Source organism: Bufo gargarizans, chromosome 2, assembly GCF_014858855.1.
Source record: "Bufo gargarizans isolate SCDJY-AF-19 chromosome 2, ASM1485885v1, whole genome shotgun sequence".
Classification (NCBI taxonomy): domain Eukaryota; kingdom Metazoa; phylum Chordata; class Amphibia; order Anura; family Bufonidae; genus Bufo; species Bufo gargarizans.
In genome coordinates, this window is record NC_058081.1 from 553,617,275 (window position 1) to 553,689,363 (window position 72,089).

At 43.4% G+C, this 72,089-nt stretch overlaps 1 protein-coding gene across 1 annotated transcript; it reads right to left on the minus strand.

Annotated features, from left to right (window-relative positions):
- Positions 1-9,286: 9,286 nt before the first annotated feature.
- On the minus strand, positions 9,287-34,607 carry IRF3 (interferon regulatory factor 3). Its single transcript, XM_044278127.1, has 10 exons — positions 34,527-34,607; positions 31,808-31,979; positions 30,998-31,181; positions 28,940-29,025; positions 27,661-27,715; positions 26,673-26,831; positions 22,759-22,842; positions 13,176-13,541; positions 11,481-11,599; positions 9,287-10,111 (listed from the first exon to the last, which is right to left on the minus strand). Exons 2-10 carry the CDS (start codon positions 31,970-31,972, stop codon positions 9,941-9,943), a joined length of 1,389 nt encoding a protein of 462 aa, XP_044134062.1. The 5' UTR covers positions 31,973-31,979; positions 34,527-34,607; the 3' UTR covers positions 9,287-9,940.
- Positions 34,608-72,089: the final 37,482 nt, after the last annotated feature.

Consider the following 72,089-nt stretch of genomic DNA (forward strand, 5'->3'; position numbering starts at 1 on the left):
TTAAGATGGAAGAAATAGTGCTTCACTATCAACGCGACCACTTGATATCCTGCAGGTTTCTGTGTTTTCCATGTCCGGACAGACTGAGGAGAGCCTTGGGTGGAGGAAAGGATTCCAAGAAAACTTGCAGCGCGGTCCTATATATATAAACGCATTGAACTATAGTATAAATTTACCCATGTCACTTCTGGAACCTGCAGCGCCAAAAGTCCAGGCAACGTATCAGAGACTGTTTTTACATTTGGTTACAGTGACCATCAATCTGCTTCCGAGCCCCATACGCAGTAGGTTTTAGGCACACATTTGGTAGCCCTCTGGCAAATTTTGGTGGTGAGATGTTCCACTGTAGAGTATCGGTTTGCCCTCACGCGCCTTCGTAGCTGATGTTTACCTCTCACATCAGCGACACATGGTGCTCCGCTGCCACTTGTCCACTCACGATACACTGTCACCACTGTAGCACACGAACAGTTCACAGACTGCAGTTTCAGAAATACTGCCACCCTTGCCCCGAAAGCCAATAATCATCCCTTTTTGAAAAATTGCCCCTTTTACCCATGACAGCAACGAGGGATGTGTAGGCAGACAGCTTGTCACACACTTTATATACCCACCCACCCATACATGAAGGCATATACATGCATCACATGCACACATATACACACACACATTTCTTTCCTTCTCCTGTGGTCACCTGTCTTTTGTCGGGTTACGTCCTGAGGCTTTCCTTCCAGTTCTATCCCTTTTATCAGGAAGCAGATGGAGGCTCCCTGCCTATGTCGAGCACGGTGCACAGTGACAGAAAACATTTACCGTAGCTGTTTCCTGTGACATGAATGTCAGCAGTAGCGGAGTTGCCAGGTATCAGGTGACAAGTGCAAGGATCCCCTCTGCACCAGCCATCCTCAGCTCCTGCTGTGAGAGGATCTGCTGGGGGTGGGGGTGTGCACATGTACTGACATGTACCCTCTTTGCAGCAGAATAGGGTAAGGAGACAGCAGGAGGAATGGGGGGGGGGGGGTAAGATGACAGCAGACACAAAGGAGCAGACAGCAGCGCACAGGACAGTAGACTTCATTTGTCAGCATTTGTGCCCCCTTATAGTGAAAAGTGTGGTGCGCCCTGTGCAGTCTCACATTTAAATTTTCATACATTCGGAAAGTCTTCAGACTCTTTCACTTTTTTCACATTTATATGTTATTTTGTTATGTTGCAGTCTTGTGCTAAAATACAAAATATTCAAACCACCCCCCATTCTGCACTCAATACCCCATAATGAGAAAGTGAAATAGAATGTTAGAAAGCCCTGCTTGCATTGACATAAGTATTCAAACTTTTTAGCCAGGACGTAGTTGAAGGACCTTTGGAGGTGATTACAGCCTCCAGTCTTCTTGGGTATGATGCATACCTGAACTTCAGCATTTTCTGCCATTCTTCTCTGCAAATCCTCTCAAACTCTGTCAGGTCGGATGAGGACCATCGGTGGACCGTCATTTTCAGGTCTCTCCAGAAATATTCATTCGGGTTCGAGTCAGGGCTATGGCCGCTCTAATTTGCACTATCTTTCCAAATCATGTCCAATCAACTGAATTTACCAGAGGAGGACTCCAATCAAAGTGTAGAAACATCTCAAAGATGATCAAGAGAAATGGGAGGCCCCAGAGCTAAATTTCATAGCAAAGGGTTTGTATACTTCTGTCTATGCAAAATTTTAGCTTTTCCTTTTTAATACATTTGCAAAAATTTCAAATATTCAGTTTTGACTTTGTCATTATGGGGTATTAACTGTAGATTGATGGAGGAAAACTTGATTTTTCTTTTATTTAAGCGCAAGGCCTCAACATAACAAAATGTGAATAAAGTGAAAGGGTCTGACGACTTTCCGAATGCAGTCATAAAGCAACACTTACACCAGCCAGGCTGACAAAAGGCAATGTCCGGTGCAAGGGTCGAGCCCCAGCAGTGTAGGAAATCCAGAAGATGTTATCCTGCACTTAGAAATAAAACCACAATCTCTTTATACAATATGGGTTAAAATTAACAACTAATTTACTAATTGCTAACTTGTTGTGTAAATTACGCCCATTTAGGGGCTGGGTGTGATGTGATTAAAATGGTTGCAACCCTACGGGGGACATTAATTAAGCTCTTTACGCCACTAATGTGGTGTAAAAAAGTTGAAAATTATGAAGTACGCTATATTTGCGCAATAATTAGTGATTTTTTTTTTAGCTTCTCGCCACTTTGGAAATAAAAAAGCAAGGCTAAGCTTGGAGGGGCCGGGCTTTGCACTCCATACCGGATTTGCTATAACTAAAAACAGAAACTAGTGTAGTATATAGCTCAAATCTGTGCCAGCCCCTAGCTAGTGTACACTTGACTTTCTGGTGCATGGACTGCCAGAGGGGCAACTAGTTTATTAAGAGGCATCTGCCTATTAATACATCAGGTGCCTCTTACTCCAGAGCAGGGGTATCAAGACTGGGAATGCCAGTCTTGATAAATCTACTCCTATGTTTTTATGTCATGAATAAGATCTGTTGGTTGAAACGTGTTGACGTCCTGTAATATGCCACTGGAGTGATTTTAACTCGTATGGAATAAAGAGATTGTGATTATACAGGTGAGACTCGAAAAATTTGAATATCGTGAAAAAGTCCATTTATTTCAGTAATGCAAATTAAAAGGAATTGTGTTAATGCAGCTTAAAATTTGAATTTTATGAAAAGGTTCAATATTCTAGGCTCAAAGTGTCACACTCTAGTCAGCTAATTAATCCATATTCCCTGAGCAAAGGGTACCTGAGATTGTGACTTTGGAGTTTCATAAACTGTAAGCCATAATCATCCAAATTATACCAAATAAAAGCTTGAAATATCTCACTTTGCATGTAATAATATCTCATATGTTAGTTTCACCTTTTAAGTTGCATTACTGAAATAAATGAACTTTGCACAATATTCAAATTTTTCGAGTTTCACCTGTATTTCTGCAGGATAACTTCTTCTGGATTGTATACAGTTACCACTGAACTCCAACGCAGCTGGGGCACCGCCAGCACCTCAAAAGGCAGGGTTAGCATGGCCGAAATGTGGAAAAGCTCTGTCAGCACACCACAACAACCAGCACCACCAGCTGATATGGAACGTCTTAGCAGGAGGTAGCATTTCACCAACATGGTGAAGCAGTATGTGTGCACACGCCTACACATACTGAATGACGGGTCTGCCCCCTTCAACTTGGGTCTCCAAATTGGGCACATGGCCTGAGCTTGCCTTTTTCGCCTTGGAGGTGCTGGCCTGCCCTGCAGCCAGTGTATTATCTGAATGTGTGTTTAACACGGCAGGGGGGCGTCATCACAGACAAGCGCAGCCGCCTGTCCACAGCCAATGTGGACAAGCTCACATTCATTAAAATGAACCAGGCATGGATCCCACAGGACTTGTCTGTACCTTGTGCAGAATAGACATGTATGTATTAACCAGCCATTGTTATACTACAGCGCAATTGCTCATTCTTGTATTTTGGATATTTCACACTCTTTTGGAGTCTAATAAAAAATAAAAAATAAAATTAAAACCAGTATTGGCTACCTCGTCCTCCTCCACTGCTGCTTCCACCTACACCCCTACGTCCACCGCCTCCTCAATCTCCTACTCCATATGGACCTCCACCTCATAAATCAAGTATTTTATTTTAAATTTGTACGTATTTTATTTTATGTCATTTCACTAATTTGTCTGTTACATTTTCGGGTGAAATTCGCCAATTTTTGGGTGTGATATACCACTGCTATACCTAGTAGACAGGTAAAAAAAATTCACTAATTTGTCTGTTACATTTTAGGGTGAAATTCAGCAATTTTTGGGTGTGATATACAACTGATATACCTAGTAGACAGGTTAAAAAGTTCACTAATTTGTCTGTTACATTTTCGGGTGAAATTAACCAATTTTTGGCTGTGATATACAGAGGTATATCACAGCCAAAAATTGGTTAATTTCACCCGAAAATGTAACAGACAAATTAGTGAACTTTTTAACCTGTCTACTAGGTATATCAGTTGTATATCACACCCAAAAATTGACAGCTTAATAAATTTCACAAATTTTTATTTTACATTTTCGGGTTACATTAAACAATTTTTGGCTGTGATAGACCCCTGCTCTACCTAGTAGACAGGTTAATAAATTTCGCACATTTTTCTGTTACATTCTTGGGTTGACACTTTAAAATTTTTGACGTGAATAAACCCCTGCTCTGCATAGGTGACAGGGATTGAAATTTTTAGAAATAATCTGTTCCATTGGTGGGTGACATTAACCCATTTCTGGCGATGAAAAACCCCTACTCTGCATAGGTGACAGGCCCTTTCCACCGATCCTTCTGCTTTAATAACTTTTCCCATATTTCCGCTCGATCAAAATTAAATTTAATCCATTTATCTCCCTTGGATGAGGTCTCTCTTTCTCACGCTCCTTCTCCGGCATGGAACCCTGATTCACCGATAACCGTGATCAACATGGTAGGCTCAGAAAAGAACATAGAAAGTTGATAGAGAAGATATCCAAATGGAAGGTGGACGTCACGGGGGCACCTCTGCATAGGTGACAGGAACATAAATTAAAAAAAATCGAATTTAACATTGTCAGGTGACATTTTACCAATTTTGCCGGATAGAAACCCCTGCTCTGCATAGGTGACATGGACTTAAATTTCTCAAATTCGTCTTTAATTGGCCCTTTCCTTCGAGCCTTCTGCTTTAATAATTTGTCCCACATTTCCGCTTCATCTTATTGCAGCCATTGACCTCCCTTGGATGAGGTCTCCCTTTCTCACACTCCCTCTCTGGCGTGGAACCCTGATTCGCCGATAACCGTGATCAACATGGTAGGCTCAGAAAAGAACATCGAAAGTTGATAGAGAAGATATCCAAATGGATGGTGGACGTCGCGGGGGCACCTCTGCATAGGTGACAGAAATATACATTTTAAAAAATCGTCTCTTACATTGTCAGGTGACATTTTACTAATTCTGCTGGATAGAAACCCCTGCTCTGCATAGGTGACAGGGAATTCAATTTCAGAAATTCTTCTTTAATTGATGCGTGCCACCTCCTTTCATTCAATGCTTAAACTTTAACAAGTTGTCCCACATTTGCGCTTCAATAGTTTGTCCCACATTTCCGCTCTATCATATTTAATTTGAAACAATTAACCTCCCTTGGATGTGGTCTCTCTTTCTCATGCTCCCTCTCCGGCATGGAACCCTGATTCGCCGTTAACAGTGATCAACATGGTAGGCTCAGAAAAGAACATCGAAAGTTGATAGGGAAGATATCCAAATGGATGGTGGACATCACAGGGACGTGCGATCAGGCAGAAGTTAGCTAGAGTCAACAAAGCGGCAGCAGGGCCTCTCCTGTCTAACGTTTCCTAATACAAAATACCGCAGTGACATTCCCTGTAATTTTTAATTAGTCATTCAAATAACAGGGCATCTTAAGAGTCCTGTATTGTTATTTATCGTCACTACCTCCCCGAGTCGGGAGTGGCTAATTGCCGCGCGCCCCCTCCTTTCCTTCAATTCTTCAGTTTTAATAGCTTTTCCCACATTTCCGCTCGATCACAATTAAATTTCATCCATTGATCTCCCTTGGATGTGGTCTCTCTTTCTCACACTCCCTCTCTGGCGTGGAACCCTGATTCATCGATAACCGTGATCAACATGGTAGGCTCAGAAAGGAACATAGAAAGTTGATAGAGAAGATATCCAAATGAAAGGTGGATGTCACGGGGGCACCTCTGCATAGGTGACAGGAACATACATTTAAAAAAATTGTCTCTTACATTTTTAGGTGACATTTTACTAATTTTGCCGGATAGAAACCCCTGCTCTGCATAGGTGACAGGGAATTAAATTTCAGAAATTCTTCTTTAATTGATGCGCGCCACCTCCTTTCATTCAATGCTTAAACTTTAACAAGTTGTCCCACATTTGCACTTCAATAGTTTGTCCCACATTTCCGCTCTATCATATTTAATTTGAACCAATTAACCTCCCTTGAATGTGGTCTCTCTTTCTCATGCTCCCTCTCTGGTGTGGAACCCTGATTCGCCGTTAACCGTGATCAACATGGTAGGCTCAGAAAAGAACATCGAAAGTTGATAGAGAGCAGATATCCAATTGGATTGTGAACATCACAGGGACGTGCAACATGGTGGGGCAGTATGTTTGCACATGCATACAAGAACTGACTGATGGTTCTGCCCCCTGCAACTTCTGGGTCTCCAAATTGGGCTCATGGCCTGAGCTTGCCCTTTACGCTTTGGAGGTGCTGGCCTGCCCTGCAGCCAATGTATTGTCTGAACGTGTGTTTAGCACGACTGGAGGGGGTTATCACAGGTTATATTTCCCAATGTTTTGGGGTGTACCCTAATTTAAACAAAAAAATGTATAAAAAAAAAATTAAAACCAAAAACCAGTGTTGGCTACCACTTACACCGCCACATCCACCGCCTCCTCAAACTCCTACTCCATATGGACCTCGTCCTCCTAGATCAAGGTTATTATTTTTTATATTATGTATTTTATGTTATTTAAAGTCATTTCCTTATCCACATTTGTTTGCGGAGCACTTGCCATGCTCTTAACCACATTTTGGTGCCATTGCAGCCCTTTCCATGACATTTTTACAGCCATTTTAGTGTTCAAATGTTCAGGTCCCCATTGACTTCAATGGGGTTCGGGTTCGGGGTCAAGTTCAGGTCCTGAACTCAAACTTTTTTGTGAAGTTCAGCCGAACCCGTCGAACCCAAACACCCAGGTGTCTGCTCAACTCTATTGAAAAGCCTTTAGTGTAGTGGAAATAATTGTTTTGGGAAAATTGTTGGGTGATTGGAGTTTGTTCTGTATTAACCAATGTTATATGTTGAAAAGCCTTTAGTGTAGTGTAAAAGTTGGAAATAATTTTTTAGGGAAAATTTATGGGTGATTGTAGTGTTTGTTCTGTATTAACCGATGGTATATGTTGAAAAGCCTTTAGTGTAGTGTAAAAGTGGGGAAAATTGATGGGTGATTGTAGACTTTGTTCTGTATGAACCGATGTTTTATGTTGAAAAGCCTTTAGTGTTGTGTAGCCTTTAGCGTGAATCCGTTTGCCCAGGCAAACCAGGTGCAGAACAGCATGACAGTGATGAGAGTGGTCGCACATGGCTTGCATACACTACATGCCTCCAACATAATTCTTGGATCTCTACATGAAAATACTGTATTTGCTATAAATCGCGAGAGGGGCATAGTTGGAGACATTGACTTCACAAGTCATACAGAGCAGCTGAGTTCAGCCACCTCTATTTGCTTCCCGCTGTTTTTCTGCTCCTGAATTAAAATTGGGGTAACCAGCTTTAGCTTCCTGTGATGTGTATGCCTACAGAGTTCTTTTGTTATGGCTTTCCACCGGGAGCAAGAATATTACGCACAATTCTGATGTGAACTAGTCCTGATCTTAAGAAATTGGACTTGGACTCCAAAGCAGAGGCTCTCCTGTCATGTCTTGTGTGCTGTAGAGATCAAATGCAGAGTGAACAGATCAAAACACATGAATATTTGTTTGGTTTTGAATGAACCGATGTTATATGTTGAAAAGCCTTTAGTGTCATGTAGCCTTTAGTGTGACTTCGTTCGCCCAGGCTAACCAGGTGCAGAACAGTGTGACAGAGCTGAGAGGGGTCGCACATGGCTTGTATACACTACATGCCTCCAACATAATTCTTGGAATTTTACATAAAAATAATGTGAAATCCGCTGACGATGGTGTAAAAGGAGTGGGTTTCTTCTTGGCGCTAACATTGACCTGTAAGGCTGAGTTCATACTTGAGTTATTTGGTCAGTTTTGGCCCTGTGACTGCCCAAATAAGTGGAGTGTGCAGTGATTCTAAGAGCGACGCCTGTCATCTGCATGTCATATGGACTCACAGTATTATTTCACTACCACAGCAGACTCCCTATGTGTGTTACTGCAAGGCACAGTGTTCTATACCACTATAAAGGCTCTCTGCAGCCAGGAAATAGACGTTTTTTTTTATGTGATTCGATGCAAATGATATCCCCTCCACATGCTTAAACATACATCTACGGCAGTTCAGAGGTGCTGTAGATTTCTGTCTTTATTTATACCAGAAAACTGGTGTTAATTAAGATAACTGTGCTGGGCCTACTGGTGCAGCCCCTCTTAGTCTATCTCATCTATCTATCTTTTCTATCTATCTATCTTTTCAATCTATCTTTTCTATCTATCTATCTATCTATCTATCTATCTATCTATCTATCCATCTTCTCTAGCCATCTCATCTATCCATCTACTAAAAGGGTGAACACTCTAGACAGGGCACTGACTGCACCCCTGGTTAAAGGAAAGCTGTCACAAGTTTTATGGTGTCCTAACTAAGGGCAACATAAACCAGTGACAGATCGCCTTAGCAAAATGCTGGGTCAAATTGACTCAGCCATTTTGCTAAAATCTTGGGCTAAATATCTGGAGCGCATGCCGAACAGTCCCCATATTCATGAGCTCATGGCTTTCCCCACCCACCTGCTGCTGATTCATATGGAAAAAAACTGTCAGAGGCAGGTGGGCGGAGAGAGTCGTGAGATCATGAATATGGGGACTTATTAGCCTGTGCTGGAGCTGTTAGAACCTAGCAGCATAAGTGCTCATGCACACGACCGTTGTTGGCTGGTGCCTGTATTGCGGCTGTTCGTGCACCGCATCACGGATGCGGACCCATTCACTTGTTTTATTTTTTTGCGGTGCGGACGGATCACAGACCCATTAACGTTGAATAGGTCTACATCCATCTGTGTCAGCCACGTGGTCATTGCCTGTGCATTGGGGACCGCAATTTGCAGTCCCTAATGCATGGAATTGGCGGACCCCAACCACAAAAAATGCTCTTAGATTCCCTTTAAGACATTACCTCTGTGTTAATGACGATTGATAGAGACCAGCAGAATAAAATCAGAGATTGTAGAAGGAGAAAAAGGTGGGTATCATTGTTTTCACTTACTGGCTGGCACTGTTCCTGTTAAGACACTTTGAGAAAATCTATTAATGGGAGCACTTACTAACTTGAGATTTATATTGTGCATAGGCAGTCTCTGAGTTGCATTGTTTATGGAGACACACTCGTAGCGATTAAGGGGGTATTCTGTTTTTTAACTATGGACACTCTGGCTCTGTTAATAAGGGCACTCGTTTGATCATTATTAAAACAAATGGTTACAGTTTATATGTTAAAGTTCATTACAACCGTGGCAGCTCCACATAAAAAGAAATTGGCATAATTACATAATAATAACTTTAAACAAAGAAGAAATTGTCTAACATCCCGTTTAGAATATAATGCACAAAGTACCACATGTTACATTATTTGTGTATGTTTAGTTGATGGTTTTTTGACATACCAAACACAGGTTTCTTTAAGTACACCAAAAAATGCTGCAGAAAATGGTAAACATGTTGTCAGCACACTCGGCCTTAAAATCTAATTGTGCTGCAGTGGCTACAAACAATATATGGCATAATCCTGCAAATTCCAGTTTCACTTATGTCCTTCCAGCTCTACATTAGGCTAATAAAAAGATGACATGAGAGGTGAGATGAGGCTGGCAAAGGACTGCATATGTGTGGAGGGGATAGGAATTGAATGGAAATGAGCTATATGCATTATAAATATAAACACTATGGATTGGTGGGAAATTGGAGGAACAAGGGGCAGTCAAATGAAGGATCGTCAGCCGTCATGGAGAAGTGTGGTGGGGCGCATTCTAAGAACCCTGGTAGAGGGATTAAAGATTAATGTATGGTAATGCCAGTCTTGATAGATCTATATATACTGTATTTCTACACTTCTAAACAATTTTTTGATTTGTGAATTTTCTAAGAGCACTCCATTTTTTCCTCAAACTCTTTAAGAAATGTCAGCAGATCACTTGTACTGTTCAGAGACAGAGAGTCAGAGATTTGCAGGTTGACCTCACTGCTGTGTAGCGATGAGGCTCCCGTGTTATAGCTTAGCTCATGAAGAATTTGCATTGACTTTGGTGTGATCTAAAAAAATAAGAGAGGTAGTTAATAAACATTTAAAGGCCCTATTCTAGTACAAAAATCCTTCATGTTACAATATTAACCATTTTAAGTTGAAGACATTTGAACTAGAGACCAAAAGTACTAATTGGTTTATGAAGCATCAAAATATCACCCAAAATAAGAAAACAAATGAAGATTAAGGAGAAATAAGAAACAGAAGATAAATATGAAGCAAGTTCTTACATATAAAAGTCAGATATGGCTGCTAGAAGGCTATACATAACTTTCTATGTTGAGAACAAGAGCTCCTTCAAGGTCCTGTACAGTACACACAGTCAGGGCTGAATTATAATTGGTGCACCATAATCCTGATTTAGTTTAAAAGTTTAGATTCGTAGCTTAAAATGAAGACCAGATTCAAATCTCTGGCTGCTATACAGCATGAGATAAAGCTGGTTGAACAGCCCCCCCTTCTGCTCTCTATGATCATAGCCAATGTGTAGAAGACCAGTGGGTGAGTTCCTGACATACTTCAGGGAGAAGAGAGGCATACTGTAGATCCTAGTCTTCCTGTATAACTGCTATATCCACTATCGAAGCAGCGGGGAGGTTGGCAGCATCTGACATCACTTAGTGAGTAATGCATTGTTGGATCTCAGATGACAGTTACCAGGTAAGCTTTTTGGTTACATGACTGTCTTTGGAGTACCATTACAACAACGAACCAGCAAAATGTTTATTTTCACTTTGGCTATGAATTGTGAAGAAAGTAGAGCATAACTCAAAATTAGTACAAGATAATTAAATGGAAGGTGTGAGACAGTGACAGATCTCACACAGGTTAGAGGCAAGGAAGGGGTGGATAGTGTGATTCACACCCCTATTCCACCACAGGTGAGAGCAGCTGGAGGTACTCAGGCTGGCATAAAGCACCTTCCAGGGTGTCAGTAAGGGGGGAGTGTGTTACCTGTGGACTGAGGCCTGGAGGCTCTGTGAATGTGGTTTCAGCTGGGCAAGGCTGAGGGACCACGAGGCTGGGAGATAGCCGGGACTAACTTTGTTACAGCCTGGAAGTGAGTTGGACTACTGGCTAAGAAAGCCGCACCTGAAACAGTGTGTGAACTGTGAGGTATACTTTAGGTGAGTCAGGTTATTATATGTTTAGTTAAAGCCCAGCCGGGCAGGTGTTTGTTTTGTATTATGTTTTGTTTTTGCTGAGGTGCCAAATAAAAGCAATGTTTGGACCTTAAAACTTGGTGTCCGTGAAGACGTGTGTGAAAGACCCCCAGAGAAGAGCTAATCCCCACAAAGGTAACAGTTAAGATCAGTCGTGACGCTTATGCACATCAAATTCCGACAGGTTTGTATATTTCACAGTTAGGAAACTTACTTGCACCATAATAAACTTCTTTTTCCATGGTCTATCATCTGGCCACAGTTCTCCCAAGCAAATCCAAATGGAATACTGAGGTGATTCCTTCCTCTTGTGTTCTGTAAATTCAATTAGTTCTAGAGAGAAGACAATGAGTGTAGAAAACTTACTTTAGTAGAACAAAAGGATATCTACAGCTTTAACAGTTCAACTTTTTGCTAAACAAAACTTTTTGCTATACAGTGCCATATATATATATATATATATATATATATAAAGGTTGAAAATGCCCTCCCTCTGTGAACTTCTTTTTAGAAGATCCGCTGAATGAGAAGTATGCCACATAGCCATGCAAGAAAAAAACAGTAGTTGAATTCAAATGGCCGTTCACCAAACACTGATGTATGTGGATAACCAATGGATGCGTACATTGTACCATTAACTTCAATGAGTCCGTAAGCTTTTCAGGTGCACTCCTGATAGCATATAATTAGAAATTATAATTTCTTCTGAATCAGGATTTACCCACAAAAAATATTCAGCAGTTTTCAAACCAGCACCTGGATCTGAATACTTTTGTAATTGTCTATAATAAAAAAAATTGCATAGCCAGTGAGCAATGAAATATATAGCAGCACCTGCTGTTTTTTTCTTGTTTCTCTGTCTACTTTGCTAAGGTGGACACACATACTCAATTTCATCCTTCAACTTCCTTCTGAGCTGTGATAGGAAGAGAGCTGCAGCAGAAAAGACACGCCTCCTGACCTGCAGAAGTAAAGACTCGCCCCCTGAGCTGCTAGCTTGATATAAATCTAGTAAAGCAATTGTTAAAATGAATGAGGAGAGCTCTGAATCCATGTGAGGTACAGGGCCGATTCTAGCTTTGTTAGAAAGAGATTGGCATGTACTATATGATGTCTGATTTTCAAGTTTTTACATTAGTCATGAGAGAACCATGGGATAAAGGGGTTTTCAAAGGTCTTAGTGGATTTTGAAAAACCCACATTATAGTTCAGGACATCAAGAGATAGGAATCTGTTACATATAATTACAGTTAGAAAAAGACAGACATTGCCTCCTCCACCACCGGTCCTGCACATAGTGACCTCACTTCCATTGAGGCATCACTGTCTGTGATGTGGTGTCCACAGGGCCCTGCCATGATTGGCTGTCTGGGCATTTGACACCGACATCACTGCCTGGAGTACTGCAGCAGGTGAGGCAGAAGGATGCAGTGCTGGAAACTATTTCAAGACTGTGAGTCTATTGTAAAACTTTTTTATCTGTTGATTTCCTGCATGGTTAAGATGATTTTTTATATCCACTCAGATTTTGGAATATACTTTCAATTTTAGAATTCTACACAAGATATAGAGAAATCGCCAATAAGCAATGACTACCAGCACAACTCATACAAGGTTGACAAGGATGCTTTACTTCGATATTGTTGCATGGCTAAGCAGAATGGTCAAGACTCCAAGAATACTGGTTAACAACCTCCATTGAAACTTTACTGGTAACCATGCTAGGTAGTCTACTTTTTCTAAATCAGCTTCCACAAAGAAACCTAAATCTGACTTTTAACAAATGTTTTTTCAACAAATGAAAGTCAATTTCCACCAGTTGTCCCCAACTGTTTTAGTAACACAACCTTCCTTCTACTAAATGTGGTCACCTTAGAGCTATAATTAAAAAAAAGATTCAAGTTCATACCTTTGACAAACTGTTGAAAGTTGTACAGAACACAATACTCCATTTTGTCTATAGGATTGGGTTGAGATATGGTTGGCGTGTCAGTCATTGTCCAGAAGCTCCTGCACTTGCCTAACCTCTTAGCACAAATTGACCCATCTCGCACTTCCATCACTGTGCCCAATTGCAGGTTCTCTAGAAGTTTATATATTTCAGCAGCTACTTTCTGATCATGTATTGCTGTTGGTGGTGGCAGTATCACATCCTCTAAATAACTCTCGGATTGTGGTTGTTTTCTTGAAGTGAGGTGTATGCCATTTGAGTTCTTTACCAAGGTGTTCTTCACCAGAGTTCCACGGTAATAAATCTTCACATCAAATTCTGTTTCTGTAGAAAAAAAAGTAATTACTGTAAGTTATAGTACTGCTCAAATAGAGCACAATTTCAAGTGCATTTCTCCACTATGGAAGTAACTGCCAGGTAAGTGATACCCCCTTCCTACAAGTCATGTGAACCTTAACAGGGATCCCTTCTCTACAAATACAGCAAAAGTGGATGGTGACTAGACACCACTCTACTATTTAATAAGGAACAAGAAAGAGGTGGCGTTGACATGCCAGTCCATCCTGTTCTGTGATTTTGGAATTTGATGGTATGACCTGGGGCCTACTATAGTCTGAGGACCTTGTGTATAAAAACTGAAGCATTCATATTAGTGTACCTATGTTGTAGGGAGGTTCTGTGGTTGCAACCTAGGCAGCCTTTTTTGTATGTCCATGGTCATAAATCTCTGATTATGGGTTATTAAAAAATAACCTTTATTACTAAAATTGTAGGCTTTTATATATCAAAGGGATTGTCCAGAATTGAAAAAAAACATGTCTCCTTACTTCCGGAAATAGCACAACACCTGTCCACAAGGGGGTGTTTAGTATAGCCACTCAGCTCTACTCATATCATTGGGCTGAGCTCCATTACCAGGCATACCCATGGAAGGTGTGGTGCTGTTTTTGAAAGTAAGAAACCATGTTTTCTCTAATCCTTGACCACAACATTCATCATTTAGTCATATGGCTTTCAAAGCTGGTTATAGACATCCAGATAATTGTACCAATCTGACAGGTAACAGAAATAAGATACTTTGGAACATATTGAGCTTTTGAATCCTGTAATAGCCATGCTCCGCTGAATTCCAATGTTTACACTTACTACGTTACAGTAATGTCCATGTAATATCGCAATTACAACCACGTGAGTTGCCATCACTATGACTGAAACACCATCATGATGGGCAGTAACTGGTCACCATGATCAAGTCACATGACAGTGTTATCACGTCACCATTTGACAAATCTTACTTTGTTTCTATGTTTAGGTGCGGAAATTGAACTGTTATGCGGATTTTAAAATCTGCAGCATGTCAATTGTTGCGATTCCACACCTTCTGTAGAGTGGTTTTCTACATAGACTTCAATGGGGATGTTAACATAAAGAGAAAATGTGCATGTAACAAAAAGCGCACAAAATGCACCAAAACTGAGATATACTAGAGCAGATTTATGTGTGGTTTTTGGTGCAGATTTCATGCAGATTTTCTGCAGACAAATCTGCACCATGTGCAGGCACTCTTAGGATACCTGCACACGAGTGCAAGTGAACGCACATGCAGATTTCTGTGTATTTCTGCAGTATATCTGCACCAAAATTCTCAATTTCTAACAATGTTTTTCGGTGTGGATTTAATGTGGTTTTACCGCAGATCTCACCCTTCATTAGAAAATGGCGAAATTCACAGCTAAAACCACAAACATAATTAACACGCTGTGGATTCGGAATTCCGTACAGCAGGTCAGTTTCCGCACAGAAAAAATTTGCAAAGTATACATGAGATTTGCTTAATCTCATACACTTTGCTGGTACTGTACCAGCCACACGTATTCTGCAACAGGTGCAGGTGGCCTTATTTGCAGTCCGCAGCATAGGCACAGGGTACACACGTTCGTGTGAATGAGCCTTAACTCTTATTAACTCTTTCTGGGAGGAGCATGGGAAAAAACTGCAATACTGTCGCTGACTTGTTATGTTCTAAATTTTGCGGTGTTCATTTTTTGTCATAAATAATATGATAACTTTACAATACCAAATTTATATACATATATATATATATATATATATACACTGAACGAAAATATAAATGCAACACGTTTGGTTTTGCTCCCATTTTGCATGAGCTGAACTCAAAGATCTGAAACATTTTCTACATACACAAAAGACCCATTACTCTCATATATTGTTCACATATCTGTCTAAATCTGTATTAGTGAGCACTTCTCCTTTGCCCAGATAATCCATCCCACCTCACAGGTGTGGCATATCATAGTGCTGATTAGACAGCATGAATATATATGTGTATATATATATAATTTATTTTTTTTACTACTCTTGCACATTTAAAAAAAAAAGAAGAAAATGATTAGGCATTGCCACATCCCAACATCCATATCTTTTTTATTTTTCTTTCTATGGAGCTCTGCTATTTTTGCAGTATGACTTGTAGTTTATATTTGTATTTTTTATGGTAAATCAGCAAAAAGCAGCAGTTCTGGTATTTCTTTTTTTACAGAGTTAACCATAAGGGATAAATTATATGATAATTGTGTAGAGTAGGTTGCTACGGATGTGGCGATACTAAATATGTGGAGGAGTGGGAACTATAAAGGCGAGCTTTTGATTACTTCTAAAAAAAATAAAAAATGTATGCAGTGTAATTTATTTTACTGTTATACTGACATTCACCAGCAGGCTGCGCCAGAAAGGGCCCGACCTGCCTGGATGCGCTGGAGGCAGGCCTGGGCCTTCACTAGGCCCTGGCCTATATGACAAGACATCGACATGCTGCAGTCTCGTTCGTAGGGCTGCAGAAGGGAGACAGAGAGAGTCTGCCCCCTCTGTAACTACTTACATGCCACGGGCACTATTGCCTGTAACATCTAAATGGTTAAACGTCTTGGATCGTCACTTCTGCCAGACCAGGCCATTAAAGTAGGAACGTGGCTCTCATAGGGAGATCTTTGCAGCACTTAGCCCCTTAGTAGATGCTGTAAAAAGGTGTGTTGGTGGTCACTAAGGGGATATGAAAATATTTAATAAAGGTCAATTAGACAAATGTTTTTAGCCCAAAATAATTACAATGCAATAATTAAAAATGAACGTAACCCCTTAAGGACCAGGCTGTTTTTTGGAAACTTGACATGTGTCACTATATGGTAAGAACGCTTTTATTTATCCAAGCCATTCTGAGATTGTTTTCTCGTGACACATTGTACTTCATGATAGTGAAACATTTTAGTCAATATAATTCACCTTTATTTATAAAAAATCCCAAATTAACAGAAAATTTAGAAAAATTTGCAATTTTCCAAATTTGAATTTATCTGCTTTTGAGGCAGATAGTGATACATCATAAAAGAGTTATTACTTTACATTTCCCATATGTCCACTTTCATGTTTGCATCATTTTGTAAATGTAATTTTATTTTTTAGGCTTAGAATTTCAGAACCAATTTTTAAAAGAAAATTTCCGAAACCCACTTTTTTAAGGACCACTTCAACTCTAAAGTCACTTTGTGGGGCTAACATAGTGGAAATCACCCATACATTACCCCATTATAGAAACTACACCCCTCAAGTTATTCAAAACTGATTTTACAAACTTTGCTAACCCTTTCTACAAGAATTAAAGGAAAAAGGAGATACAATTTTTAAATTTCACTTTTTTGGCAGATTTTCCATTTTAATTCATTTTTTCCTGTAACACATCAAGGGTTAACAGCCAAATAAAGCTCAATATTTACAAACCGGATTCCCAAAAAGTTGGGACACTAAACAAATTGTGAATAAAAACTGAATGCAATGATGTGGAGATGGCAAATGTCAATATTTTATTTGTAATAGAACGCAGATGACAGATCAAACGTTTAATCCGAGTAAATGTATCATTTTAAAGGAAAAATACGTTGATTCAAATTTTCACGGTGTCAACAAATCCCAAAAAAGTTGGGACAAGTAGCAAAAAGAGGCTGGAAAAAGTAAATTTGAGCATAACGAAGAGCTGGAAGACCAATTAACACTAATTAGGTCAATTGGCAACATGATTGGGTATAAAAAGAGCTTCTCAGAGTGGCAGTGTCTCTCAGAAGCCAAGTTGGGTAGAGGATCACCAATTCCCACAATGTTGCGCAGAAAGATAGTGGAGCAATATCAGAAAGGTGTTACCCAGCGAAAAATTGCAAAGACTTTGCATCTATCATCATCAACTGTGCATAACATCATCCGAAGATTCAGAGAATCTGGAACAATCTCTGTGCGTAAGGGTCAAGGCCGTAAAACCATATTGGATGCCCGTGATCTCCGGGCCCTTAAACGACACTGCACCACAAACAGGAATGCTACTGTAAAGGAAATCACAGAATGGGCTCAGGAATACTTCCAGAAACCATTGTCAGTGAACACAATCCACCGTGCCATCCGCCGTTGCCAGCTGAAACTCTACAGTGCAAAGAAGAAGCCATTTCTAAGCAAGATCCACAAGCTCAGGCATTTTCACTGGGCCAGGGATCATTTAAAATGGAGTGTGGCAAAATGGAAGACTGTTCTGTGGTCAGACGAGTCACGATTCGAAGTTCTTTTTGGAAATCTGTGACGCCATGTCATCCGGACCAAAGAGGACAAGGACAACCCACGTTGTGGCGACTCCGAGGCAGACCACTTACACCTGTTTTGGGACTGCCCAATGGTGGGCAGCTATTGGAGATCGGTCCAGACCACTCTGGCTCGTAAACTCAACATTGCTGTTCCTCTGTCTCCCAGGATATGGGTCTTGGGAGACTTATCGGAGGTTAATTATCAGCCCATAAAACGTAAATTATTGATTAAGGTTATGTTCTTGGCCAGGCTTCTTGTTTCCAGGTTATGGTTTAGTTCCTCCGCTCCAGATTGCAGCAATTGGCTGGCCTTGGTAGAGAAAGTGAAAAGCTATGAGAGGATTCTGTATAAACAAAGAGGATCCTATTTAAAATGGGGTAAACTGTGGGAAGACTGGGATATGGTTAATTAATTTGGATTTCATTTATTTATTTATTTATTTTTTTTTTTTTTTTTTTTTTTATTATATATATATATATTTTTTTTTTTTTTTTTTTTTATGTGTGTATATGTATGTGTATGTGCATGTGTATATATGTATATGCACGTATGTATGTGTGTGTATATGTGTATGCATGCATATGTACCTTTTTTTTTTTTTTTTTTTTTTTTTTTTTTTTCCTCCTGCAAGGTTGGGAGGGGGGGGGGGGGGGGAATAGATGGGGTGGGCCGGGGATGATCTTAGACTTTATAATATTATAAATGTTATGTGGATATGTTTTTTTGCACTATAAATAAAATATATATAAAAAAAAAAAAAAAAAAAAGTTAAGAAGGAATAGTTCAGGCCGGTGCTAGTGCCAGACAGTTTTGGTATCTGCTACATAACTGTTGTGAATAGCCTTAAAGTGGAAGAAACAATAAATGAACTTTTCCATAAAGAAAAAAAAAATTTAAAATGGAGTGTGGCAAAATGGAAGACTGTTCAGTGGTCAGACGAGTCACGATTCGAAGTTCTTTTTGGAAATCTGGGACGCCATGTCATCCGGAGCAAACAGGACAAGGACAACCCAAGTTGTTATCAACGCTCAGTTCAGAAGCCTGCATCTCTGATGGTATGGGGTTGCATGAGTGCGTGTGGCATGGGCAGCTTGCATGTCTGGAAAGGCACCATCAATGCAGAAAAATATAGAACAACATATGCTCCCATCCAGACGTCATCTCTTTCAGGGAAGACCCTGCATTTTTCAACAAGATAATGCCAGACCACATTCTGCATCAATCACAACATCATGGCTGCGTAGGAGAAGGATCCGGGTACTGAAATGGCCAGTCTGCAGTCCAGATCTTTCACCTATAGAGAACATTTGGCGCATCATAAAGAGGAAGGTGCAACAAAGAAGGCCCAAGACGATTGAACAGTTAGAGGCCTGTATTAGACAAGAATGGGAGAGCATTCCTATTTCTAAACTTGAGAAACTGGTCTCCTCGGTCCCCAGACGTCTGTTGAGTGTTGTAAGAAGAAGGAGAGATGCCACACAGTGGTGAAAATGGCCTTGTCCCAACTTTTTGGGGATTTGTTGACACCATGAAATTCTGATTCAACATATTCTTCCTTTAAAATGGTACATTTTCTCAGTTTAAACTTTTGTTCCGTGATTTATGTTCTATTCTGAGTAAAATATTATAAGTTGGCACCTCCACATCATTGCATTCAGTATTTATTCACGATTTGTATAGTGTCCCAACTTTTTTGGAATCCGGTTTGTATTACCCTGATGTGGTCGTAAACTGCTGTACAGGCATATGGCAGGGCACAGAAGTAAAGGAGCGCCATATAGATTTTGGAGGGCAGATTGCACTCCTAGAGTAGAAACTCCAAAAAAGTGACCCCATTTTTGAAATTATAGGATAAGGTGACACTTTTATTGATTTTATTTTGTGGTATATATGACTTTTGATTGCTCTATATTATGCCTTTGTGAGGCAAGGTAACCAAAAAATGGCTGTTCTGGCACAGTTTTTATTTTTGGGTTTTTACGGTCTTCACCTGACAGGTTAGATCATGTGCTATTTTTATATAGCAGGTTGTTATGGACACGACAATACCAAATATGTGTACTTTTATTTTTATTTTGTTTCAGTTTTACATAATAAAGCATTTTTTAAATAAATCACGTTTTTGTGTCTCCTTTTTCTGAAAGCCATATTATTTATTGATTGGTACTATTTTGGAGTATATACTACTTTTTGATCGTTTAGTATTACACTTTTTGTGATGTATGGTGACAAAAAAATAGATTTTTTTACTGTTTTCACCTCACAGGTTAAATCATGTGACATTTTGGCGCTACCCAAAGTCCCTGTTTTTTTTTAAATATATTTTGGTTTTAAACAATAAAAGCATTTTTGAAACAAAAAAAAACATATCTCTTTTTTTTTGGGCGATTGTCTTAGGTAGGATCTCATTTTTTGCGGGATGAGATATCGGTTTCATTGGTATTATTTTGGGGTACATACGACTTTTTGATCACCTGGTATTATACTTTTTGTGACAAAAATTGATTTTTTAAGCACAGGTTTTATTTTATTTTTTATGGTATTGACTAGACAGGGTGGATTGTGTGATATTTTTATAGAGCAGGTTATTACGCACGCAGTGATACCTAATATGTCTGTTTTTTTACTTATTTTTCTATTTTTTAACAATTTTATATGTCTCTTTTTTTGGGAAAGAGGCTTTTTTTATTGAAACAATTTTTTTATTGTTAAAAACACTTTTTTAACTTTTTTTTTGTCCAACTATGGGACTTTAACATTGCAGGGTCTGATCTCTGTTTCAATGTAGCACAACACATCTGTATTATACTGCATTGACTATCAGTGTATTATTACACAGTTTAAGGGCTCATTCACACGATTGTGTGTTGCCCATTGCTGTATTGTGGACCGCATTTGCGTATCCGCAATACACGGGCACTGTTCCGTGTGCATTCTGCATCATAGATGCCACCCCATTCACTTCAGTGGGTCCGCAAATCCGGAGATGCGGAACGGAAGCACGGAACGGAACACTACGGAAGCACTACAGAGTGCTTCCTGGGGTTCCATTCCGTGCCTGTGCACCGCAAAAAGATAGAACTTGCTCTATCTTTTGGCGGAATGGAGGGATCGCGAACCCATTCAAGTGAATGGGTCTGCGATCCCCATGCAGATGGGCCACGGTCGGTGCCCGTGCATTGCGGACCGCAATTTGCGGTCCACAGCACGGCACAGGCTTCACACGTTCGTGTGAACAAGCCCTGAGGCTACATGCACACGGCCGTTGTTTTGGTCCACATCCAAACCGCAGTATTTGCGGCTTGGATGAGGACAAATTCACTTCAATGGGGCCGCAAAAGATGCGGACAGCACTCCGTGTGCTGTCTGCATCCGTTGCTCTGTTCTGTGGCCCACAAAAAATATAACCATTCCTATTCTTGTCCGTTTTGCGGACATGAATAGGCAGTTATATTAATGGCTGCCCACGCCATTCTGCAAATTGCGGAACGCACACTGGGTTGCGTGAAAATCGCAAGCATCCGCAAGCAAGTGCGGATGCGGTGCGATTTTCACGCACGGTTGCTAGGAGACGATCGGGATGGAGACCCGATCATTATTATTTTCCCTTATAACATGGTTATAAGGGAAAATAATAGCATTCTGAATACAGAATGCATAGTACAATAGCGCTGGAGGGGTTAAAAAAATAAATACATTTTTTAACTCACCTTAATCCACTTGCTCACGCAGGCCGCATCTCCTTCTGTCTTCATCTTAGCTGCGTGCAGTAACAGGACCTGTGGTGATGTCACTCTGGTCATCACATGGTCCATCACATGATCCATCACGATGGTAAAAGATCATGTGATGGATGATGTGATGACCGGAGTAACGTCACCACAGGTCCTGTTCCTACACCGCTAAGATGAAGACAGAAGGAGATGCCGGGCTGCGCGATCAATTGGATTAAGGTGAGTTAAATTTTATTTTTTTAACCCCTCCATCCCTAATTTACTACGCATTCTGTATTCAGAATGCTTTTATTTTCCCTTATAACCATGTAATAAGGGAAAATAATACAATCTACAGAACACCGATCCCAAGCCCGAACCTCTGTGAAGAAGTTCGGGTTTGGGTACCAAACATGCACGATTTTTCTCACGCGAGTGCAAAACGCATTACAATGTTTGTGTGTTCCCGCAACGCACCCGCACATTTTCCCGCAACGCCTGTGTGAAAGGCCTAAGGGGTTAAAGGTGTCCACTCCATAGCCTTTAAGATAATAAACTGGCTACTTGTAGCTTCTACTATAGGGAGCTTCAGAGTTTACTGTATACTGTGTTATAATTTAATGAAATATGCACACAGTTTGCGGTTAGCTCCTAAGCTCCCCCTAGTGATGGCTGCCAATATGCTATATTTTATGAAGGACCTGTTAGCACTCCTGATATGTCTGTTTTAATAACTAATTGCATTTCAAATAAAATAACAATTCTGGATTACCTTTTCTTATAACTCTATGTTGTGCAGTTCCTCTGTTATTCCTACTATAAATGTATTAATAAATTAAGAACTGGGTTTTACCATTCCCCTTGTCAAATGGGTCTGTCCCTGCCCAGTCTGTCAATGCCAGCACTCACTAGACAGTATGGGAATTTACAGGGATATACCCCCGAGTGGTAACACCCGATCTTCAATCTATTCATATGTTAAACAAAATCAATAAGCACAGACATTTGCACCTATGTAGATTAAAAATAAAACAATAAAGTTGAATACTAGATGAAATGCTGGATACATATTTGATTTCTCTCTCCAGGGTCCATTAAAGAGAAGTTCATTGCTCTTTGCTATCTGGAGTCTGGAGAGGTATAAACCACAATATTTTATGAAATATCTGAATAAGAAAAGTAATTACCAAAGGTATTGTTTGGGAAGAACTGATTCAGTAGGGTTTGCTGCAATGATCCCTGCGTCACAACTGGAACGGTCTGAGCTTGTCCTGTAGATATAAAACATTACAAAACCTGTGAGACGTCTTTACTGATATAGGAGCAGAAACTGTAAACTAAACAGCTTATAAGGGTTCATTCACACGTCCGTGTGTGTTTTGCGGACCTGTGGATCCGCTAAACACGGACATTGGCGATATGCGTTCCGCATTTTACGGACCACACATCGCCGGCACTTTTTTTTTTCGGGATCGGAATTGCGGACCCGGAAGTGCGGCTCCGCAATTCCAGAACCGGACAGCACATCGTGCTGCCCCATAGAAATGAATGGGTCCGCAATTCCGTTCCGCAAAATGCGGAACGAAATTGCGGAAGTTTGAATGGAGCCTAAGTGCTAATGCACACCTTGAGACGTGTGTCATACTAAAAGTGAATAAACAGATTTTACTATTGATGACCTATCCTCTAAATAGGTCATCAGTATCTGAAAGGTGGGGGTCCGACAACTGAGACTCCCGCCGATGAGCTGTTTGAGAAGTCACCAGCGCTCCTGTGAGCTGAGCTGCACCTGCATGATGTCACTGGCCTAGGAAAAGTTGTGAGAAAGCCATAGAAGAGAATGAGACTGAGCTGCCATACCAAGCACAGACATTATACAATATATGGAGCTGTGCTTGGTGAGCCTGGAGAAGACCGTGACGCTCACAGAGGCGCCGATGCCTTCTCAAACAGCTGATTGGCGGGAGATGTAGGTTTCGGACCACACCAATAGAAACCGATGACCTATCCAGTGGATAGGTCAACTGTAGTAAAATCTCGGAAAACCCTTTTAAATAGACTTTTCTGGATGTTTGCAAACCCTAAAAAGGTATAAGACACATTGTACTTCATGACAGTCATACATTTCAGTCAATATATTTCACCTTTATTTATGAAAAAATCCTAAATTTACCCCCAAAAAAATCAAAACTTCAATTTCTCTGCTTTTAAAACAGAAATTGATACCTCATAAAATATTTATTACTTAACATTCTCATATGTCTACTTTATGTTGGCATCATTTGGTAAATGTCCAGTTCACTATTCAGTCACTTTGTAGGGCTTACATAGTAGAAACCCCCAATAAATGACCCCGTCTTAGAAACAACACCCCTCAAGTTATTCAAAACTGATTTTACAAACTTTGTTAACCCTGTTAACCCTTTCTGTAACACATCAACGGTTAACAGCCAGACAAAACTCAATATCTATTACCCTGATTCTGCAGTTTACAGAAACACCCCACATGAGGTGGTAAACTGATGTAAGGGTACACGGCAGGGCGCAGAAGAAAAGGAGCGCGGTATGGTTTTGGCCCCTTTCACACGGGCGAGTATTCCGCGCAGATGCGATGCGTGAGTTGAATGCATTGCACCCGCACTGAATCCCGATCCATTTATTTCTATGGGGCTGTTCACATGAGCGGTGATTTTCATGCATCACTTGTGCGTTGCGTGAAAATCGCAGCATGCTCTATTTTGTGCGTTTTTTACGTAATGCAGGCCCCATAGAAATTAATGGGGTTGCGTGAAAATCGCAAGCATCCGCAAGCAAGTGCGGATGCGGTGCGATTTTCATGCGTGGTTGCTAGGAGACGATCGGGATGGAGACCCGATCATTATTATTTTCCCTTATAACATGGTTATCAGGGAAAATAATAGCATTCTGAATACAGAATGCATAGTAAAATAGCGCTGGAGGGGTTAAAAAAAAAAATATAATTTAACTCACCTTAATCCACTTGATCGCGCAGCCGGCATCTCTTCTGTCTGTCTTCTGTGCTGTGTGCAGGAACAGGACCTGTGGTGAAGTCACTCCGGTCATCACATGGTCCATCACATGATCCATCACCATGGTAAAAGATCATGTGATGACCGGAGTGACGTCACCACAGGTCCTGTTCCTGCACACAGCAAAGGAAGATAGACAGAAGAGATTCCGGCTGCGCGATCAAGTGGATTAAGGTGAGTTAAATTATTATTATTTTTTTTAACCCCTCGGTATTCAGAATGCTATTATTTTCCCTTATAACCATGTTATAAGGGAAAATAATACAATCTACAGAACACCGATCCCAAGCTCGAACTTCTGTGAAGAAGTTCGGGTTTGGGTACCAAACATGCCGATTTTTCTCAAGCGAGAAACGCATTACAATGTTTTGCACTTGCGAGGAAAAATCGCGCATGTTCCCGCAACGCACCCGCACCTTTTCCCGCTACGCCCGTCTGAAAGAGGCCTATGGAAAGCATATTTTGCTGGACTGGATTTTAGACATCATGTCCCATTTGAAGCCCCCGTTATGCACCCCTACAGTAGAAACTCCCAAAAAGTGGCCCCATTATGGAAACTACGGGATAAGATGACAGTTTTATTGGTATTATTTTGGGGGCATACTCCTTTTTGATCGCTTGGTGTTGCACTTTTTGTGATGTAAGGTGACAAAAAATAGAATTTTTGTTTAAGGTGTTCACCTGAGGGGTTAGGTCATGTGATATTTTTATAGAGCTGGTTGTTACGGATGCAACGATTCCTAGTATGTCTACCTTTTTAATTTATTTCACTTTAACACAATAATAGCATTTTTGAAGCAAAAAAAATCCTATTTTAGTGTCTCCATGGTCTGAGAGTCATTTACGCGATTGTCTTAGGAAGGGTCTCATTTTTTGCAGGATGAGGTGATGATTTGATTGGTACTATTTTGGGGGGCATATGCCTTTTTGATCACTTGGTGTTGCACTTTTTGTGATGTAAGGTGTGATGTAAGGTTTTTCTTTTTCTTTTTTAAGGAGTTTATCAGACCGGGTATATTATGGAATATATTTATAGAGCTGGTCGTTACGGAGGCGCCAATACCTAATATGTGTGTTTTTTTCTTTTTTTTCTATTTTTAATTATAACATCAGGGGAAAGGGGCATATTTTTTTTTTTTTTTTTTACTTTAAACTTTATTTATTATTATTAAAAACACTTTGACTTTTTTTTACTTTATTTCTGTCCCACTTTGGAACTTCAACTTTTGGGGGTCTGATATCCTCTGCAATGCATTACAATAAATCTGTATTGTAATGCATTGCCTGTTAGTGGATCTCCTCAGCTTCTGTAGAAGGCAGGTCCCGATGGGACCCCTCACTGACTGCAAACACCTTCTATGCCGCGATCAACAGTGACCGCGTCATAGAAGGGGTTAATCTGTCGGCATCGGCTTTTACAGCAATGCCGGCGGATACAGCAGGGGACCGACTTTCAGTGACTGCCCCTGCAGTGATCGGGTGCACACCGCTCCGGGGGCCCGCCCGATAACCATGACGTAATAGTACCTCAAATTGTGGCAAGTCATCTGCCGCTATGGCATACTATTATTTCATGTTTCAGGAAGGGGTTAAAAATAAAATGTCTGTTTTGGTTCCTAGAACAGCACCAAATTGGTTGTGTCTGGTATTTTACATGAACGAGGTGCAATAGCAAAATCAGCCAGTCTATAAGAGTGGCGCTATTTTAAGAAAAGAAAAACAACAGAGTGACAAGAATTTTTAACAACTTGGCAAGAGGTAACTCCTCATAAATGACGTAATGTATACAATATGGAGAGAATGATGTTTACTAAGTTCAGTATTGGAGAACACCTAGCTGGATTTGCTAGCTAGGAGCCGGGAAAAGCTGAGTAAAAATCCCAGTGACAAATCCTCTACACAGTAGCATTGCTAGACAGATTTGTCATTCGGGGACCATTTATACAAAAAGTGAATAAAATGCGGATATTAGAAATAAAAAAAAAGAGAACAAGTGCTCACAATTACACAATGGTTTTTATAGAAGAGATGCACCTTAATACTGTACTTACCTGACTGCTCTTCATGAACTGGATATGGTGAATTGTTATGGCAGACTGGACTGGCACTAGCACCAGCGAAATACCCATCAGGAGACAACATGTTATTATACCAGTCTAGATCTGATATTTCAAGTGGGCTTTGCAAGTCTTCAGCAGCAAGGTACAGATCTAGACACAAAAAAAAACATTTCTGAAAACGTCACGGGGGTCAGTGGACAATATTTGTTGTTGGTTTATTTATGCATTGCTTCATTGCTTTCTCTGCCTGTTTGCGGAATAAGGCTACTTTTACTCCTGTGGCTGTGGGTCTGGCAGACATTGCTGGGAATAGGCTGGCAAAAATCGATGTGTGCAGCAGTATTTGTCTGGCCAGATCTCCACCTGACACCATTGTAGTGGGGTTGGCGGGCTTTTAGTACCATCCGACAGTGCCAGATCTAAAGAGCTCCAGCAGCCTGCTCTCTGCCGAAACAGCCTGCTGTAGCCTTACAAGTTCAGAGCTCAGTTATTATGAAGCATGCCTTCTCATTACCCCCTTCCCCGAGTTAGCATTCCTATTTTTCCGCCTCTCTCTCATGCTAACATGGCAGTCTGTTCCAGCTGCTATTTCTGAAAGTCTTCTCAGGGATATATAATATTCTGTGTCTGAACGGACCACCCTTTTGTACTGCCACGAGATCAACAGCCACTAGAGACGTCTGGCAGCGGCTTTCTCCACACTATCCACTGACAACACATACACGTCTATGTGTATGGGGGAATCAGGAGCGATATGTGACGGCTAAGCAAGTGATTGGCCAACAGCTCTTGATGGTGTATGGGCACCTTTAGGTTTATTGTCAACTCACCATGTAATAAAACTAACTGCAAAGTTTTTTATTTCTATTTTAGATGCATTGGACCATGAAAAGGTTGGAAAGGTGAACCTAACATTGAAGTATAATAATGATAAAATAGTGATGATAGTGGTGACAATAATAATACTATTGACAAATACCTTCATCATTAAAAGAGATCTGCATCTGCGTCATGCCTTGTGCCAGACTTCTGTCCTGTGAAACACACAAAGTACAGTCTTAGCATTGCTGTAACTACTAGAGATGAGCGAAGTTCTCAAAACTTTGATTCAGCTGCTTCGATGAATTTTACAAAAAAATTCGCTTTGTGACGGATTACTTTGTCACAAAGTGCATTTCTTTTTTAGTAGGGTGCATAATGGGGGGGAACAGCGATGGTGTCGCCCCCCCCCCCCCATCATTGAACTCCTTAGATGCCGTGTTCATCCCTGATCGTGGCATCTTAGATGACCATTGAGGGCTGTCAGAGATTAATCTGTAAAAAAAATTATAATACTCACCTTATCCATTTGCTCACTGTCTGCCGTGGCCATCTTGATTTAAGATCCAGTGTGAAATTATGCACGGAGTGTGATGACGTCATACATCACTGTGTACAAGTTTTCGCACGGGATCTTCAATCAAGATGGCCGACTCTTCGCGCTCAAATGAATGAGTTGAATATGATTTTTTTTTTTTTACGCCATTTTAGATTAGTTACCACTAAGCATGAAGAAAGTCGGCATCGCAGTGAATCGAGTCTTCCCTGAAATTTGGATTGAAGTCCACTTCGTGAACTTCAATTTGCTCAACACTAGTAACAACCTTAACCAAGATACAAGTGGAAATTGTTCAGCTATTGCAGCAATATTATACAGTCTGTAAGGGGTTTTCCAAGACTTTCCTCTGTATAGGCCATCAGTATCTGATTGGTGGAGACCCAGGACCCCCACCGATTAGCTGTGTACGAAGGCAGCGGTGCCCGCAGCAGTACCGCGTCCTTCTCTCTGCTCACCAAGCACAGTGTTCTACATTGTATAGTGGCTGTGCTTGGGATCACAGATCAGCCCAATTCACTTCAATGGTGCTGATTGCGTCTAAGCCATGTGACCAATGAACGTCACGTCACTCGCCTAGGCTAAGCTGCGAGAAGGCTGCGGTGCCCTGAGGAGTGCAGTGCCTTCTCAAACAGCTGATCGGCGGGGGTCCTGATTTCAGACCCCAACCGACCAGATACTAATGACCTATCCAGAGATTAGGTCATCAGTATAAAAGTCTAGGAAAACCCCTTTAATAGTACTGTCAGCTTGTGAGAATTCCTGTAGAGCATATGGCCGTTTGGCCTGCTAACCCTGCAGAGGTATTGGTGCTGCAGTCATCTTGTGGAAGTTACATTAAGGGTTGTTTGTTACCTTGTAGAAACAAAAATAATTAACTAACCACAGTGATCTGGCTTCCTGGGCTGTTCCAGTTGGTTGTGTCAGTAGTTGGACTGGCGCTGTCACTTCTGCACAAATCTTCAGAAGCTACATCAGCAACAGAGAAAACACTTATTTCAACCATCCCTTTCTACCCAAAGCAATGTTCAATAGGGCACTATAAAAAATTGTCACAGTAGATAAGGGGATGTTGGGCATTACGTCTGTTCTTCATTAGGGTATCATGGATATGTTGATAATCATGTGCAATTAATTATATGCATAATCATGTGCAATATGTAATTGTGTAACTATTTGTGTGGAATCTGGTGTGTCTGATCTGCAGTACTAGTAATGCAGTTCCCCCTATGGATCAATAAAGTTGTATTGTATCGTATTATTAACAGCCTGTAGTAAGCAGATAACTGCAGTAAAATTATCTGTACAGGCAAAGAAGTGACTCCAATTATTAGGCTTAGTGGCCAGTGCGAAAACTGCAGGATTGTATAGGTTTGTAATATAGAATTGACATGGAAAATAAAAAAAAACACAAAAAATTATTTAAAAATATGTTTAACATAAAAACATGATTTAAATAAATAGTTCATTTTCTGATTACATAACCCCTTTAAATATAACTAAGTAGTCAAGAACAAAACATCCACTGACCATTACTACACCACCACGACACCTTACAACTGGCACTATGGGGGTTGATTTTTCAAAACTGGTGTAATGGTAAACCGGCTTGGGCTACTTTCACATCTGCGTTTTCAATTCCGTTATTGAGATCCGTCATAGGATCTCAATAGCGGAAGACAATACTTCAGTTTTATCCCCATTCATTGACAGTGGGGACAAAACTGAACTGAACGAAACGGAATGCACCAAAATGCATTCAGTTCCGTTTGGTTGCATCCCCATCGAGGACAGAAAAACAGTGCAAGCAGTGGAGAAAACTGATTCGTCCCTATTGACTTACATTGTGTGTCAGGATGGATCAGTTTTCTCTGACACAATAGAAAACAGATCTGTCCCCGTTGACTTTCAATGGTGTTCATGACGGATCCGTCATGGCTATAGAAGACATAATACAACCGGATCTGTTCATGACGGATGCATGTGGTTGTATTATTGTAATGGAAGTGTTTTTTTCAGATCCATGACGGATCCGCAAAAAACGCTAATGTGAAAGTAGCCTTAGTTGCTCATAGTGACCAATCAGACTCCACCTTTCATTATCCAACAGAGTTCTGAAAAATGAAAGGTGGAATCTGATTGGTTGCTATGGGCAACTAAGCGAGTTTTTCTTTGCACCAGTTTTGATAAATCTCCCAGTATGTGTTTAGGTCAAAAGAGTTGAGTCCAAAGGTTAGTCTTTTCCTCCATTCCAGCCAATGTTTGTCATTGCATTTGGCGACTTAAGGCCTATGGGCATAACAATTCTAGTTGATCTGTTAACTGTTTGGACTCCCTTTTCGTGTAAAGTTCTGTTCAGTCATATTCTAGTCCCAGAACTTTAGCACAAATTGATTTTCCCAAAGTTTATTCTATGAACTAATGAGACCAGATTCTTCAGCTGATGATTTTACATGGTACAGAATCCAGAGATGGAGTTGGTTATCAGGTAATAGATCAGCAGCTGCATCAGGTTGAGGATGTCAAATTCACACAGTGCGGATGTAACAAGGTTCAGACTGATGTGCCACAGAAGACGAGACAGAAATCAGGACAATTAGAGCCAGTGCTTAGACACTACAGATGTATCTATTTAGGATTTCTCCTTTTTTAGGAAGTTTGCAGAACTAAGCCAACAAATGTAAAGTTCTGAGTGGTTGGACATAGGTCATTGGTGGAGTGTAGGTAGAGGATAGCTGAGCAGACATAAATCTCTCCACCCACTAGTCAAGTGACTGGATCACTTAGCACATGATTGGTTTTAGGTGGTAATTTATCAAGTTTACCTGTCTAGCAAAGACGGTAACAGCAGTCCAGAAAATCGAGACCCTATACTGTATAATTAGGGATCTTCACTATGGCTACGGGAGGCTGAAGCATGGAGTAAGAAAGTTGAACTTACCAACTGCAATATTTCCTCTGATGATCTCGTAAATTTTATGTGGATCAGTAGAGTCTGAGCTTCTGTCTCTAATCATACGAATTTCGGTTTTTCGATTCAGGGCAGAGCGGACATTTCTTTTCCACACAGCTGGGTTTGGTACGTCTATGTTAGGGTCATAACTTCCGCTGACAATAGCCCAGGCCTAGGGAGAGAGAAGAAATATTCACCCTACTAGTAACCAAAAATGCTAGTTATGAAGTTACCATACACCACTTCCTATGATGGCGTTTTGTTATAGACTATTCAACTAGTTAGAAATAGTTTAGTCAGTTTTCAACCAATTCTACTTCGAAGCACCATGTATTTACATATAAGGAAACTTAGATTAATTAATGTGCTGTTCCTCAGACTTTCACCATATTCCACAATTTGGGCTTTATTAAACCTGATGTAGGCTCATGAATATCATTCTCATAAATGTTATGCTGACCAAACATGTTGAAATCTTGCCACTCTCATTATTAGATTTTAACTAAGTGGATACCTCAAATTGACCATGTGAGTTGCAGTAGGCATGTCAAAGATTGTTTCATGTATCTCAAGAAATGGAGCATCGGATTGGTGCCATGGTGTCACGGAAAGAACATTTGTTCTTCTTCTCATCTCCCATGGCATTGGAAAAACTTTCGAGATGGTAACTAGGGCTAGGGCTGCACTCACTTTTCATGTAAATTTTATATTAGCTTTATCAGTTTGAAGAACATACAAAAAATGACCATGGACCAAAATAATTGCTAGGGACAGTTTACTACATCTCCACTTCATTACCTCAAATATTTTCACATCATCCTCTGACCGATCCTGCCTCAGGCCGTGCTTCCATGGTATTCGGAACTGTGTTTGTTCTGTGTTTATCCATTTGAGACCAGGATACTTTTGACTGTTAATCTGGTCGAGGAGCCAGGGAATAATACGTGGCCTTTGAGAGCTCATCTCCACTCTGTTAAAAAAGATCTATTATGCTGTGGTCTGCCAAGAAATGTAATGTTTAACCAAACACAATGCAACAACTCTACAGACATTGTATACATAGATCTTAAATTGGGAATATAATATAATGCTATATTCACTATATAAATGAATATGAGTAGAAATTGAATTCTCATCATACGGCAAGATTACCTCGTTTAAATGGGTCCCTATTCTACAATGACTCCTTTCCTTGCACCAACGGGCTTCAAATGAATTCAGAGGGTTCAGCTATATACTGTTTTTTTTTTTTTTTTAAAACAACCTTGGTAAAGATGCATGCATAGGAAGGAGTGCAGGACAGTCATACAGCAAAAAACAAAAGATACATTTAGTTGATTTTGGAAATATTTAATGTTTGATATTGTTTTACATCTCATGTACTAGTATAGACACATGCCACAAGCAGAAAATAGATTAGAACTTTTTAGGAGACATACAGGGCCACATTTATTATGACCAGTGTTTTAGACGCTGTTCTTAATAAGCCCTGTAGCTGGGGGTGGTTCCGGTGAAGTTATGAATGCCCCCATAGTGCCCCCAGTAGTAATAATGCCCCCTATAATGTATGCATGTACAAAAAATACCCTGTTATAATGTGTGCTAGTACAAAAAATGACCCCTTATAATGTTTGCAATCAAAATAATTCCCACTTGCAATGTGTGCCAGTACAAAAATGCTCCCTTTATAATGTGTGCCAGTACAAAAATACCGCTTTACGTGTGCCAATACAAAAAATACCCCTTATAACATGTGCCAGTAGAAAAAAAAATTGTGCCCCCTGTAGAACAAATGTCCCCATAAAATGTGTGCCAGTACAAACAAGCTCCCTTATAATGTGTGGCAGTACAAAAATACCTCCTTACGTGTGCCAATACAAAAATGCTCCCTTATAACGTGTGTCAGTACAAAAAAATACCCCCTTTTAGTGCCCACAGTAGAACAGATGTCCCCATAGTGGCCCCCTTATAATGTGTGCCAGTACATAAATGCTCTATTTTACAGCTGCAATGTCCCCATAGTGTTTTCTCCAGCTACAAAATAATAACCCCCACCCACAGCATGCTGATTATGGGGTAGATTATGAGTCAATTTGGTCTCTTAGAGCACATGTCAAGGAGCACAGCTACACACGGTATATACACACACCTGTACAATTGTCAAAGTTGTTTCCTAAGATCTGTTCTCAGGGGGCGGAATGAATGCAGTTTGTAAATGAAATAGTTTACAAATTCAAGGACATCATGTGTTTCTGAGAAAGACTTTCTATTTATAAGTCTGGAGAATCCCTTTCATGTTAGAAGGCAAACATGTAACAATCTAAAAAGATATATATTTTTTTTATACTTTTATGACTATTTTATTTTATGTATTTTTTAACTTATTTACTGCACTTTTAAATGTGTCTACGTCTACAAATGGTATTTATTTTATATGTAGATTCTTACAATGAGCTGATATTATCACAGCGCCCTCTCTTTTGCATTCCTGGAAAAAAAAAAGTAAATGGGCAGACTGGAATGGCTGACATGTCTCTACAAGGCACTGCTATTGTACAGCACATTATGTATTGTATAATGCAGGCCGTACATGGCTAAAGTTAAGGTCTGTTAAACTCTTAATTCTTTTAACTATTCAGATGCTGACTAAAGCTGCTTTTGTGATAGCCTATAATCATATATCTTTCTCATACATACAGTATTTGGTTATGTCTCTTGCAATGATGGATCAAGCGAATCATTCTAGTTACTTAAATGTGACTATTACCACATAAAATGGGCTTTTCAAACCATACTCCATAATACATAGACACAATGACTCCACCATATTGTTTTCAATGACACATAACACAGACACATTCATCAGACAGAGCACCTCATAGGCTAGTATATATATGTATATATTTATAGGCTAAGTTCACATGACCATATTTTTATTCCGCATTCGATCAGCATTTTTTTGCGGCTTGCATGCAGATTCATTCATTTCTACGGGGCTGCAAAATATACAGACAGCACAAGGATGTCACTAATGCCACAAATTATAGAACATGTCCAGTTCTTGTCTGTTTTGGGTTCGTTAGTAATTTTTACAATAAGGCCCAATAAAAGATCAGTATTTTCCAGATCCCCAATTGCAAAACAGGTATGATCGTGTGATCGCGTGTAGTCTAATACAGGGTGCATCCTTCAAAATCCAGAAGTACTGGTGAATGTTAATTCACTGGTCTCCGATACGACGTGTTTCAAGGCATAGAGCCCCTTGGTTTGAAACACGTCGTATCGGAGACCAATGAATTGACATTCACCAGTACCTCTGGATTTTGTCTGCTATGACTATAAGAAAAGCAGTCATGAGACAGAAGCATTCTGCATACAGCCATACATCTGACAGGTGGCTGTGCTCCTGATTTTCTAAAGAAATTCAATGTGAGTTGGCATACAGGTATGAAATATTCCTCAGTCTTGTCTTGTATAGTATAATATAGGCAAGATATAATAACCCGGTTTTTCTTACCTGAAGATATCAGTGCTGCTTCTTACACTGGCTTCTGCTCTCACAACCAGTTTCAGTTTCAATTACTGGAAATTCCTTCCCACTCAGTGACTTCCCCCTGGTGACTCCATCCAATGACTGACGCGTTTGTCTCTGATCTCACTGTGAAATTCCCAGCCACTCTGTCCATGCAGATGATACATGAGACGGGCTAGGGCTGTCTTCACATATCATTTTATGCTCGGTAACTGACATTACCCTATTGCAGATCTTAGAAATTTAGTCAAAGTACGTGCAAAAAGATGTAACACTACAGTATATATTTCTCCAATAATGCTTTCTGTATTAATTCCTTGCAAGTTCAAGCTCTCTGCTTGCTGTCATTCAGTAAGAAAATTCAAGTGAGTGTTCCTATGAAGTGACAGCAAGCAGAGATGTTAATACATGATACAGAAAGGATTTGGGAAAATCAAATAACTTTTTATCATACAAAGAATGCGATTTAATTGCCGACACAGCATTAAAGGGGTATTCTGGTAAAGTAGCTTAATTTTTGTAAACCTGTATTAAGGCTGCAAACTGTGAGCCAACCATAACCCATACCTATACATATAACGAGAGTTTCAATTTACTTTGCAATCCATTTGTCTAGCTGTAGTGTCCCACTCCAGGTGGATGGGAATACTCCAAAACTGTTTATGCCATCCTATGTCATTTTGCACTATTTATTATATTTTCCTTTGTCAATGCTGTTAAATTCCCATTTCAGGCTGGTGCACTGCACTACACATATCCACCTCTAGGTGTCGCTTTAACACCATTTAAATAGGTCAGCCACAGAAAGTTAGGGAGATTAGGAGGGAGAAGATTAGGAGTGAGTGTGACGAACTGCGACCGCCGCGGCCACAATACGTCACGAAACCGTCACAGCGCCCCTAGTGGTCAATCCGCAAACAGGCCTCCCAGCCACTTTCAGCACACCGACAGTCTAACTTGAGTCCGTACAGTCGATAGGCTGAAAGCGCAGGGAGTGGACCGCCGATTGACCGCCAGTAAGCGTGCGACGAACTGCGACCGGAACTACACACAGGGTAGTTTAACTGCCACCACCTTGCAATTTATGGGAGCAAAGAACCCACTAGCTAGATAACACAACCGAGTAGCTTTCCCTAAAGTTTTTGCAGTGTTTGAAAACAGGCATATGGCTAGAGAAATGACTTGGAGGTCATTTATTATATATCTATATACAATACAAATTATCACGATGCACAGTAATTATTAACACAATAATCAAGGAAAGTATAGTCCAATAAACAAAAGGGAGAAAAGAAAGAAAATACTTAGTTTCCGCAGAAAAGATGTCTGTTGGTGAAATAGTCCGTTGCAGGGGTAAAGTCCAAGAAGCCTTTGTCCAGTGTAATATGCCTACAGCCCACAGGTTCTCTGGCTGAGGCCCTCTTTAGGTGTTGTTAAAAGTGGAGAACTCCTTTAGCAGATTCTAGGCCTTTGTTATAAAGGCTCCCAGAATCAAGGCGGGGAATTGAGAGTCCGCCTGCTGGGCAGGCTGTATTCCTGAGGTGAATGTCAGTTCTGAAATATGGCATGTGCCATATTGTGGGATGTCTCCGCTGTACACAAGTAACAAGCACATATTCACATTCCCCACAAAATATGGAGTTCAGGGATACCAAATATTACTATTATAACTGGTTCTATGATGGGGTAACACCATAACTTTACCTGGGCACATCTTAGAGTTATGTTTGTCCTATGTAAACGTCCAGTGAATTCTGAGTGACACGATGATGTAATTTTTATGTCCGTAAGATGCATGGGCTCTCTTAAAAAGGTAAAAATCATATCTCAGATTCATGTTGCAGTCTGGGAACCCTTGGTGCCGGCCTGTCTGCAGCAAGCCAGCTTACAGACCCCTTATGGCAGCGACACCAAATGTCTCCCCCCCCCCAGGTGCAGTCTTCACACCTATCTGTGATATCTCCTCAGGAAGGGAAGTTCTTTTGTCAACCTGAGGAAGCCAGCTGTAATTGCGTTATCTGCTGGGCATCTATTAACTGACTTGAACAAAAGGACTATGTTGTTCTCTGGGTACAACAGAAGGACAGAAGGAGACGCTCTGAATAATCAAATTGTAGGTTCTGGGGCCTAGGGAAATAATTACTGTTTAATAGACCCACTGTTCAATAAGGCAGAGTAATATTGATAATGTTGGGAGGACAGTTCAATATTCTCGCGGATCATCCGTGACACCTCCCCCCCGCGTCTGTGGCTAGACATCCGTCCGCAAGACGGGTGGCGTCGCCGCTAACCTGCGCTGATCGGTCTGGATCGCCGTTGCACCGGGATAAGCCATACGCATTTTGATGTCTGCTGCCTGCCCTGTGCTGGATGGTAAAATCGTACTGCTGCAGCGACAAGCTCCAACGTAGGAGTTTCCCGTTGGACCCCGCAGTACGGTTCAGCCAACTGAGAGGATTATGGTCCGTAATGATTGTGAAGGAGCGGCCATACAAATAGGATTGAAGCTTCTGCAGGGCCCACACAATCGCCAGACACTCCTTTTCTGTAGTTGAGTAGGAGACTTCTCGGGGAAGAAGTTTCCGGCTCAGGTACAGAAGAGGATGCTCGTCCCCTTTTCCATCCACCTGGCTTAAGACAGCGCCGAGACCGTAATCTGATGCGTCGGTTTGCACTATGAACCGATGGCTGAAATCTGGGGCTTGAAGCACAGGGGCGCTAGCTAACGCCTGCTTCAAGGCCCGGAAGGCGTTCTCACACTCAGGGGTCCACGTAACCACTTTCGGGTGCTTCTTACCAGTGGCATCCGTCAGGGGCTTCGCGATGGCACTATAGGCCGGTACAAACTTCCTATAGTAGCCCGCGGTCCCCAGGAATGCCTGAACCTGTCGCTTGGTGATAGGCCGAGGCCACGCTAAGATGGCGTCGACCTTTCCCGTGTCCGGTTTCAGGGTGTTCCCTCCCACTCGGTGCCCTAAATACTGGACTTCCGTCATGCCGATCTGACACTTACTTGGCTTAACTGTCAAATTGGCTGCAGCCAGCCGTTGCAGTACCTGGGACAGATGTTTGAGGTGTTCTTCCCAGGTGGGGCTAAACACCGCAATATCGTCCAAATATGCTGCAGCGAACGGCTGCATTTCCTCCAGCAGGTCGTTCATAGCCCGCTGGAACGTGGCAGGCGCATTTTTCATTCCAAAGGGCATCGTCGTAAATTCGAAGAGCCCGAAGGGAGTGATAAAGGCCGATTTCTGCTGCGCGTCCGGGGCAAGAGGGATCTGCCAGTACCCCCGGCTCAGATCCATGATTGATAGATAGCTGGCAGCCGCCAGCTTATCTAGCATCTCATCGATGCAAGGCATGGGGTAGGCGTCCGTAGTGGTTACAGCGTTCAACTTCCGGTAGTCCACGCAGAACCGCGTTGTCTTGTCTTCCTTGGGTACCAAGACGACGGGTGCCGCCCATGGACTACAGGACCGCTGAACGACCCCCAGTTCTAGCATTTCCCCCACCTCACGCTGCATGTCCGCCTGCACCTCCGGAGAGACGCGATAGGCGGATTGCTTGATGGGGGGATGTGCTCCGGTATCTAACCGGTGAGCGACCAGATTGGTCCGTCCCGGGATACCTGAGAAGGTCCGGTGGTACCGACCTAACACCTTCTGTAACTGCTCTCTCTGGGACGGGGAGAGCTGCGGGTTGACATTGATGTCCCCGTCCGTCTCCCGGGTGTCAGCCAGCAGATCTACCAGAGGGTCTGTCTCGCCCTGTTCTAATCGGCTGCACACTGGGAGTACATACTGGGTTCTATTGTGGTGAGCCTTCAGCATGTTAATGTGAAAGGCCTTCTGTTTTCTACCCCCCATGTTCACCAAGTATGTCAGGGGGTTTAAACGCTTCTCTATGGTGTATGGACCCTCCCATGCCGCCTGTAACTTATTGTGCCGTATGGGGAGAAGGGCATAGACCTTGTCTCCAGTTTCAAATGCCCGGTCTCCCGCGGTGCGGTCGTACCATAGTTTCTGTTTGGCCTGGGCCTGGGCCAGATTCTCCGTTACCATGGCAGAGAGTGACTCCATTTTGTCTCTGAACTTCAGGACGTAATCCACTAAAGAGACATCCGTGGGATCACCTTTGCCTTCCCACGTCTCTCGCATCAGTTGTAGTGGCCCTCGGACGTTCCTGCCATACAGGAGTTCAAACGGGGAGAACCCGGTGGACTCTTGCGGTACTTCCCTGTAGGCAAACAGCAGATGAGGCAGGTACCGTTCCCAGTCCCCACCCTGCGACTCAACGAATGTGGCCAGCATCTGCTTTAATGACGCGTTAAAGCGCTCGCAGAGGCCGTTGGTTTGCGGGTGGTATGGACTGGAGACGAGGTGCGTCATCTGGATCTTTGCCGCCAGGGCGTCCATCAGTTCAGACATAAACTGGGGTCCCTGATCTGTGAGCATCTCCGCAGGGAACCCTACACGGGAAAATATGGAAATTAGCGCGTCTGCTACCTTGTCTGCCCTCAGGGAGGAGAGGGCGACCGCATCTGGGTAGCGAGTCACGTAATCCACCAGCGTCAAGATGTACCTCTTGCCGCTGTGGCTGGGAATGGGCAGAGGTCCAATTATGTCGACTGCCACTCGGTGAAATGGCTCACTTATGATTGGCAGTGGACACAGGGGAGCCTTGCGCGGATTCCCAGCTCGTTTAACCTTCTGACAAACCGTACAGGAGCGACAATAATTGATGACATCTATCCTCATTCTAGGCCAGTAGAAATGCCCCTGAATACGGTCAAGTGTCCTGCGAATTCCTAGGTGCCCTGCCAAGGGGATGTCATGTGCGGATTTCAGCACATGCCCCCGGAAGGCACTAGGTACCACAAGCGACTTGGTACTCATGGTCATTTCGCCTTCGGTGGGTTGTATCGCCTCACTATACAACTTCCCACCTTCCCAGTACACTTTGAACCCGGCCCCATCCGCGAGGGGCTCAGCAGCCTGTCTTCTGAGACCCTCGAGGCTAGGATCGGTTTGAAGTGCATGCTCGAAGGCCGCCTGATCCGTTTCAGCCAGCTGGCCCGTGGCGTACGAGGCCTGTGGCTGACAGTCACCCTCCCTGGGGTCAGAGGAGTGGGAGGAGACCGGAGCCTCTTCCCCCTGTTCTGAGTTCAAGTTTTGGGTGGCCCGACTCCGAGTCACAGCTAGGACAGGTATGACTTCGGAGCAAGGCAGATTAGCATTTTCAATATCACATGTAGAAATCACATTAGCAGGTACGTCATGCATATCATCAACATTAATATTGGATACATTCAACCCCCCTCCCCCAGACTTTTGCCCCCGGGTGCCAAGCACCTGGGTGGGGGCAGAGGGCGGACCCCCTTCCTGGGATCCTGAGGGGTTCGTGGCGGGTTCATAATAGGATACCAGCTTGCCTAGATCGGACCCCAACAAAACAGGAACTGGTAGCTGGTCTAGGATACCAACTACCTTTTCTTGAACACCCACCCCCCAGTCGATTGAAACCCGGGCTTGGGGAATGTGAGAAAGAGTGCCCCCCACCCCAGTGAGGGTGAGATACTTGTCTGGGATGATGTCCTTTGTGGGCACAAGGTGCGGACGCACCAGGGTGACATCGGCTCCCGTGTCCCGGAAACCGGTGACTAGCTGGTCATTCACTGTAACAAGCTGGTGATTGCTGGTCATGGGGTGAATCTCCTCCCCACCGGCGAACAAAACAGTTGAAGATGATGGTTCACGCTGGGATGCGCTGGCTGGCTGTGTCTGTCGTGGGCGAGGTACAGGTGGTTCAGATGCTGGCTGTGGCTGTCTCCGCTCAGGACAGTTGAATTTCATATGTCCAGGCTTGCGGCAGTAGTGACAGGTGATTCCATTAGGTGCCCCAGGTCTGGAAGCAGTAGCTGCACTTGGTGGTCTCTGTGGTGGACGGCCCACAGAGGCAGGGGGGTCTGCCCTGACATTGGGCAGACCTCCTCTCCAGTGAGATGGTGCAGATTTACGCAGATCGGGCACTCGGGTTGTGACAAAAGTCTCAGCTAAGTCTGCAGCAGCGGTTGCTGATGCAGGCTTCCGTTCTAGCACGAATTGTCTCACATCCGCAGGGCAAATACAAAGAAGCTGGTCTAGCACCATCAAGTCCTCTAGGATGTCATAAGACCCTTTTGTTAGGCCTAAAGTCCACTGGCGGAATGTAGTGCGTAAGCTGCTGACCACATCCGGATAAGAGTCCGTACGATCCTTTTGTAAGGACCTAAACCTTTTCCGATAGACTTCAGGGGTCAGCTGGTATTTAGCAATGATAGCGTCTTTTATGGCGGAATAATCTTCATCCTGCTCCATGGATAACTCCGCAAACGCGTCCAGCGCTTTGTAGCGCAACAGGAGGGTCAGGTGTCTGGCCCACTGCTCTTGGGGCAGACGATACTGACGGCAGGCTTTCTCAAAGGATCGCAAAAACAAGTCTATGTCAGTGTCCTTTTCAATGGGAGCAAATTTAAATTTTGCACTCACGTGTGATGCTGCTCCTTCTGCAGGAAAGTTGGGTGATGAGCTTCGGCTGGGTTGGTGTATTCTGGCCATGCTCAGTTCATGCCGACGTTGGCTTTCTGCAGCAGCGGCCTCCCTCTCAGCTCGGCGTTCTTCGCGCTCCGCCATGTACTGCAGGTACTTTACCGGGTCAGTGTCCATTAGTTTTTGGAGGGCCTGCTGCATCATAGGGTCCGTACAAATAGATAGTCCGGTACTGGCCGCTTCCGGGCGAGTACTTAAAGAAAAATTAGGATCCGTACTGAAATACTGCGCTGGGGGGCCAACAGGGCCCGCAGGATGTTCCCCCTCCGAGTAGTCAGGATTCTCAGTCTCCGGTTCCTCAGGACTTGAGTCAGATGGGCCGGTGTCTCCCGCAGTAGACACATCCAACAGCCGCAGTTGTTGGTTATCCCATCGGAACAAGTCTTTTATCAGGTCGGTCTTCGTCTTGCGACCGACTTCAATGCCCCGTTCTTGGCACAGATTTTCCAGATCTGCCAAAGCCATTTTCTTGTATTCCCCGGACATTTTCACGCCAAATAAAAGATAGATAAAGAAAACAAGATTTCGGGGAGGGTACTGGACTACACCGTCTCTCTGTACACACAGATAAATGTATTGCACTCAGCCATACCACCACCAAATTGGTTTGGTTCTGACAGAGGTAAATTAGTTAATCTCTGTTCAGATGTTCTAAACACATGCAAAAAGGAATCCCAGTAGCTGCCTACCAATATGTGACGAACTGCGACCGCCGCGGCCACAATACGTCACGAAACCGTCACAGCGCCCCTAGTGGTCAATCCGCAAACAGGCCTCCCAGCCACTTTCAACACACCGACAGTCTAACTTGAGTCCGTACAGTCGATAGGCTGAAAGCGCAGGGAGTGGACCGCCGATTGACCGCCAGTAAGCGTGCGACGAACTGCGACCGGAACTACACACAGGGTAGTTTAACTGCCACCACCTTGCAATTTATGGGAGCAAAGAACCCACTATCTAGATAACACAACTGAGTAGCTTTCCCTTCGGAGAGGCTAGGGTAAGTTTTTGCAGTGTTTGAAAACAGGCATATGGCTAGAGAAATGACTTGGAGGTCATTTATTATATATCTATATACAATACAAATTATCACGATGCACAGTAATTATTAACACAATAATCAAGGAAAGTATAGTCCAATAAACAAAAGGGAGAAAAGAAAGAAAATACTTAGTTTCCGCAGAAAAGATGTCTGTTGGTGAAATAGTCCGTTGCAGGGGTAAAGTCCAAGAAGCCTTTGTCCAGTGTAATATGCCTACAGCCCACAGGTTCTCTGGCTGAGGCCCTCTTTAGGTGTTGTTAAAAGTGGAGAACTCCTTTAGCAGATTCTAGGCCTTTGTTATAAAGGCTCCCAGAATCAAGGCGGGGAATTGAGAGTCCGCCTGCTGGGCAGGCTGTATTCCTGAGGTGAATGTCAGTTCTGAAATATGGCATGTGCCATATTGTGGGATGTCTCCGCTGTACACAAGTAACAAGCACATATTCACATTCCCCACAAAATATGGAGTTCAGGGATACCAAATATTACTATTATAACTGGTTCTATGATGGGGTAACACCATAACTTTACCTGGGCACATCTTAGAGTTATGTTTGTCCTATGTAAACGTCCAGTGAATTCTGAGTGACACGATGATGTAATTTTTATGTCCGTAAGATGCATGGGCTCTCTTAAAAAGGTAAAAATCATATCTCAGATTCATGTTGCAGTCTGGGAACCCTTGGTGCCGGCCTGTCTGCAGCAAGCCAGCTTACAGACCCCTTATGGCAGCGACACCAAATGTCTCCCCCCCCCAGGTGCAGTCTTCACACCTAGCTGTGATATCTCCTCAGGAAGGGAAGTTCTTTTGTCAACCTGAGGAAGCCAGCTGTAATTGCGTTATCTGCTGGGCATCTATTGACTGACTTGAACAAAAGGACTATATTGTTCTCTGGGTACAACAGAAGGACAGAAGGAGACGCTCTGAATAATCAAATTGTAGGTTCTGGGGCCTAGGGAAATAATTACTGTTTAATAGACCCACTGTTCAATAAGGCAGAGTAATATTGATAATATTGGGAGGACAGTTCAATATTCTCGCGGATCATCCGTGACAGTGAGGAGTTAGGAGGAGAGGAGACAGTCTTGTCTCTGTCCTCCTGGGCCTAGCCCAGGGAGTGAAGCTACTTCAACCTTTGTAGTTCAAGACTAGGACTTATTGATCCTTTACTGTAATAGCCTTTCCGGGGACCCTTCCAGGGGTTTAAGAGCATAATTGCTGTATCTTGTGCAAACTTTTCAAAGAATGGAGCAGAGAGTTTGCCTGCCATGAGGGAGACCACGCTTGGGTTGCTGAATCACTGAATATTGCTGAATTGCTATGCGCAGAATAGAACCTACAGAGGATTCAAAATATAATTGAAAGGCTGAGTAAACAGAGCAAGATCAGGAACCAAGTACAAGTAAGATCATCACTCCTACAGTTGAGCTGTAACCTACATACCTGTTATTGGGATTTACAGCTTTACCATCTGCATTTATGACACAGTGCTGCTATACTAGACTACAAGACTACAATTTACAAGTAAAGTTCCTGTTTGGTTCAACTACTGCCTCTCTCATCATTCTACTCCATCTCCTAATTGCACCTTACGGTGCTGGCATCATAAACACAGGGGCCCAGCCATCAAAGCACCTTAAACACCTATACCATCAAGGGCACCTCAACTTCCATCTGGCTGGTGTTCCCTGCAATAGAGAGTGCCCCGGAGGATTTAGTGCTGTCTTCCCCAGCACTGCACACCGAACCTGGGAGCTGCAAAACCGTGAGTACGACTACTACCCCCATTAGCCCACCATGCACTCACATTCTGCCCCTGCGATCTGGTCCACTGCATAGCTCCTGTGTGAGCCTGCAACACACTGAGAGTATCATGGCGCCTAATCTTCCCTCACAAAACTTCAAAGACTACAATCCCCACAATCCCTAGCGTTCCTGCTGTGAGTTTGTGCACCTTCATGAGTTGATGTTTACTGATTGGCTGCCTGATATACAATGCAGTCACGCCCCCTCTACTCAGTAATCACCAGCACACTAATTGGTGCAAAGATGGTGAGTCTTCCTAAATGTGACTACTATTCCCATACCCTGTATTAGTTCAAAAAAACACTCCCTTCAACAGTTCTAACAGAATCCCGCCTTCCCCGAATTCTCCCCCCTCCTCCTGACAGGGAGCTTGTCTTGCCTGCTGTGAATGAGAGTGCACAGCATCTCTGTATACACTGATGCTGTGCGCTCCAGGGTACAGGCAGTAATATAACCTGCACTTTATCCAGTCGCAGGCAATAGCCCCCCCCTTCCCTCTCTTACCGGAGTTCAGCCATCTGGGCAGAGATCCTGTCATGGGGCACCCATCTGGGTAGAACTCCTGTCAGGGGCACCCATCTGGGCAGAGCTCCTGTCAGGGGGCACCCATCTGGGCAGAGCTCCTTTCAAGGGGGAACCCATCTGGGCAGAGCTCCTGTCAGGGGGCACCCATCTGGGCAGAGCTCCTGTCAGGGGGCACCCATCTCGGACGAGCTCCTGTCAGGGGGCACCCATCTGGGCAAAGCTCCTGTCAGGGGGCACCCATCTGGGCATAAGTACTATGAGTTGGCACACAGCTGTCTATAACTACTGTGAGGGGGCACACATCTGGACATAACTACAATGAGTTGGCACACATCTGGCTATAACTACTTTCAGGGGGCACACATCTAGCTATAACTACAGTCATTTGAACACATCTGGGCATCTGTCAGGGAGGCACACATCTGGGCATAAGTAATATGAGTTGGCACACATCTGGCTATATCTACTGTGATGGGGCACAGACCTGGCCATTACTACTGTCAGGGGGCACACATCTGTGTATAATTATTGTGAGGGGGCACACATTTGGTCATAGCTACTACTTCAGGGGCACACATCGGGGCATAGCCATTGTCACTGTGATAGTAGTTATAGCCAGATGTGAGTCACCTTAGAGTAGTTATGCCCCGATGTGTGCCCCTGATAGTAGTAATTTATTTTATTAATTAATTTATTTATTTTATGCACTTATATAGCGCTACTATATTCCGCAGCGCTATGCAGATTATAGCAACTAACTGTCCCCAATGGGGCTCACAATCTAAGGTGTAGCCAGATATGTGCCCACTGACAGGAGTTATGACCAGATGTGTGCCACCTCAAAGTAGTTCTGCCTAAATGGGTGCCCCTCACAGTAATTACAGCCAGATGTGTGCCCCCTGAAAGCAGTTATAGGCAGATGTGTGCCAACTCATATTAATTATACCCTAGATATGTGCCCCCTGACAGGAGTTATAGCCAGATGTGTGTGCCCTGACAGGAGTTATAGCCAGAAGTGTGCCCCCTGACAGGAGTTATAGCCAGATGTGTGTGCCCTGACAGGAGTTATAGCCAGATGTGTGCCCCCTGACAGTGTGCCCACTGCCCTACAACAGGAGTTATAGCCAGATGTGTGCCCACTGCCCTCTAACCGGAGTTATAGGCAGATGAGTGCCAACTCATATTAATTATACCTAGATATGTACCCCCTGACAGGAGTTATAGCCAGATGTGTGCCCCCTGACAGGAGTTATAGCCAGATGTGTGCCCCCTGACATGGAGGACATAGGACACATAATGACCCAACCATAACTATAACCAGTAAATAAGACACCAAACACTTAATTGGAGAAATTAGGCCGTATTTCTTTATTATGGGGTTACCGAAATTTAATGAGCCAGTGAATCTTTAATAAACCATGAACCAAGATTAAGTATTAGACCAATAAAACCAATGACCACCAAGCCCACCCAGCATTAGCTGGGTGACTTTTACCCCCTAATAAGCAACACGACTGAAAAAAGGGAAGGGTGGGTGGGGCTCAGGTCCGGATCTTCTTAACACTGCAGCAGCTGATAGCGATGTCCTGTCTTTTATTTCCACAGGGGTTCAAGCTACAGGACTGCTTCCCCAATCAGCTGCTGAGGATTTTCGGGCCGCTGTACAACTGGCCAATCATCTTCTTGACATCTGACAGCTGTCAATATCCAACATCTGACAGGACCAACTGGATCCGGATAAAACCAGGTAGGACCTGTCAACATAAGAGGGGGGGGGGGGGGGGGGGAAGGAAAAGCATGAACCAAGATCAAGTATTAGACCAATAAAATGACCACCAAGCCCACCCTGCATTATGTAAACCCAAATTAAAAATGTCAAGGCCTACATCAGACAGATGTACATCATCAGACCTAAACAAACCAGGCACAAAACCTTCAAGGTCAGCGTGCCTATAACTGAGCCCTCCTATGGTAGGCAAAAATTTGCACATTGCCCTATTTATTCTTTTTCTTATTTTTTCAAAAGGTCGACCCTCAACAGACGACCAAAGGAATCTTTGTACAATTTCAGAGAAAATTAAAACCGAATCTGGTTAACAAGCTTAATATAAAAACTAGATCCTGTTTAATCCTCCACAGAAACTCCAATGTTCGAATTTTGCCTACATCGTTACCACCTAAATGAATGATTACTAAATGAGGCAGAGGCCATTTAACTAGCAATTTGTAAAGTAAAGGCAGCACATCATTCCAATGTAGACCTCTTACTCCCCACCAAAATATTTTAAACCGATTAGAGTCAAAGGATAAGTTTTCCGTATAATTCCTCTTACTGGCTCTCTTCTGGGCCCAATACACAAAGGAGTGCCCCACCACCCAAACTACATACTGTGCACCTGAAAAATATAAGGAAAAGTAATCTACAGTAAGTCCAGCCTTATGTAAATTTTAAAATGATTAGAGTTCCAGCGACCTAATCTTTTTATAGCGGACTCCTCCAACCCCAAACCCGCTGCCTCTGTAGCAGCCCCAATGCGAAAACAGTGAGCAGATATTTTTAAATGCCCTAGTCCTAGCAAAGCAAGACTCCTCTTGAGCAACGCATTAAATTGAAACCTTGTCAAAGGACTCAGATCCTTATGTAACAAAAAGGAACCTTGCACTGCTGGTCTAATGTTCAGCCAAGCTATAACAGCTCTGACTGGACAAAGACCCGACTGAGCCCAACTATTTAAAGATATCATTTGACCTCTCCCCAGCTGATCCGTTTTGGAACGTCTAATTTTAATTAAAACCTTATCTTCATGAACCACTACATCCGACAGCAATAATCCCGCATCTTCTGATTTCTTAAGAGCAACTAATTCCCCAATTCTAAAAGCACCAAAAAAATGCTAAAATAAATGCCGTTCTAAATAACACTAACTCAAATTGATCCTTAGCTACAGATGATAACACCTCCACTAAACGATGCAATAGCTCACAAGAAATAGGACGACGGACATCACTACTGAATTTACACTTACGATAACCCTTTAAAACCTGTTTGATGGAAAATAAAGACGACAAGGGGGGTTGACCACATAGCTTCTGAAAAAAGGAAATTCCCGCTAACATCTTAGAAATATGGGATGGAGATACATTTTTTAGTAAAAGAGATGACACAAATCCCAGCCCAACACTTTCAAAATCCACGCTATCCTGCTGATCCACTGAATTGACAAAATTTACCCAGCTATCCCAAGCCGACGCATAGGCCGCCCACGTCCTTGGTGCTAAGGAATTACGGATACTGTTAACGATTACTCCAGCACCAGGTCCCATAAATGCAGGGGGCAAGGAACACCCACTTCTTCTGCAGTTGGAGCCAATTCCCGAAATCTGGACCACTGAAACCGAGATAGAGAGTCTGTAATGACATTAGACTTACCCTCTATATATTTATCTTTCAACCAAATATTAAATGATAGACAACATAACACTAAATGCCTTAATAAGCGGACAACCCTCTCACATTTTGACGACAAAGTGTTAATAGCGAACACAACACCCTTATTATCTGAGAAAAGGAGAATTCTCTTGTTCCTAAAAAAGCTACCCATATAACCATTGCCACTAATACTGGAAACAACTCCAATAACACTATTTTTTTTGTAAAACCGCTCTCTATCCAAAAGGAGGGCCATTCTTCTGCACTCCAACGGATCCCAGAATGCACCAAATCCACCGCTACCTGCCGCATCTGTATATAACTTCAAAGCATCAAAATCCTGAAATTCCTCTCGCCAGCAGCTCCTACCATTAAACTTTGATAAAAACTCTAACCACATAGCTAAGTCATCCTTTAAAGGCCTGGTCAACCTAATGTGTGCCCGTGGAGATTTCAAACCTCTAGTTGCAAAATACCATCTCTTGGAAAAAACTTGTCCCATTGGAATTATTCTACATGCAAAGTTTAAAGACCCTAACACAGATTGCAATTCCTTTAAAGTACATTTTACTTTAGCCAACAAAGATACTAAGCTAAATCTTAATGATTCTAGCTTCTTCTCAGATAACCTAAATTCCATTTTAACACTATCAACAACAATACCAAGAAATTCTAACACACAACATGGGGAAACCGTTTTCTCAACCGCTATTGGAATACAGAAAAAGGAAGACATATCAATAAAACAGTTTAACAAATCCAAACAAAGACTAGAACCGTTATAACCAACAAACAAGAAATCATCTAAATAATGTAACACCCCTCCCTTAGGAACTGAAACTCGAACAACCCAATGCAGAAAAGAAGCAAATGATTCAAAATAAGAACATGACTTAGAAAAACCCATGGGCAAACATTTATCAAAATAAAACATTATCAAAACAAAACCCCAAAGAATTAAAACCCTCTGGACTAACTGGTAATCTAAATGTCGCTTTAATATCAGCCTTTGCTAACATAGCACCCTGACCGAATTTCATCAATAAGTCCACTGCCTGGTCAAAAGAGGCGTATTCAACAGAAGCTTCTTCTCTAGAAATCTCATCTTTAAGTGACTTATCCCTAGAAAAGACAAGTGATGGATCAATCTAAATTCACCAACTTCCTTCTTTGGAACTACGCCCAAAGGTGATATCCTGAAATTTACAAAAGGCGCACATTTGAATGGACCCGCAATTCTCCCACTAGCTAATTCTTTTGCAATTTTTTTGCCGCACCACATCAGGAAACATCTCAACCGACTTTAAATTCTTAACCATTAAACAACCTTCCCCTTTAAATTCAGGAACCGGAAAACCTTCAGAAAAAAACAACAAAAGTTAATCTAGCTATCTCCTTGTCTGGGTATTCCTTTAACCTCGGGAGCATTCTTTCCAGCCTCACTGGCGTCAAGGCTTTTTCCAAGTTGTTCCCTGGTTGAAGAAAAGTTACCGCTCCTTTTAAAACCCTTGGACATTGGGTGTGTGCCACCGCAAAAGAAACACTCATGTTTGTACCTACAGTTTGTCAACCACTTGCAAGTGCTCTCATTAAAAGCTAAACAAACCCCTTTCTTCAATGCCTGAGAAGGAGCCTGTTTGACCACACTTGTCCGCTGAGGCAGCATTAAATTGATCCATAGCCCAATGTCCTTTATACCCCACTTCAATGTAGGATGGATGGCCAATTTCTGCCTAAAATTCTCATCATAGCTAAACCAGGCCATCCCTCCAAAGTTTCTATAGGCTTCCAAGATTATGTCCAAGAGCTGGAAAAGTCCACAACACTTGCTTGGAAACTTCTCACCCAGGACAGACGCATAGATACAGAAGGCCTGCAGCCAATTATTAAATGACCGCGGCACACTACGCTTCCTAGCCTCATCTGATTTGTCTTCTTTCCTATCATTAACAACCTGCTCCGTACTTGATGGCAATAGGGACATAAGATCAATAAATTCCATGCGCCAAATCCTTTCTTTTACATTTAGAGGTAAATGATAGCCTGACGGAGACACCTCGCAAAGTAATACCTCCTTAACGCAGGCTTCAGATACCCCTAAACCTTTATCTAAATTTGGAACATTGGCATTTGACTGAAGAACGCTTGCACAGGACGCCACTGGCTTGTTAACCCAAACACCAGATAGCTTGCTAATATTCTCTTTCTGCAGATAATCCGCAAAAAGAGAAAAAAGACCTGAAACAAACTTTTGGTTATTAAAAGGATCAGGCATTGACTGTAATTTCTGTATCTCACCCCTAGGTGGAGCCTCCTGTCCAGGAACAGCGGACTGAGATATCTTTATCTTGCCTGGGAAGCTTCCTGAGACCTGTGGATGGACGACTTGTTGTGTGGATGGGCGTTCTTCAAAACTGCCAGATAAGCTGCTGACCCATAGGACATCTTGATCTTGATGAGGTCCGATCGGCGCTGGTCCGCTGCCAGGATCCAAAGAAATGTCCCCTTGAGCTGCTGCATTGGGATCGCTGAAAAAAGCCTTGTACTGAGATGGCTGCTTCTGATGACGATGCTGGGCAGCAGGAGATGATGCACGACTCCTGACTCGGCTGTCATTACTATGGGCCCGCCTACAAACAGACCTGGGAGACGGAGAACCCCTGCGCTTTGAACGCTTAGCTCAGGCATGTCCAAACTGCGGCCCTCCAGCTGTTCCAAAACTACAACTCCCAGCATGCCTGGATAGCTTACAGCTATTAGAGCATGCTGGGAGTTGCAGTTTTGCAACAGCTGGAGGGCCGCAGTTTGGACATGCCTGGCTTAGCTCCTTTGTGAGGTAGCGCTGGGAACTCCGCCTCCACCAGTCCATCACTGACGGGTGCCGCCTCCGGAACAGCGTCGGTCTCTCTGCGCCGCTCTTCCTCTACAGCCGACGGCGACATAATATCAGGCTGGGCAAAGCAGTGCCGCAGCCACTCTTCTCCGCCGGCTGCTTCAGCTCTTGTAATCAGCTGCTGTACAGGGTCTTCCATCCTGTGCTCAGGTCCGGATCTTCTTAACACTGCAGCAGCTGATAGCGATGTCCTGTCTTTTATTTCCACAGGGGTTCAAGTTACAGGACTGCTTCTCCAATCAGCTGCTGAGGATTTTCCCGCCGCTGTACAACTGGCCAATCATCTTCTTGACATCTGACAGCTATCAATATCCAACATCTGACAGGACCAGCTGGATCTGGATAAAACCAGGTAGGACCTGTCAACATAAGAGAGGAAGGGGGAAGGAAAAGCAACCACACAGAAATACTAAAAACTGCCAGAACATTAAAACCACCTGACAAGAAAGTGCCCATGTCCCCATGTGTCCCCCAAGCTATCTGCTCTGGGGGGCCCCTACAGGAGTTATAGCCAGATGTGTGCCCCCTGACAGGAGTTATAGCCAGATGTGTGCCCCTGACAGGAGTTATAGCCAAATGTGTGCCCCCTGACAGGAGTTATACCCAGATATGTGCCCACTGCCCTCTAACAGGAGTTATAGCCAGATGAGTGACAACTCTTATTAATTATACCTAGATATGTGCCCCCTGACAGGGGTTATAGCCAGATGTTTGCCCCCTGACAGGGGTTATAGCCAGATGTTTGCCCCCTGGCAGGAGTTATAGCCAGATGTGTGCCCCCTGACAGGAGTTATAGCCAGATGTGTGCCCCCTGACAGGAGTTATAGCCAGATGTGTGCCCACTGCCCTCTAACAGGAGTTATAGCCAGATGAGTGCCAACTCATATTAATTATACCTAGATGTGTGCCCCCTGACAGGAGTTATAGCCAAATGTGTGCCCCTGACAGGAGTTATAGCCAGATGAGTGCCAACTCATATTAATTATACCTAGATGTGTGCCCCCTGACAGGAGTTATAGCCAGATGTGTGCCCCCTGACAGGAGTTATAGCCAGATGAGTGCCAACTCATATTAATTATACCTAGATGTGTGCCCCCTGACAGGAGTTATAGCCAGATGTGTGCCCCCTGACAGGAGTTATAGCCAGATGTGTGCCCCCTGACAGGAGTTATAGCCAGATGTGTGCCCCCTGACAGGAGTTATAGCAACATGTGTGCCCCTGACAGGAGTTATAGCCAGATGAGTGCCAACTCATATTAATTATACCTAGATGTGTGCCCCCTGACAGGAGTTATAGCCAGATGTGTGCCCCCTGACAGGAGTTATAGCCAGATGAGTGCCAACTCATATTAATTATACCTAGATGTGTGCCCCCTGACAGGAGTTATAGCCAGATGTGTGCCCCCTGACAGGAGTTATAGCCAGATGTGTGCCCCCTGACAGGAGTTATAGCCAGATGTGTGCCCCCTGACAGGAGTTATAGCCAAATGTGTGCCCCCTGACAGGAGTTATACCCAGATATGTGCCCACTGCCCTCTAACAGGAGTTATAGCCAGATGAGTGACAACTCTTATTAATTATACCTAGATATGTGCCCCCTGACAGGGGTATAGCCAGATGTTTGCCCCCTGACAGGGGTTATAGCCAGATGTTTGCCCCCTGACAGGAGTTATAGCCAGATGTGTGCCCCCTGACAGGAGTTATAGCCAGATGTGTGCCCACTGCCCTCTAACAGGAGTTATAGCCAGATGAGTGCCAACTCATATTAATTATACCTAGATGTGTGCCCCCTGACAGGAGTTATAGCCAGAAGAGTGCCAACTCATATTAATTATACCTAGATGTGTGCCCCCTGACAGGAGTTATAGCCAGATGTGTGCCCCCTGACAGGAGTTATAGCCAGATGAGTGCCAACTCATATTAATTATACCTAGATGTGTGCCCCCTGACAGGAGTTATAGCCAGATGTGTGCCCCCTGACAGGAGTTATAGCCAGATGTGTGCCCCCTGACAGGAGTTATAGCCAGATGTGTGCCCCCTGACAGGAGTTATAGCAACATGTGTGCCCCTGACAGGAGTTATAGCCAGATGAGTGCCAACTCATATTAATTATACCTAGATGTGTGCCCCCTGACAGGAGTTATAGCCAGATGAGTGCCAACTCATATTAATTATACCTAGATGTGTGCCCCCTGACAGGAGTTATAGCCAGATGTGTGCCCCCTGACAGGAGTTATAGCCAGATGTGTGCCCCCTGACAGGAGTTATAGCCAGATGTGTGCCCCCTGACAGGAGTTATAGCCAAATGTGTGCCCCCTGACAGGAGTTATACCCAGATATGTGCCCACTGCCCTCTAACAGGAGTTATAGCCAGATGAGTGACAACTCTTATTAATTATACCTAGATATGTGCCCCCTGACAGGGGTATAGCCAGATGTTTGCCCCCTGACAGGGGTTATAGCCAGATGTTTGCCCCCTGACAGGAGTTATAGCCAGATGTGTGCCCCCTGACAGGAGTTATAGCCAGATGTGTGCCCACTGCCCTCTAACAGGAGTTATAGCCAGATGAGTGCCAACTCATATTAATTATACCTAGATGTGTGCCCCCTGACAGGAGTTATAGCCAGAAGAGTGCCAACTCATATTAATTATACCTAGATGTGTGCCCCCTGACAGGAGTTATAGCCAGATGTGTGCCCCCTGACAGGAGTTATAGCCAGATGAGTGCCAACTCATATTAATTATACCTAGATGTGTGCCCCCTGACAGGAGTTATAGCCAGATGTGTGCCCCCTGACAGGAGTTATAGCCAGATGTGTGCCCCCTGACAGGAGTTATAGCCAGATGTGTGCCCCCTGACAGGAGTTATAGCCAGATGTGTGCCCCCTGACAGGAGTTATAGCCAGATATGTGCCCCCTGACAGGAGTTATAGCCAAATGTGTGCCCCCTGACAGGAGTCATACCCAGATATGTGCCCACTGCCCTCTAACAGGAGTTATAGCCAGATGAGTGACAACTCTTATTAATTGTACCTAGATATGTGCCCCCTGGCAGGGGTTATAGCCAGATGTTTGCCCCCTGACAGGGGTTATAGCCAGATGTTTGCCCCCTGACAGGAGTTATAGCCAGATGTGTGCCCCCTGACAGGAGTTATAGCCAGATGTGTGCCCCCTGACAGGAGTTATAGCCAGATGTGTGCCCCCTGACAGGATTTATAGCCAGATGTGTGCCCCCTGACAGGAGTTATAGCCAGATGATTGCCTGCGGCTGGATGAAGTGCAGGTTATATTACTGCTGGCCACCCTTTCACTGCCTGTACCCTGGAGCGCACAGCAGTGTATACAGAGATGCTCTGCGCTCCCATTCGAGATCCCTGTCAGGAGGAGGGGGAGAACTGAACCAATCACAGGCTTACACAGCAACCAATAAGAGACAGCCTGTTGTGTCATTACTTGAACATGCACACTCCCTTTCTTTCACAAGACATTTAGCTGGAGAACTGATAGCAACACACTGAGCATGCTCGACCTGACAAAGGCTCAGACCTACAGGTCGATGCCAGGGTAATTTATGAGGAAACACAGTGGGTAGCAAAGGAAGAAAACTACTTTTATAACTACTGAATGGTAAATATGTGAAATTGACATTATATTAGGTAATTATTGATGATGAATTAGTCTAAAACATAAGTTATATTTATGATAACTGGAATACCCCTTTAACCACCTCCCGACCGCCTAACGCACGGATGCGTCCGGAAGGTGGTTGATTTACTCCTCCTGGACGCATCCGTGCATCATCTCGTGATAGCCGAGATTTCCTGTGAACGCGCGCACACAGGCGCGCGCGCTCACAGGAACGGAAGGTAAGCGAGTGGATCTCCAGCCTGCCAGCGGCGATCGCTCGCTGGCAGGCTGGAGATGTGATTTTTTTAACCCCTAACAGGTATATTAGACGCTGTTTTGATAAAAGCGTCTAATATACCTGCTACCTGGTCCTCTGGTGGTCCCTTTTGTTTGGATCGACCACCAGAGGACACAGGCAGTTCAGTAAAGTAGCACCAAACACCACTACACTACACTACACCCCCCCCGTCACTTATTAACCCTTTATGAACCACTGATCACCCCATATAGACCCCCTGATCACCCCCCTGTCATTGATCACCCCCCTGTCATTGATCACCCCCTGTAAGGCTCCATTCAGAGGTCCGTATGATTTTTACGGATCCACGGATACATGGATCGGATCCGCAAAACACATACGGACGTCTGAATGGAGCCTTACAGGGGGGTGATCAATGACAAGGGGGTGATCACGCATATAGACTTCCTGATCACTTCCCTGTCATTGATCACCCTCCTGTCATTGATCACCCCCCTGTAAGGCTCCATTCAGACGTCCGTATGATTTTTACGGATCCACTGATACATGGATCGGATCCGCAAAACACATACGGACGTCTGAATGGAGCCTTACAGGGGGGTGATCGATGACAAGGGGGTGATCACGCATATAGACTTCCTGATCACTTCCCTGTCATTGATCACCCTCCTGTCATTGATCACCCCCCTGTAAGGCTCCATTCAGACGTCCGTATGATTTTTACGGATCCACGGATACATGGATCGGATCCGCAAAACACATACGGACGCCTGAATGGAGCCTTACAGGGGGATGATCGATGACAAGGGGGTGATCACGCATATAGACTCCCTGATCACCCCCCTGTCATTGATCACCCCCCTGTAAGGCTCCATTCAGACGTTCGTATGCGTTTTGTGGATCCAATCCATGTATCCGTGGATCCGTAAAAAATCATACGGACGTCTGAATGGAACCTTACAGGGGGTGATCACCCATATAGACTCCCTGATCACCCCCCTGTCATTGATCACCCCCCTGTAAGGCTCCATTCAGACGTCCGTATGCGTTTTGCGGATCCGATCCATGTATCCGTGGATCCGTAAAAAATCATACGGACGTCTGAATGGAGCCTTACAGGGGGGTGATCAATGACAGGGGGGTGATCACCCATATAGACTCCCTGATCACCCCCCTGTCATTGATCACCCCCATGTAAGGCTCCATTCAGACGTCCGTATGCGTTTTGCGAATCCGATCCATGTATCCGTGGATCCGTAAAAAATCATGCGGACGTCTGAATGGAGCCTTACAGGGGGGTGATCAATGACAGAGGGGTGATCACCCCATATAGACTCCCTGATCACCCCCCTGTCATTGATCACCCCCTGTAAGGCTCCATTCAGACATTTTTTTGGGCCCAAGTTAGCGGAACTTTTTTTGTTTTTGTTTTTTCTTACTAAGTCTCATTCCACTAACTTGTGTCAAAAAATAAAATCTCACATGAACTCACCATACCCCTCACGGAATCCAAATGCGTAAAATTTTTTAGACATTTATATTCCAGACTTCTTCTCACGCTTTAGGGCCCCTAAAATGCCAGGGCAGTATAAATACCCCACATGTGACCCCATTTCGGAAAGAAGACACCCCAAGGTATTCCGTGAGGGGCATATTGAGTCCATGAAAGATTGAAATTTTTGTCCCAAGTTAGCGGAAAGGGAGAATTTGTGAGAAAATACAAAAAAAATCAATTTCCGCTAACTTGTGACAAAAAATAAATAAATTCGAGGAACTCGCCATGCCCCTCACAGAATACCTTGGGGTGTCTTCTTTCCAAAATGGGGTCACATGTGGGGTATTTATACTGCCCTGGCATGTTAGGGGCCCGAAAGCGTGAGAAGAAGTCTGGGATCCAAATGTCTAAAAATGCCCTCCTAAAAGGAATTTGGGCCGCTTTGCGCATCTAGGCTGCAAAAAAGTGTCACACATGTGGTATCGCCGTACTCAGGAGAAGTTGGGGAATGTGTTTTGGGGTGTCATTTTACATATACCCATGCTGGGTGAGATAAATATCTTGGTCAAATGCCAACTTTGTATAAAAAAAATGGGAAAAGTTGTCTTTTGCCAAGATATTTCTCTCACCCAGCATGTGTATATGTAAAATGACACCCCAAAACACATTCCCCAACTTCTCCTGAGTACGGCGATACCAGATGTGTGACACTTTATTGCAGCCTAGGTGGGCAAAGGGGCACACCTGAACTGAAGACATCCTGATGCATCCTGAACGGATTTCTCTCCATTCAGAATGCATGGGGATAATCCTGATCAGGATTCTTCCGGCATAGAGCCCCGACGACGGAACTCTATGCTGGAAGAAAAGAACGCAAGTGTTAAAGAGCCCTTAGGCCTCTTTCACACGTCAGTGAATGATTGTTCTTTTTTTTTTTTTTACAAAATCTATTTTTATTATAATAGAAAAGGCTATATGATGCAGTTCAGTTACTGACAGCTAGTTACAAAGTGTGACAATTATCACATGTACAGATAGCTTATTACAAAAAAAATGAGTCAAGTTGGCAGTCATAGTATAACAGTATCAAATGAATACAGTAATGGATAAACAATAAGAGGGGGGGGAGGGAAGGAGAAGAGGGGGGTATATGGGGGGGGGGGGAGGGGGGGGGGGACCAGGCAGCTAAAGGAGGGAGGAGGGAAGAGGAAGGAAGGAAGAGGGAACATCCAGATGAAATCTTTAGGTTCTAAAGTCGAGGAATTTACCATGTATGGTACAAAGTTAGAGCAATCAACATCTACTTGTATGAAAATAAGCAATCAATGTCTAAGCCCAAATAGCAGGGATCGTATATACAACATCGGTAGACCACAAAACCCACAGATCAGTTTAAGTCTACAGCAGAAACTCCTAAAGTTTGTTACCATTGGCCAGGTAGAATACATGTGGCAAGGGATTAAGTGAGATATACGTTAGGGCCATAATCAGGACCTATAGGACATTAGGCCTCAGGGGAGGCGACTAATATGCCCCACTGAGGTAGTGGCTGGGTACAACCTAGTTGTTTATGGAGGGAACTTCCTGTAGTCCTTCCACGGGCCCCAGGTTATTAGAAAGCGTTTGCGAGTATGAGTTTCCCAGTGGGCCAACTCTTCAAAGCGATATAGTTGGGCCCACTCTCTCCACCCAGTTATCTACCGATGGGTGTTTGGTATTTTTCCAAAAATATGGAATCAATAGGCGAGCACATGTAATAAGCATTGTTGGTAGGTGATTTTTGGCAGGGACAAAGGCTCCAATAGGACACCATAGCATGACTAGCTTAGGATCTAACACCAAGTTAGTAGAGCAAATTTGGTTAAGGCGTTTGCCCACCTCTGACCAGAAAGGGCGGATCAGTGGACAAACCCACCAAAGATGGGAGAGAGACCCGATATCCGAGTTACATCTCCAACATTGTGCTGGAATCTCAGGGTGGATTTTGTTTAGGAACTGGGGCGTTCTATACCATCTGGTCAAGAGCTTGTAGGAGTTCTCCTGGATCTTAATGCACCTAGTTAAACCATGGGAATGGGCCAGTATAAATGCTTTCTCAGGGTCTGAGAGAGAAACATGAAGCTCGTTTTCCCATGCGGCGGGAAAGCATAATTTGGAAGGTACACAAGAGAGGAGTGATTTATAAATCAGTGATAGCCCATGTGTGGGTGGGGGTTGAGCTTCTTAAGTAAGGTCTCTAGCCAGGTCACAGGTCCCTTTGGGGGATCAGGAAGATTGAGATTCTTGATGTCACGCTTAAAGTCTAAAATATGTAAAAAGGGAGCTTTTTTGAGCTTTGGAAGGGACAGTATATTGTTCCAGTCAAAACTGCCATCAATACACAAAACATCTTTCAAGGACAACCCTTTAAGCCATGCCCAAATACCAGAAGGAGTTGAAACCGGAGAGTGAATATGAGATTGAATTAGAGTTAAGGGAGTGTTTGGAAGGGGGAATTTCAGAGCTCGCGATTTAAACATCTCAGACCAGACACACAGAGCCCCTTTTAGGGTCACCAGGTTTGAGGGAGAGCTTGCGTAAGGTCTGATACCCCACAATGCTAAGGCTTCTTCACCTGAAAGGAGAGAGGTTTCAAGCTCTGCGCATAGGTTTTGGGGGGTAACACATACAAGGGACAGGCATCTATTTGCGTCGCTTTGTAAAAAAGGCGAATGTCTGGTAGGCCGAAGCCACCAAAACGTCTTTCTCTAGTCAAGGTAAGATATGCTATTCTAGCTGGTTTACCTCCCCATAAAAAGGACGAGTAGAGCCTACGCGTTTCAGTGAAGAACCTCTGTGGTAATCAAATTGGGAGGACCTGTAGGAGGTATAAGAGTTTGGGTACTACATACGTTTTAAGGAAGTTTTTCTTTCCTAACCAGGATATAAAAGGGAGTTTGAGCGAAGTAAGTTGGAAGCGTATTTTGTGGAGGAGAGTGGCGTAGTTAAGAGAGTATAGGTTTTTAGGGTTTGGAGGGATACGGACTCCTAAGTTTGTGAGGCTTTCGGATGCCCAGGAAAATGGGGTGCGGGCCTTTAACTTAGTTACTAGGTTAGGAGGGCATGTGATATTCATGGCCACCGATTTCGTGTAATTTATTTTAAAGTTGGAAATGTTACCAAATTCCGAGAAAATGGTAAGCAGCTTTGGAAAGCAGTCAGCGGGATTCGTCGTGAGGATTAGCAGGTCGTCTGCAAAGGCAGGGTTTGGAGGGATACGGACTTCTAAGTTTGTGATGCTTTCGGATGCCCAGGAAAATGGGGTGCGGGCCTTTAACTTAGTTACTAGGTTAGGAGGGCATGTGATATTCATGGCCACCGATTTCGTGTAATTTATTTTAAAGTTGGAAATGTTACCAAATTCCGAGAAAATGGTAAGCAGCTTTGGAAAGCAGTCAGCGGGATTCGTCGTGAGGATTAGCAGGTCGTCTGCAAAGGCAGGGTTTGGAGGGATACGGACTTCTAAGTTTGTGATGCTTTCGGATGCCCAGGAAAATGGGGTGCGGGCCTTTAACTTAGTTACTAGGTTAGGAGGGCATGTGATATTCATGGCCACCGATTTAGTGTAATTTATTTTAAAGTTGGAAATGTCACCGAATTCCGAAAAATGGTAAGCAGCTTTGGAAAGGAGTCAGCGGGATTCGTCGTGAGGATTAGCAGGTCGTCTGCAAAGGCAGCCGTGGTGTGGGTTTGCTGGTTGGGTGTTATACCTAGGATCCCCTGCTCCTGCCATATCCTGCAAAGAAGGGTCTCCATCACAATAACGAATAGAGCAGGTGAGAGGGGGCAACCCTGTAGGGTCCCATTACCTATTTGGAACGGGGATGACAGGGTACTGTTAATTTTTATTCTTGCTGAAGGGGAAGAGTAAAGAGAAAAAAATCGCCCGGACGAACTGTGATGGGAAGCCAAAGCCCGACAGGGCGGTCGACATAAAATGCCAGCTCACCCAGTCAAAGGCCTTCTCTGCATCGGGGCTCAGCAGAGCCAGGGGAGTACGAGAGGCACGGGCCCAGGATATCAAACAAAGAACTCGGATCGTGTTCTCCTTGCCCTGCCTCCCCGCGACGAACCCCACCCCCTCACGATTAATTAAGTCAGGTAAAACGTTCTGCAGTCTCTGGGCCAACACTTTCACCCACCACTTCACTTCAGTGTTGAGCAAAGATATCGGCCGATAACTACTACACGATAGAGGATCCTTGCCCTCCTTATGTATAATGGTGACGTGGGCCTCTAAGGATTGTGGTGGCAAAGGTCCACCCCTCATTAGGTATTCACATAGTCCCCTGAAGTGCGGTATTAGGATGTCTCGGAAGGTCTTATAGTATTGGATCGTGAATCCATCTGGGCCTGGACTTTTCCCAGAGGGGATAGAGCCAAGCACTTGACCCAATTCCTCATCCGTTACTGGTGATAATAAGTGTGATGAATGCTCCTCAGACAGCGCAGGTACAATGAGCAGGACACTGGGTCAGTGGGGTTGCTATGCAGTGGGTCAGTTTATATGTGTAAAAGTTTGTGACACCAATTGCAGCTTGCGCAGGTACTGTAGCAGGGCCCTTTAAGATGTTATAGCTCATATACCAGGTGAGGAATGCCAGAGGGGGATAATGTCTCTGTGTAGTGTCAACTGTGTTTCCTACCTTGGTACGGCTAGACTCCTGAATCCTGGCTCACTTGCAATAAAATGAGTGTGGTTAATAGGAGGTTTGATGGAATAATTGAGATCCAGACGGTTAATAAAGTCCAACTTGAGTTTACTGAATGGCAGCTTTGATCCATACAAGGTACAGCATAAGTCTTGGGTCCCAGCAGGTATTGGCAATATGTGGCAGGAATTTATCTGTATATTCTGCTTCTTGTCATATGCCTAAAAGATCTGGCAGGTATCTATCTTCTGCTCTGTCTGTAGTCTGCTTATAATGGGCCTGACTAGCTGAGGAGGTACTTATCTTCTCCTGGTCTTGAGATATGTGGATGCTTCTTCTCTGGTCGTCCAGCTGAGGTAGATGACTCAGGCTGGGAAGATGGATCTTGAACCTCAGTCGAGGTTGGATCCTAGGTTGGGATCCCTGTAACTGGGAGCTCCTACCAACACAGCCTCCCCTGGCAGAGGGCTGGTACACACTAACTAGAACTTTCCTTCCTCCCCATGAGGTAGGAAGTGGGAACATTCCACTCCTCCTCAGAAAGGGGGGAGCTAACCTGGAATGGACTATTCGAGGCTAGAGACACTAACTATAATCTGCTACATGCTGCTGCCACCTGCTGGTGTACATGAAAATTACAGCAATCATATAAAACAGACATGGACAATATATATAAGGAACAATGCAAAGCAAGATTTCACAAGATAATAATAAATATACACTTAACATCATGTAGCTGGGTGAAAGTAGTTTTAGTGACATACTTCAGGATGTTACATAGGCAGCTTCAGAGAACTAAGGAATCGAGTCGTGGCCGACTGGAGTGACTGTGGGTGGGGAAAATAGGCGGGGGTATATTATATAGATTATCATAAACGTTTCGGAATTCCCTAGCAATGTCCGACGTAGATTTAAGAAGACTACCTTTGGAATTTTTTATCCCATTAATATAGGCATCTGCATATTGTTTCTTAATCAGAGCAGACATCAGCTTATTGCCCTTATCCCCGTGAGCATAAGTTTTAAATTTGGCTCTAAAGAGGAGCTTTGCTGACTTAACGTTTAAAACAGGCATGTCCAAACTGAGGCCCTCCAGCTGTTCCAAAACGACAACTCCCAGCATGCCTGGATAGTTTACAGCTATTAGGGCATGCTGGGAGTTGTAGTTTTGCAACAGCTGGAGGGCCACAGTTTGGACATGCCTGGTTTAAAAGGTTCCTAAGTTTGGTACGTAGGGTGGCTAAGTCTACGGCATTGTTTTTAGCAAGAGACTGCTTATGAACTACTTCCAATGAAGAAATCTTAGATAGTAAGCTGGTGTTCTCCACTAAACGCTTCTTTTTTATCGCAGAGCCTAGTGCTATGAGCTCGCCTTGAATTCGGAATTCATGAGCTTCCCAGGTTATAGCTGGTGAGGTTTGATCAGGTTTATTGATCTGAAAATATTCTTGTAGGCTAGAGGAGATACGCGCTATGGCGTCAGGGTCGGCTATCAGGGTCTCATTCAGTCTCCAGTTCCACTCCCTCTTTGGCAGGTCATTGATGAGAAAATGTAAATAAATAGGGGCATGGTCGGATAAAGTAATGTTGCCTATAGTGGCCTCTGTCACTAAAGATAAGTGGGTGGTGGGGAAGAACAGGTAATCTAATCTAGTATATGAAGCGTTAGGTGTCAAATAAAATGTGTAGTCTCTACACGTAGGATTCAGGGTCCTCCATGCATCTGAGACACCAAGCGCCCGGAGTTGATGTCGTAGACGACCTAGCAGCTTCTGGGAAATATGCGACCTTCTAGAGGAGGAGTCTGGAACAGGTTCTAAGGGGAGATTAAAATCACTGCTAATGATAACAATCCCTTGTTTCACATCAGCCAATGTCTTTAAGGTCCGAACAAGCCATTGAACAGGTTGCTTGTTAGGGGCGTATAGGTTTGCAAGAGTTACTTGCGAGCCGGCAATTGTGCCCTTCACAAATAAGAATCTGTCTTCCGGGTCAGCAATGACGTCAGCGCAGCAAAACGGTATATGCTTTCTGATGCCAATGCTGACGCCCCTGCTGGCCACAGAGTGAGTTGCATGGATCCACTGTGAAAATCTGCGTGGCGGAAAATTTGGGATCTTGCCTGTTTTGAAGTGGGTTTCTTGGAGAAAGGCAATAGATACCTTCTCCTTGTATAAAAGTGAGATTATTTGGGAGCGTTTTCTAGGCTCATTTAGACCACGGACATTGAAGGATGACACTATGATATCAGACATGATGCAAAATTAATAAAGACAATAGTAGCGTATGTTCCTTTGCTTGCGAAAGATCTGGATGGGAACAGTGAATGATTGTTCTGTCCATGTTCTCCACAGACAGCACATGGATCCATTATTTTTAATGTGTTTATTCATACAACCTTGCTTTTGGAAAAACAATGGAGGCATGCACTACTTTGGACTGGATGTAGACCAAACATGCCCATATGGGTCTGTGAAAACCACTGACAGGACACGGATGGCATCCATTGATAGGAGATGCTCTTGAAGTCCCTTCTCAGCCTGGCAGTGTATGTAGAATATGGATGACACACAGAGGGCAAAAAACAGATCAGCAACGGCCTCTTCACAGAAAGCTGCATGGATGGATGAGAAACTGGCCGTCTGTTCATGGACATCATCAATGACATGGACAAGTCAAAGAAGCCTAAGCAGGTGGAAGTGCTGGCCCACAAACACACAGTTATGGTGGATTTACACGGCCTGATAGTTGGGTAGATTATTGGGGATGAACGTTAATGCGAACGCTTATTCCTGACAATCTGCCCATCTAAAGGTGCAGCCAATAACGCTTGTTCATTGGGGGAAATTTTCATTTGTGCAGGCAAGTACTGTAACTTATTGTTTCTGGGAAGCAGATCGTACAGTGTGAACAGCACTCTTCTGCCCAGAAACAATGCAGCTGTATGAGAACAGGTGATAGCAGCAGCGATCACTCGTTCCTATACTGTGGAGGTGATCGCTGCATGGAAATGTAGCTCTTCATCCCCACTGAACGAGCAGCCAGTTGTCAGGAAGGAAAGCTTCCTTCCCAATAATAGGCTGCTCCTGGGCCCTTGTAAACCTACCATTAAGCCTAGATCACATATCAGTGTTTGGTCAGTGATTTGAATCAGTGATTGTTAGCCAAAAACAGGCGAGCCAACACAGAGGAAGGCTGTGTTTAAGGCTACATTCACATGAACATATTTTGTGTCCATTCTGTTATCGTGTCACCGTGTGCTGTCCACATCCGCATGCCTGTTTCGTAGCCCCGCAAAAAATATAGCGCATGTCTTATTCTTGTCCGTTTTGCGGACAAGTATAGGCATTGTTACAATGGATCAGCTAAAAAAAGGATGCAATATGGATGTCAAAAAGACGTAATTCATATTTTTTGCAGATCAGTTGTGTGAATGTAGCCTAAAACACATAAACAACATGCATTTTTACTGAGGTAACTGACTATGTAGTTTTTACAGGGGAAACACATTGAGTGCACTTCAGAATACTGGTTTTGCTGTTGTACAAAAATCTTTGAGGTTACTTGTGCAAAAATGTTTCAACTTTTTGTATTTTTACACCACTGCTTCCTGATATAAAAAGTGGGTGGGAAAGTGGGCATGTTTATTTTAATGTTGCACTCACTTTGGTGGGGGGGGTAGCGTGAAAAAACCTGGAGTAGCATTTGTAGATAAAAATCTTAAGTTTAAGGATGCTCCAAATTTAACAAACAATATTTGATAAACAATGTAAACCAATAAATAAGCAAAAATGACTTCAAATATCCCCCCCCATGATAAATTCCCCCAATTGACGTAAGATGTTTCACCTGGTAACAAAAACGTTTTTGATGTCTTATTCTAAATAGCAAGACAAAAGCAAAGTGTAAACTCAACCATAAGGTTTCTGTAATTACCACCTTTTACACCCACCGCTATCTTCTATGGTTGATTTTATGCTATCATGTGTGTTTATTTCCAGCTCCTGCACATTGTGTATTTTTATTTCTGATTTTGTGACTGTTCAAATGTAATGTACCTGGTTCACCAGCAGATGGTGGCACCAATGGCAGAGCTACCTTATCTAGAGTGGAACCCTTCTTTCCATTCTAGCCCTCTCTAGAGAGGAAGGAGTTTAGTTAGTGAAGGAGAGTCGAGAGAACCCCTGCTTGGGGAAGGAAGCAGGCCCTCGTCCCTGCTGGACGGGCCCTGCCAAAGTGAGTCTAGCTTACCCCCTCCCAGGGGAAGGCTGTGTGCCAGCCAGCAGAGCACCGTCTGCTCTGCTGGGACAAGAGGAATGAGCAAAGAGCCAGGAGGAAAGGTTCCCTGGATAAAGATAAAGACAGAGTCAGACTATTAAGCTAAGTACAGCAGAAAGAAAGGAAAAGTTTCTATTTAATTCTGATAGCACAGGAGAGCCAAAGAGTAACAGAGCCGAGTGTGTTTGCCTGCCAGAATTTATGCCAAAACCTGCTGGAGACCAAGCTAAAGTTGGTAGATTGTTCCCTGATGCAAGTTTATTCAAGTAAAGCTGTTATCAGCTTTAATACAAGTCTGGACTCATTTCTTCATCCCCTTTACCAACTATCCCTTGCTCTGCTTCGGACGACGGCGCCCGGAGTTCCAGGGTATCCAGGTAGGAGCACCGTGACACATGCAACACCATTGAGGGACATTGTAGCCCACCCTACACCACTCTGGAATCCTTACACTAGGTACCACTAACACCACCTCCTTAAAGTATAACTGTCGTATTTGTTTTTGTGGAAGTATTGGATTGTGGTGATATCTCCTTGGTGGCCCTATTTCAACTTTTCACTGTGTATGCAATTACCCCTTAATTCCACATTTTTGTTCCCTGTACTGCCTACTTTTACCTCTGCTTAAAATAGGGTTGCTAGGCATGGTCCGTCTATTTGTTGAAGGACGGAGGACGCAGAAGCACGCAGCGTGCAAGGTCTGATTACTGACAGCCAGGGACTGTAAGTAAATTATTAAAGCCAGGTCCTCCCCAGCAGCTGATAACAGTGCCTGGGCTGTGTGCACTTCTCCCGGTCCCTGCGCTTGGCAGACGCTCCCTCACTCAGCAGAGCTGGAGAAGTAGAGTTGAAGCAGCGCAGAGCAGGGAAGGGAGATCTGCCATCTGCTCAGTGTATAAAATAAAGCAACATGTGGTAAGAGGACCCCTTTGTGCTGCAGGAGATTAAACCTTTAGGGGGAGGGCTCTGGTTACTGACACTTTTGGGGGGCTATTGTTACTGGCTAGTGAGGGCAGGCGTGATTAGCCTCAGGGGGAGGGCAGTGGCCGCCATCTTAACTGAATAGTGAGATTGCAGTTTTATGCAGACTGGTTGCTAAGGGCTGAATCTTATTAAATATGGGGTAAGTCAGTCTAGTAGCAACTGATTCTGGAATATCATGTTGTTAGTAACTACATATATGAAAATTGAAATTAGGGTCTAAGTGTGACTGTTATCCTTTAAGGGGACTCCGTTCCTTGTTGCTTTAATGCAACTGGCGTCACGACTACAAACATCTATCCATCCACCAAGAGGGAACCCCGGTCGTACACCTCCCCCCGTCCATCCGTCACACTTCATGTACACAACTGTGTCTGTATTTCTGTCAACAAATTGATCCTTAAAATATGGATACCTTCTGTGTGCATTCTATAGTTTTCTCATTCCTATCAATAGAAAAGGCTATTCTTTCCCAATACAGACAGGAATAGGACAAGTTCTATAATTTGCAAAACAGCCACACAGATCTGCAAAAACATGGATGTGTGCATGGCCCTATATAAATGGATGGGTCAGTGTGTTATCCACAAAAATACGGTTGTATGAATGAAGACTAAAGTATAATGGAAAGATTTACTCCTTTTACTTTCTTTTTTTTAATGTTTAACATTAACATCTGATAAGACAATATTATACATTGTACAGGTAATTATTACAGGAATGTCAAGTAAATCTTGAAAATCAGTAGCTCTTGAGCAGAATTTAGCAGTCCTGGACTTAAAGTTGAGTCTCAACTGTCGATGACATCTGGGACATTCATTGTTCAGAAGTATTTGTATTTGTTCTGCATTAGCAATCTTTATGGGAGTATAGTCAAGACTGAAAAAATAACTGAAAAAAATGTTGTGGTCTTAAACAGGCAAGAAGTGCTGAGACCCATATGCAGTTGTGCATATATACAGTGGGATGCAAAAGTTTGGGCAACCTTGTTAATCGTCATGATTTTCCTGTATAAATCGTTGGTTGTTACGATAAAAAAATGTCAGTTAAATATAGGAGACACACACAGTGATATTTGAGAAGTAAAATGAAGTTTATTGGATTTACAGAAAGTGTGCTATAATTGTTTAAACAAAATTAGGCAGGTGCATAAATGTGGGCACTGTTGTCATTTTATTGATTCCAAAACCTTTAGAACTAATTATTGGAACTCAAATTGGCTTGGTAAGCTCAGTGACCTCTGACCTACATACACAGGTGAATCCAATTATGAGAAAGAGTATTTAAGGGGTCAATTGTATTGGGGGTCTCAAAACAACTCTCAAATGACCTGAAGACAATGATTGTTCACCATCATGGTTTAGGGGAAGGATACAGAAAGCTATCTCAGAGATTTCAGCTGTCTGTTTCCACAGTTAGGAACATATTGAGGAAATGGAAGACCACAGACTCAGTTCAAGTTAAGTCTCGAAGTGGCAGACCAAGAAAAATCTCGGATAGACAGAAGCGACGAATGGTGAGAACAGTCAGAGTCAACCCACAGACCAGCACCAAAGACCTACAACATCATCTTGCTGCAGATGAAGTCACTGTACATCGTTCAACCATTCGGCGCACTTTACACAAGGATATCCTGTATGCAAGAGTGATGCAGGGGAAGCCTTTTCTCCGCCCACAGCACAAAAAGTGCCACTAAAGCACATTTGGACAAGCCAACTTCATTTTGGAATAAGGTGCTGTGGACTGATGAAACTAAAATGGAGTTATTTGGCCATAACAAGGGGCGTTATGCATGTAGGAAAAAGAACTCAGCATTCCAAGAAAAACACCTGCTACCTACAGTAAAATATGGTGGTGGTTCCATCATGCTGTGGGGCTGTGTGGCCAGTGCAGGGACTGGAAATCTTGTCAAAGTTGAGGGACGCATGAATTCCACTCAGTATCAGCAGATTCTGGAGACCAATGTCCAGGAATCAGTGACAAAGCTGAAGCTGCACCATGGCTGGATCTTTCAACAAGACAAGAACCCTAAACACTGCTCAAAATCCACTAGGGCGTTTATGCAGAGGAACAAATACAACGTTCTGGAATGGCCATCTCAGTCCCCAGACCTGAATATAATTGAAAATCTGTGGTGTGACTTAAAGAGAGCTGTCCATGCTCAGAAGCCATCAAACCTGAATGAACTAAAGATGTTTTGTAAAGAGGAATGGTCCAAAATACCTTCAACCAGAATCCAGACTCTCATTGGAACCTACAGGAAGCATTTAGAGGCTGTAATTTCAGCAAAAGAAGGATCTGCTAAATATTGATTTCATTTATTTTTTGTGGTGCCCAAATTTATGCACCTGCCAATTATAGCACACTTTCTGTAAATCCAATAAACTTCATTTCACTTCTCAATTATCACTGTGTGTGTCTCCTATATGATATATTTAACTGACATTTTTTATCGTAACAACCAACGATTTATACAGGAAAATCATGACGATTAACAAGGTTGCCCAAAATTTTGCATCCCACTGTATATATACAGGGGAGCAAATCCTGCACTTGTGGCCCGTTGCTAATGGCGATCCCCAGCAAAAATGCATACAGTGGAGGATGCCCGCAGCGGACCACAAGTGCCACAATAAACATCCTGCACAAGATAGCAATTATGTGGATGTCATAACCAATATAACAATATAATAACAAAGACAGGTGCACTCTGCAGTCTTACTAAACCCTCAAACTGATGTCAAAATTGAGAGATTAGCCAACATATCCTACTGTGGAGGACATGTCTGAGCCCGAGTACCGCACCAAGGTTTCTCAAGTAGATCGGGTCCTAACTCTTACCTACCTGTGCCATGTGGGCAATACCAGGGGCCAGTGGACGAATTACAGGAGCGTGAGGTCCGACTCACAGACAACTCATCCAGTTACCTCCAGCATGTAACCATGCTAGCAATAGGAGACTGTCTGATATGGCCCAGGCCTCGCAGGTGCACCTAAATGTAGCCTGTAGATGGAAAACTATTTAAATTGGAGTTTATACACCTCCAGGCATCTCTATATACAAACAAATTGGTCCGCTGCGGGCATCCTCCACTGTATGCATTTTTGCTGGGGATCGCCATTAGCAACGGGCCACAAGTTTAGGATTTGCTCCCCTGTATATACACTCACCTAAAGAATTATTAGGAACACCATACTAATACGGTGTTGGACCCCCTTTTGCCTTCAGAACTGCCTTAATTCTACGTGGCTGATAGCATTCTTTAGAAATGTTGGCCCATATTGATAGGATAGCATCTTGCAGTTGATGGAGATTTGAGGGATGCACATCCAGGGCACGAAGCTCCTGTTCCACCACATCCCAAAGATGCTCTATTGGGTAGAGATCTGGTGACTGTGGGGGCTATTTTAGTACAGTGAACTCACTGTCATGTTCAAGAAACCATTCTGAAATGATTCGAGCTTTGTGACATGGTGCATTATCCTGCTGGAAGTAGCCATCAGAGGATGGGTATATGGTGGTCATGAAGGGATGGACATGGTCAGAAACAATGCTCAGGTAGCCCGTGGCATTTAAACGATGGCCAATTGGCACTAAGGGGCCTAAAGTGTGCCCAGAAAACATCCCCCACACCATTACACCACCACCACCAGCCTGCACAGTGGTAACAAGGCATGATGGATACATGTTCTCATTCTGTTTACGCTAAATTCGGACTCTACCATATGAATGTCTCAACAGAAATCGAGACTCATCAGACCAGGGAACATTTTTCCAGTCTTCAACAGTCCAATTTTGGTGAGCTCGTGCAAATTGTAGCCTCTTTTTCCTATTTGTAGTGGAGATGAGTGGTACCCGGTGGGGTCTTCTGCTGTTGTAGCCCATCCGCCTCAAGGTTGTGCGTGTTGTGGCTTCACAAATGCTTTGCTGCATACCTCGGTTGTAACGAGTGGTTATTTCAGTCAACGTTGCTCTTCTATCAGCTTGAATCAGTCGGCCCATTCTCCTCTGACCTCTAGCATCAACAAGGCATTTTCGCCCACAGGACTTCCGCATACTGGATGTTTTTCCCTTTTCACACCATTCTTTGTAAACCCTAGAAATGGTTGTGCGTGAAAATCCCAGTAACTGAGCAGATTGTGAAATACTCAGACCGGCCCGTCTGGCATCAACAACCATGCCACGCTCAAAATTGCTTAAATCACCTTTCTTTCCCATTCTGACATTCAGTTTGGAGTTCAGGAGATTGTCTTGACCAGGACCACAACCCTACATGCATTGAAGCAACTACCATGTGATTGGTTGACTAGATAATCGCATTAATGAGAAATAGAACAGGTGTTCCTAATAATTCTTTAGGTGAGTGTATATGCACAACTGCATATGGGTTTGAGCACTTCCTGCCTGTTTAACACCACAGCATTTTTTTCAGTTTGCTTGTATATAGAGATTCCTCGAGGTGTATAAACTCCAATTTAAATGTGCCTGTTTTCCATCCACAGGCTACATTTAGGTGCACCTGCGAGGCCTGGGCCATATCAGCCAGTCTTGAGTGTGACTCGCAGACTCCTGCCATTGCTAGCATGGTTACATGCTGGAGGTAACTGGTGAGTTGTCTGTGAGTTGGACCTCATGCTCCTGTAATTCGCCCACTGGCCCCTGGTATTGCCCATATGGCTCAGGTAGGTGAGAGTTAGGACCCGAGCTACTTGAGAAACCTTGGCGCGGTGCTCGGGCTCAGACATGTCCTCCACAGTAGGATATGTATCTCTCAATTTTAACATCAGTTTAAAGGTTTAGTAAAACTGCAGAGTGCATCTGTCTTTGCTACTATTATATGAGTATAGTCAAGAACTTAATAAACTGCATTGTACTCAAAAAAGAGCAAATAAAAGAACCTGTATAGTAACTATGTGATATGCACGGGGGAAGGTGGTTTTGGCTCACAATCCCTATTGCAAAATGAAGATCAACCATAAAATGTGTGAAAGCAGACTGTATTTTAGGTCCGCATGTGTCACAATGTAGGAGGAGGGGAGGAACACACAATGACAACAATAGGAAAAAGACCCGACGAAACTAGGCCTCACGGCTAGGGAAAGGAAAAGGTCACCACCTAGTAAAACCCTAAACCTAGCCCTGACTCTTGTCAGTATGAATAGACCCTGAAGGTGGCAATATTTATACACCGTATACGTGGCCCTAGATACCGTGAAAAGCCCTAGGCGTAGTGACAGGGTCTGAGACCACTGGTTCCTTCCCAGATGAACGAACCAGCGTCTCCCTGAGGCATAGGAAGCAATAAGCAAAAGGGGAGAACAAAATACAAAGGGGAAAATACTTATCTTCAATAGAAAATTGATGAGCAGGAATACAGAACAGGACATCACACCAGCTCTTCCAACTCCAGGCAGATAATATCAACCGCATGGTAGGAAGTGTGAATTCAGACTAAATAGAGGAATAGTAATGACCACAAGCTACACGTGAATCAAGAGGTGTGGTCATACCAACAACACTGCAAAGTGAAACCGAGAGGCTCTCAGATAACCTCACGTGATGCAAGTCTCTCAGATCTTCTAACCTCTTTCACGGGAGGGATCGTGACAGCATGCTATACACATTTTTTGCAGATCGCATGCAGACCCAAAATTCATCCATGTGCTGTCCACATCCATGCGGCTGAGACGGAAATGATAGAACATGTATTATTCTTGTCGGACAAGAACAGGCATTTTTTCAACAGGGCCAGCAAAAAGGGGGGATTGACAAGGGCTGCATCTGTATTTTGTGGATCTGCAATTTGTAGACTACAGAACAGATTAGGGTCCATTCACACGTCCGCAAATGTTTTGCGAGCCGCAAAACACGGACACTGGACATGTGCATTCCGCATTTTGCAGACCGCACATGGCCAGCAGTATAATAAAAATG

What these genes read in the sequence shown, in the direction of transcription:
- IRF3 (XM_044278127.1), bottom strand. Translation starts at nt 31,972, where the DNA reads ATGAGCTCTCAAAGGCCACGTATTATTCCCTGGCTCCTCGACCAGATT. An exon ending in CTTCCCAAACAATACCTTTG is followed by an intron (nt 13,542 to 22,758) that starts GTAATTACTTTT and finishes TTTTTTCTACAG; the next exon opens with AAACAGAATTTGATGTGAAG. An exon ending in AGAAGTTTATTATGGTGCAA is followed by an intron (nt 10,112 to 11,480) that starts GTAAGTTTCCTA and finishes TTATTTTTTTAG; the next exon opens with ATCACACCAAAGTCAATGCA.